The sequence below is a fragment of the Abrus precatorius genome, unplaced genomic scaffold, assembly GCF_003935025.1.
Source record: "Abrus precatorius isolate BTA unplaced genomic scaffold, Abrus_2018 Scaffold2, whole genome shotgun sequence".
NCBI classification, from domain to species: Eukaryota; Viridiplantae; Streptophyta; class Magnoliopsida; order Fabales; family Fabaceae; genus Abrus; species Abrus precatorius.
Window position 1 is genome coordinate 30,132,356 of NW_020874362.1, and position 69,094 is coordinate 30,201,449.

At 31.7% G+C, this 69,094-nt stretch overlaps 7 protein-coding genes across 16 annotated transcripts in view; 2 read left to right on the plus strand and 5 right to left on the minus strand.

Annotated features, from left to right (window-relative positions):
• Window positions 1–10,728: 10,728 nt before the first annotated feature.
• On the minus strand, window positions 10,729–17,922 carry LOC113857821 (transcription factor Pur-alpha 1). 2 transcript variants are annotated; one of them, XM_027490043.1, is made up of 6 exons: window positions 17,372–17,922; window positions 17,248–17,295; window positions 14,951–15,091; window positions 14,603–14,845; window positions 14,311–14,511; window positions 13,595–14,014 (listed from the first exon to the last, which is right to left on the minus strand). In XM_027490043.1, the coding sequence occupies exons 1-5, from the start codon at window positions 17,654–17,656 to the stop codon at window positions 14,359–14,361; spliced, it is 870 nt and encodes a 289-aa protein (XP_027345844.1). In that variant the 5' UTR covers window positions 17,657–17,922; the 3' UTR covers window positions 13,595–14,014; window positions 14,311–14,358. The 2 variants fall into 2 exon arrangements, with proteins under 2 accessions (XP_027345843.1, XP_027345844.1); XM_027490042.1 differs by having other exon boundaries at window positions 10,729–14,511.
• Window positions 17,923–19,366: 1,444 nt separating this feature from the next.
• LOC113859799 lies at window positions 19,367–20,323 on the minus strand. Its single transcript, XM_027492484.1, has 2 exons — window positions 20,224–20,323; window positions 19,367–19,896 (listed from the first exon to the last, which is right to left on the minus strand). The coding sequence occupies exons 1-2, from the start codon at window positions 20,321–20,323 to the stop codon at window positions 19,367–19,369; spliced, it is 630 nt and encodes a 209-aa protein (XP_027348285.1).
• Window positions 20,324–25,804: 5,481 nt separating this feature from the next.
• On the plus strand, window positions 25,805–26,641 carry LOC113859800 (serine/threonine-protein phosphatase 7 long form homolog). Its single transcript, XM_027492485.1, has one exon. The coding sequence runs from the start codon at window positions 25,805–25,807 to the stop codon at window positions 26,639–26,641; it is 837 nt and encodes a 278-aa protein (XP_027348286.1).
• A 10,093-nt stretch (window positions 26,642–36,734) lies between these two features.
• On the minus strand, window positions 36,735–45,501 carry LOC113858583 (RGS1-HXK1-interacting protein 1). 3 transcript variants are annotated; one of them, XM_027491283.1, is made up of 8 exons: window positions 45,258–45,501; window positions 39,612–39,678; window positions 38,952–39,029; window positions 38,055–38,107; window positions 37,712–37,848; window positions 37,557–37,621; window positions 37,268–37,326; window positions 36,735–37,174 (listed from the first exon to the last, which is right to left on the minus strand). In XM_027491283.1, exons 1-8 carry the CDS (start codon window positions 45,417–45,419, stop codon window positions 37,085–37,087), a joined length of 711 nt encoding a protein of 236 aa, XP_027347084.1. In that variant the 5' UTR covers window positions 45,420–45,501; the 3' UTR covers window positions 36,735–37,084. The 3 variants fall into 3 exon arrangements, with proteins under 3 accessions (XP_027347084.1, XP_027347083.1, XP_027347085.1); XM_027491282.1 differs by having other exon boundaries at window positions 36,803–37,326; XM_027491284.1 differs by lacking the exon at window positions 37,268–37,326 and having other exon boundaries at window positions 36,842–37,174.
• A 7,313-nt stretch (window positions 45,502–52,814) lies between these two features.
• Window positions 52,815–61,374, plus strand: LOC113858354. 6 transcript variants are annotated; one of them, XM_027490966.1, is made up of 6 exons: window positions 52,815–53,261; window positions 53,345–53,538; window positions 55,862–56,180; window positions 57,694–57,786; window positions 60,775–60,848; window positions 60,949–61,374. In XM_027490966.1, the coding sequence occupies exons 1-5, from the start codon at window positions 53,154–53,156 to the stop codon at window positions 60,808–60,810; spliced, it is 750 nt and encodes a 249-aa protein (XP_027346767.1). In that variant the 5' UTR covers window positions 52,815–53,153; the 3' UTR covers window positions 60,811–60,848; window positions 60,949–61,374. The 6 variants fall into 6 exon arrangements, with proteins under 6 accessions (XP_027346767.1, XP_027346766.1, XP_027346768.1 ...); XM_027490965.1 differs by having other exon boundaries at window positions 52,848–53,261; window positions 60,775–61,374; XM_027490967.1 differs by having other exon boundaries at window positions 52,848–53,261; window positions 57,694–57,777; window positions 60,775–61,374.
• Window positions 61,375–63,825: 2,451 nt separating this feature from the next.
• Window positions 63,826–66,807, minus strand: LOC113858201 (pyruvate kinase, cytosolic isozyme). Of its 2 annotated transcripts, XM_027490719.1 has the most exons (4): window positions 66,586–66,807; window positions 66,461–66,531; window positions 65,319–65,780; window positions 63,826–64,887 (listed from the first exon to the last, which is right to left on the minus strand). In XM_027490719.1, the coding sequence occupies exons 1-4, from the start codon at window positions 66,689–66,691 to the stop codon at window positions 64,075–64,077; spliced, it is 1,452 nt and encodes a 483-aa protein (XP_027346520.1). In that variant the 5' UTR covers window positions 66,692–66,807; the 3' UTR covers window positions 63,826–64,074. The 2 variants fall into 2 exon arrangements, with proteins under 2 accessions (XP_027346520.1, XP_027346519.1); XM_027490718.1 differs by having other exon boundaries at window positions 66,461–66,803.
• Window positions 66,808–67,711: 904 nt separating this feature from the next.
• Window positions 67,712–69,094, minus strand: part of LOC113859801 (protein FAR1-RELATED SEQUENCE 6-like) — a 2,013-nt gene continuing 630 nt past the window's right edge. The window contains exon 1 of the mRNA XM_027492486.1: window positions 67,712–69,094. This exon is cut by the window's right edge and continues 630 nt beyond it. Coding sequence (XP_027348287.1) covers window positions 67,712–69,094 — 1,383 coding nt within the window.

The window sequence follows — 69,094 nt, forward strand, 5'->3', positions numbered from 1 at the left end:
TATAATTTAGTTCATAACTTAGGAATAAATCGTAAGTCCATAACATAACTTGATTAAATATTTTAAAATTTTTTAAAAAGTGTTCAAAATTTAATTTTATTATGAAAACTTTCAATAATCATATATTTAAAATATAAAATATTAATAAATAAATAAATATGGTTTAAAATATTATTATTGAAAGTATTAAAAAAATATGTTTATAATATTTTAAAAATTAATTCGTGTCTTTATTTAATTATAAATTTTTCTATTATTATAAAAAAATGTTTAAAACGTCAAAAAAAAAATTGAAAAGTTGAATAGCTTTGATTCACTTTTGAAACAAATTATATATATATATATAAAACGTTCAAAACTTAATTTAGATTTAAAATTATAATTTATTTATTTATTATAATATAAAAAATTAAATATGCAAATTCAAAAATTATTATAAAATTGTAATAACAAATTTATGTATTAAATTTTTATTATTATGATATTTAATACTATTTAATTTATTTTAATTATTATAAGTAATTATTTTTAATTTGAAAATTTAAATTTATAAACTTTAATGTATCATTTAAAAACAAACAACATCACTCCTAAAATTTAATTAAAAAATGATTTTAGTTAAAGAATGAACAAAAATAAAATAAAAAATAAAAATAAATTACCATATTACTATTTGATTTTATTATAATCAAAATTTTATATAGATTTTTTGAATTATCATTCTTAGAAATAACTGTAGATGTTATAATATCAATACTTTCAATAATATGTATATAATTTAAATCTCAATATTAAAATGATAACGAACAATTAAAAATTTAGTTTAAAAAGAAAATTAAAAGTATTATTAAGAAAAATTAATATAATTTGTATACTTAAATGAATCTATAAAATGAATAATATTTGGTATGTCAATATTAACGATTCTTTGTTGATTTTGATGTAAAAATAAAAACATTATCTATAATACATAGACATAAATTTAATTAGATAAAAATAAAATATAATACATGATATAGCTTAAAAATTATATAGTTTTATGTTTACTTAGTAAATAAAATATACTTTTATATATGAAGAATGATCTTCTTACATCAGTGTAAGTTTAAGAACTTAAACCTTATCTGAGCCTTTCATTTAATTTAAATCTAACATCCAGTAAAACAATAAATTATAACCTGTTAGATTTAAGTTAAATGAAAGATTCAAATTGGATATAAGAGTTTTTAGACTTACACCGGTATAAGAAAATCTCGCCTATATATATATATATATATATATATATATATATTCTTGCTTGGATAGAGTGAGTGTCTTTTTGTTTTGATTTGAGGTGACAAATTAGATTTATGTTCCTTTAATGACTCTCAAAATTTTAGTTGAGATGCGTTTTTGCCTCTTTAATGTTTAGGCATTGTTTCATCATTATTTATTTTTCACGTTACATTATTGGTACTGAAAAGTGAAAGTAAAGATACTTGCAAATCTTGACTAGTTAATAAATTTGATTTTTGTCATTTGTAACTGGAGTAGAGGTGATTTTGTTGTGGAAAGCCATTTGTGTCCTTCTCGTTTTCCTCTTTTAAAAATGGGCATGCTTGTTAGTTTCTATTATGTATAGAGAAGTTGAGGTGTTTCCTTAGCTTTCTAAATTTTTAAATAGCCTTATGGTTGGTCATGAAATGTAGTCGCGTAATTAAAAAGGAAGAAGATTATTCAGCAGGATCAACTTAGGTATCTCATTGGTCAAATAAGTTATTTTATAGGTTAAAATATGTATATGTTTCTTACGTGTGAGACAAATGTTGAAATAGTTTTGACATTTAATTTTGTCATAATACCCTCATAATTCATAACATTGTTCACATAATAGTTACATAGTTTCTATTTAGTATTAAAATTTGTATTGATCCCTATTACCATCTAGGGTTGGGCAACGGGCGATTTTGAGTTCTAAAATCCAAAATTGAGGCAATTTGATTGATAAGAATTTAACTTCCATTCAAATTTTCTCTTCAGTTTGGTAGGTAATACGTTGGACGGGTTGCAAATTTAGTAAGTGTTTACAGTGAAAAATGACAGTTTGTAAACAAATAATCTAAGAGTAATCTGGGGAGTGGATTTAAGTCCTCTTGAGTTCTTTTAAGTGTGTTGTGATTAAATTGGATGTCGTGAAATAAATTTTTAAACAGGAATAGTGAACAATGATAATGTAGAACTAAATTACAGCGTAAAGGTTTTCACAAAAACGTGCTTAAACAAGAACTGAAATTATAGGAACGAAAAGAAAAGTAAAGCAAATTAAAAGTAAATGCAGGAATGTAAATAATGCAAGAAAATAAATGTACGACTCTTAGCAATGACAAGCAACAATCGTATATCTCCTTGTAGCTGATGTCTGGCATGGTGCAGGATTTTCAGTGTTTAGAAAATTTTACATGCGATATCTTGGTGCAAAAAGTCGTCCCCTGAAAAATGAAGCTTTAGAGTATTTATAGGCATGCGGATCACCACCGTCCACCTTCTTTTGCGGGCACTTTCTTAGTAATTGTCTTCTGTGCGTGCTTACTTCCAACTGCTGCTGCCCATTATCCATATTTGCTTGTGATCGTGCTGGCAGTTAAGGCTCTTTCTGTAATTACTATTGCCCATGATCTTTTTTCATGTTGTTGGATCTTCATCTGATAGTAACTGCTGGTAACCAATTTTGACCTTTACGTTAACCTTTCAAGTCCTATCATGACTCTTCCGGACTTTTCTGTTTTTTGAGCAGTTCTGGGAGAAATCAAATAAACTCATTTGGCTTTGTGGACTTGGAGTAATTTCTCTTTTGGTTTCTATTTTTTGACTAAGTCTGAGGGGACTAAGAGCTCTTTCTTGGTTTCATAGACTTGAAATATTTTCTCTACTCATTCCTGTTTTTCAAGCAAATGTGGAGGGAATTTAGAGCTCAATCAAATTTGTGGACTTAGAATATTTTCTAGCCACTTCTTGTTTTTCGAGCAATTTTATGTGTCAGGGACTAAAAATTCTCAAAAACTCCTCGAAAGACTTTCAGTCTTGTGTACTTAGAATATTTTCCTGTTATTCCTATTTTTCGAGCAGTTTTAGGTGTAAGAGACTTGAAAACTCCTCAAAACACCTCAAAAAAGCCTCAAGCTTTGTGGACTTGGAGTAATTTCTTATCAGTTCTATTTTTGGAGCAATTTTGGATGTCAAGAGCTTGAAAAATCCCTTTAAAAAATTCCTCGAAAACCCTCCTATCTTGAGGACTTAGAATATTGGGACTCTCTTCATGATTTCTCATAAATCGCCGTTTCAAGCATGCAAAGGCGCTTCTTTAGACCCTCAACTCCTTGAAGAGTAGATCCTTCAATATGATTTTATCACTTAGAAAATTTTCCTTACTCCAAACAATAGGTAAATTCAATTGGGCCTAGATCAAATCTTAGTTCTATTTATTTTTGGATCATGCGTTTAAAATATATTTTGTCATTGATGAAGTAAAAACTAGAGCATAAACATAGAAATAGAGACTATATGTAACACCTTATGTTTAATTTCAATAAATCATAATTTTAAAAATTTAGAATAAAATAAATTTCATTTCAAATAAGGTTCTCAATCCTTGGTTTCATCAAATATTTTAAAATAAGAAAAGGCATTACAATTTCTATCAAGTCACTACTACAGGACCCATTCAAATACATTAGTTTTAAATTAAAATCCTAGTCCTATAGCAGTTTCATCTGCCCCTTTCACTGAGTCTAGTGCTGATCGTCTTGATTACCTGAAAAATGAATATAAGGGTGAGTACTCTACACTACCAAAACATACAATTAAGCATAGAGTCTCACCTCCAGCACATTTCCAATACATTAAACAAATACAAGCACAGGCAGCATTATCATATCCATAATCATAATTCATGAACCCATGCATACTCACGCCAGCCATACTCACATTGACACTGTAATCACATATTTACACCATGAATGGTCGCCGGTTACCCCCGTTTCACAGAAACCACGTGGGCAGTCACGGGTCGCTCAGCAAAGGTAATGGTCAGAGGTCTAGTCAGGAAGAGAAAGTGTGGCCCATGGTGCACCCGTTCCACAGTCGGTGTCATCACCACTCCCTCTTTCCCAAGGTATTTTTACCGTCCTCATCTTCCACACCCCCCAATATATCGCTGAACCATTCACAACACATTACAACGGTGTTACACGCCCTAATCACACACATTTCAGTATACTGCACGTAGCCCACATTTAACAATACACGGCACTAGGCTCATATTTGTTCAACTTTACGGTACTAGGCTCACATTTCATTTTCACAGCACATAGCCCACAATTCATTCAAGACACATGGCCCCTAGCTCATTTTCATTCATATTACACAGTCCTCGGGCCCATATTTTCACAATTTTCATTCCGATATACACATATGTATAAACGGCACAGTGCCCACATCACATATCTCAGCAATTTCCTACTCTCTACTCAGCCACATCATAATATCACACAAAATATCAGCAAATTACACATAAAGGAGTAGGGTAGAGTCTCCCTTACCTTAGATTGAAGACCCACGCCCGAACTCAACCACGAAAATGCTCCCCACACAGCTTTCGGCTTAAACATATGGAAGAATTCCATGAGAACCCTGAAAATTACCAAGAACTCCAATATCGCTCCCGAACGGCTTTGGAGGCAATTTATCGGTGGAATAGGGTTTAGGAGTAGGAGAATCGAAGAGATTTCGAAGGGATAGGGAGAAATTACTCTCCCCGAACCCTAGCCCCCTTTAAAACTAGAGAAAATTATACTTTGTTTTCTGCAGAATCTCGCTACAGTGAGACCCTCTCGCTACAGCAAGACTGCACCCCAAACTGTCGCTTTGTCGTTACAGCGAGACGTCTCTTGCTACAGCGAGAAGGCGACAGTTCTGGTCCTTCCTCACAGGGCCTTCTCACTACAGCGAGAATCCTCTCACTACAGCGAGAATCCTCTCCCTGCAGCGAGAACAGCCCATATCTCGCCCTGTACCTAGGCACTTAGCCCATTTCAGCCCAACCAGTCACACATACACATATCCATGTAATTAATACACATAAAATATTATTTTCAAATAAATCAACACACATATGAATATATATATATATATATATATATATAAGAATAATAATAATAATTAATATTACCAAAATTCGGGGCGTTATACTATACAAAAAGAGAACTAAGAAATAGATAACTACTATTAAAGATGAAGAACCATTGGTATACCATCGTTGATGTCGAAGATGAAGAACCATTAAAGACAAAACAATGTCAATGTTGGAAATCAAGCACTATTGAAATTAGAGATAGAATGTTGTCGAAAATAGAGGGTGAGGCATGGGGAGAGAAGTGGTGAAGGAAAAAAAATATGTTGAAAAAAGTGTAATGGTAGGCACCAAGAATGTGAAGATGAAGATTACATGTTTTGCGGTACAGATTGATTTCATTCTCAAATTAGATTCTCATAACAAAATACAAATGATAAAGACATGTAAATATTTTGGGAAAACTAAATTAAAATAAATTGATTTTAAATATCTCATGAAGAGACTATTCAGATGTGATAAAATGTACAAGTGTTTACGGTGAAAAATGACAGTTTTGTAAACAAATAATTAAAGAGCAATCTGGGGACTAGATTATGTCCTCTTTGGGTTCTTTTAAGTGCGTTGTTAACGTAACAGTACAATGGACGTTTCAGAATAAATAGTTTAGCAAGAATAGTGAATATGAAACGCGTAAAATTGGATCACAACGTAGAGGTTTTTTTTGCAGAAAGTGCTAAATAGGAAACAAATTGCAGAGACAGGAACTAAATTGCGTATAAGGAAATAAGCAAAAGGAACATAAATTAAAATGTGGAAAGATAAATGTGCAGAAATGTAAATGTACGACTCCTCACAATAGCGAATAACGGCCACCGTGAGTCTCCTTGTAGTTGGTGTTTAGCACGGTGCAGGGTTTCAGCGTGCAGAGGTTTTATGTGCAATGTCAGGGTGCAAAAAGTCGTCCCTTGTAAAATGCTACTTTAGAGTATTTATAGGCAGGAGGACCACCACCGTTCTCCTCCTTTTGCGGGCACTACTTAATAACTACCTTCAACTATTGATGCTCATTATTCACGATTACTTGTGATCGTGCTGTTAGTTGGGGCTTTTTTCGTAACCGCTATCGCCCACGATCTCCTTTGCCTAATGGTAAATGTTGATGACTGTTGGTAACCACTTTTGAATTTTGCAATGACTTGACCTATCAAGACTTTTGTTTTTCTATCTTTCGAGTGTTTCTGGGAGAAATCTAATAGACTCATTTAGTGTTATGGCCTTAGAATAATTTTTTTTTGACTTCTCTTTTCGACTAACTCTGGAGTTTTGAGAGCTTGTCTTAGTCTTATGGACTTAGAATATTTTCTTTACTCATTTCTATTTTTTGAGCAATTCTGGAGTTTTGAAAGCTTGTCTTGGTCTTGTGGACTTAGAATATTTTCTTTGCTCATTTCTATTTTTCGAACAATTATGGAAGGACTCTGGAGCTCAATTAGGCTGGCAAACTTAGAATATTTTTTTACCACTTCCTGTTTTCCGAGCAGTTTTGGGTGTCAAGGACTTGGAAGCTCCTCAAAACTCTTCGAAAAGGTCATCAGTTTTGTAGACTTCGAATATTTTCTTATTAGTCCTGTTTTTTGAACAGTTTTTGGTGTCATGGACTTGAAAACTCCTTAAAACTTCTCGAAAAAACCTTCAATTTTTTGGACTTGGAATATTTTCTTATCTTTCAAGCAGTTTAGCTATGTGACAAAAACCTCTAAACTAGCTCGAAATGTGTCCCTTTGATAAAAGGTCTTGGGCAATCTTCCAATACTCTTTAGGTTCAGGCCTATTTTTTGGCTCCTTCCTGACCTTCTAAAACTTATCGAAATGTAGCTTCCTTCAAGATGATTTTTAACTTAGAAAATTTTCCTTATCCCAAACAACAAAGCAACAAGATTATAATTTTGACATGTTAAATATGTTTTTTTATTTATTATTTTCTCTCATTATTTATCATTTCATGTTAAATTAATTAAGCGCAAATGTGCAATGTTGCAATTCTTTTTAGGCTTAAGAAGACTTCAATCGAGTTTAGATTTCAAAAGATTTAAAAGTATAAATTAGTAGTCGACCGAATAAATGTTTTTAACTCTCGTTTTTTCATTTGATTGACTTAATGTTGATTCGACAAATTCTATACTTATTTTTATTTGTGGGATTCATCAGTTTCTAATGATTAGTTTTTATTTGCTCACCTTATTACTATCACATGCTTTTGATTTGTTTGTCATACATTAGAAAAAAAAATCTTATCTCTAATTGTGAAAACACATGCTTTTGATTTGGTTGTCAAACATTAGAAAAAAATAATAATCTTATCTCTAATTGTGAAATTGTATTTTAGAACAATCCCAAATGTTTTGAAAGGGTTTGTTGTTAATGATAGGTTAAAATATAAAATTTTACTGTAATTTTCTTTATAGGTTAAAATATAAAATTTAACTATAATTTTCTTTTGAAATAGAAATTTGAATTATATAAGTTAGATTGAGAAGAGGAAATTAGTCAAGATTTAAGAGTTTTTATGTGCCATAAAGGTTTAAATGATTTTTTAAAGTGATGATGTAACAATTTTAGCCTTACAATATAAAAGAAATGAGAAATCCAAACATTTTAAGGAGAAAAGTACTTAAGAAAACAAATCCAACTAAGTTTGGGAAGCTAGATATTTCTATGTGATTTGAAAGATATCATGAATTTAGGTGCAACATCAAAAGTTGTAAGAATCAACTTATTTTTTCTTCTATTTGCTGGAAAAAAATACACCACAAAATAAGCATTTTACGATCATAGTATACTAGTGGAAAAAACATAAAGGTATAATCATAGAGCAATTGTTTTTAATAATTATTTAGATTTTTCACTTACAATTTTTATTTTTGGTGTATATGAATTAGCTTGTTTTTGGTGGACCTATAACTTTTTTTTGTTGCATGTGTCCTTTTATGTTTAGGAAAATGTTAATCTCAATTTTAAAGTTAGATTTAAGAAACTAATAATAATAAAACTTTATTCAAATATTTATTATATTTTTATAATTTTAATATGATAATGTATTTTTTAATAAAAATTATTAGGTTTAAATAGTATTATAGTCCCTATACTATACTCCATTTTGTAAGTTAGTCACTATATGTAAAAAATTTATATATTAATTCTTAAATGTACATTTATTCTTTATTTTGTCGTTACGTTATTTAAAATCACGTTCACTTTCTTTTTACGTGGCTAATGGTGATATGAAGTGGGTCTTTAACTATAACTTTTCGAAGGACCATTTATCTCCCTCATCTATTCCTAATCTTTCTCTCGCAAGAAACAAACCATGCTTATAAGTAATCCTCCTTGAAAGCATCATCAATCATGTCAAAATCGAGAACAAAAACAATATTGGTGAACGACTGTGGCAATTTCAACATCTTCCTCCAATGCATGTAAGAAACCTAAACATCCAAAACTATATTAACAATATGTGGTGCTTTGTTTTATACTTTAAAATATAATAACATACACATTCAACTATTTTAGTATTATTTTTTGTGTTAACTTTAGCTATCATGATGTTTTCAATAACATGGCCATTGCCTTCAATGTTTACTATCTACTTGTATTATGGGGTTCACATTTTGAAAGCGCTAACAAAGAGGGAAAAGTATTGCCTAACTTATGTTGTAGGGTTAACATACACAATGTCTAATTGTGATCCTAATAAATGGTACGTGTAAGAAATTACTAGAGTTTTAAGTGGTTAGGGTACAAAGGCAATGTGTAGATCTTTTATCACAAGCCTAGAATCCGTCTTGTTGAAAGTTTGGTAAAGGTGTATAATGATAAAGAAGCAATGAAAGTAGCTGACCTGCTATAATATTATCGCTCAAGAGTGAAAGTTTATATTGCGCATTTAGGGGTTCATGGTGATTATAACACCCTCTTTTTTTTATTAATCGTCTATTTGTCATTATTTATTGCTAGTTTTTCTTTTGAATTAAACTTATTGAGTAATGAAATTCTTATGAAAAGAGCATATGATGAGTACAAAATAATGAAAGAAGTTAGTGTGAATAGAATATAAAGTTTGGAGATGATATTGGAAATCTGGGAGAAATGTAGGGTGGTGAACGACATTCATATATATGTATATACTCATTTCTTGACTAGACTCCTGATTATACCTTTGTTAAAGAGTTCGTTATTGTATAAGTTAAATTCGTGTGCATAGGCTAACCAATGCCTATTTACCTATCTATGTAAGACCTTAAGAAGTGCTGAAAACATCAAATATTTGTGATCACAGTGCACAAAAAAGTGCATATTGCAGAGAGAAAAGTGTAGTGATTTGTGATTGAGTGTGTATGATTTTGTGAAAATTGCTGAAGAATTTGTTTGTGTGTTTGAGATGGCAATATTTCCTTTTAATTCATGAGTAAAGTTATGTTATGGTCTTTATTAATGAAATTGTGTTATGTTTAATGATGAGAAAGATGTTTATCCTTACTAAATATTTCAGGAAACAATGATGACTAAATCTCGAGGAGTAATTAGACTAGTAGACTATCTTATAAACTGTAGGTTAAACTATGTATTTAGGAAGTATTAACGCATATGTTATTTTAAATTTATTGTAGAATATAATAATGAAGTAAGGGATATTTCTACCTTGAAAATGACATTAGATTATAGTGTTCATTTCGACTATCCTGTAAATAATAGGATTCGCCACACTATTAGTATATTTATTTATAGAGGGACAGTCAAAACTCTAGCAACTGCAAATTATGTTTATACTTTCCTTTGTTGCAAAAATATATTTTACCTCAACTTATATTTTCATAACTGACTAGAGCTGAGGGACAATTACTTTAGGGTCAAACCCTCCAAATCGCTCCCACAGATAAAATATCTCTCTCTATTATCACTAATATCATCTCATACTAGTAGCAAGCATGTCAAAATTATGATGATCTAACCGTTGTCTAATACAATCATATAACCATGTCCTAACACATGACAACTTTATTTTAAATTGTCGTCCACTACTATACAACAATCAAAACGCGTACACACATTTAACGGGCTATAACATTTATACTAGACGACAAAACCTAGAACACCTATATATAAAAGAAGAATCCTCTTAATACAAGTATATTTTTTACTCTAATTGAATCCTATAACTAAAACAAATTTCTTTAACTTGAATGTTGAAGTGTTTTTTTACACGAACATCTTTTATTAAATTTGATAAAAAGTTTTAATCAATGATCAACTACCAAAGGAAATCGTCTATCCTGGAAGTTTTACCTACCCTGGTCAATCAAAACTTACCAAAAGGCATAAACTAAAGCTTTATACATGTACATAAATGAAATTTCAAACAAAGAAATTAACACAGAAGACGTTTTCTATTTCCAACATTGGGCTTTGTTAGTTCCCTATATTTTGGGTTGGGTCTATGACGGGCAAGCAAAAGCCAAACATTGTTTTCACACCTTCCATTTTTTCTATGGATAAGGATTCAGTGCAGTGCAGTTAATGCGGGAACAAAACTGTCCTCTTTTTTTTTTTTTTGCCTAAGTGGTGACTATTTGCTTAAGTGTGAAGCTTCAGCCCCTTTCACGTTCCCTCAGATCTCTTTTCCTTCACTCCTTCTCAATCCCCTCCATCACTACTCAGCCTCCTCCCTCTCAGCTCCTCACCTCCGTCCACCCTCATCCCCACCTTCACTCTCCCTTTGAAATTTTCCTTCTGATACGATAATTCAAGGAATTCTATTATTCAGAACACAAAAAATTGTGAATTGTTATGTAAGTCTCTCCTAAAAAACCTATTATTCTCCCTATATATAGCTACAGAGTAACTAATAGAAATCACTCCCTGCTAATCTCTCCTATTTATTCTTCAATCCAATCCCTATTTATTTTCTCACGATCGCTATTTATTCTCTCCTATCATTACCCACCGTTGAAGAACATCATTGTCCTCAAGGATAAAAGGAAGGAAATCGCTACAAAAGATTGTAGTAAAACTCTCATGTGGCATCCTCCGGAAGTTGATGTTTCCATTTTAACAGAACTTTAGTAACAACCTAGTTGCCTCGCTTGACAGTCATTCTATCCAAGATAGATTCTGGTTCACGGGAAGCAAGGCTTGCATTAGTACTGGCAGGAAGAACTGTAGTAATAACCACAGTGTCGATATGTTTGCGTAATTGAGAAACATGAAAAACATTATGAATGCAAGACTCAGCAGGAAGTTGAAGTCTGTAAGCCACAACACCTATGCGATCCAGCACCTTGAAGGGGCCATAAAACTTAGGTGCCAATTTAGCATTAACCCAATGAGAAACAGAAACTTGACGACAGGGATGAAGCTTAACGTAAACAAAATCTCCTAACTGAAACTGTCGATCACTGCGATGTTTATCGGCCAACTGCTTCATTCGATCTTGAGCTCTTCGGAGGTGAAATTTCAGCAGCTTTAACATCTCCTCGCGCTTGGTTAAACTTCTGTCAACTAGCTCAATCTTCAAATCACCAAGATAAGGTAAGTAGGCTGGTGGTGGCTACCCGTAGACTATTTCATAAGGGGTGGCGTGGATAGAAGTATGGTAGGTTTCGCATTGATAGATCCATTGATTGACGTTCTCACCGTTGAATCTTGGAAAGTCGATCCTTGCCAAGTAGGTGCCACACGAGTAGATTGGTTGATTCCCTTTCGCTTGTTTGTCTTAGGTACTATTGTTATGCGAAGTGCATTTGGTCTCAGGTAGTTTCTTTAAAGAGTCGTTGATGTTCTGTCATAACAAATCTTCCAAGGTCTTTTGCATGGATCCTGCGATTTCCATCAACTTTGCTTCCATGCGTGCGATGATTTTGTTCTCCAAGCGCTCCTCCATCTCCGTGTGACTCCATGTCCCTGCTGCCATGGATGTTGAGTGCTAGGAAGGTCAAAGCTGATACCAATTAATATGATAATTCAAGGAATTACAAGAACTCGATGAACTATAGAGAAATAGGGAATCCTGAGACGAAAAAAGGATTCCAAAATTCTATTATTCAGAATGGAAGTATAAAAAATTGTGAATTGTTATCTAAGTCTCTCCTAAAGAAACCTATTATTCTCCTTATATATAACTGTAGAGTAACTAACACAAAATCACTCTGCGCTAATCTCTCCTATTTATTCTCTCACAATTGCTATTTATTCTCTCCTATCACCCTCAGTCCCTCCCTTTCCTTCCCACCTTCACCCTCACATTTCTCCTTCCCCTTTCTCTCTAAGATCTCAGCTCTCCTCCTCTTTTCCACTCCTGTTCCCTCTCACTTTCAAATCACAGTCTCCCCTCCCTCTTAGATTTTAGTGAGGCTCTTCTACATCTCAACTTCGCCTCCATCCTTCTCAAATCTCAACTCCATTTCTTGTTTTTCCCCAACCCCACCTCCACTAATCTCAACCATCTCTTCCATTTGCAAAACCCAGTCCAGACCCTCCTGCATTTGTAGAAAATTTTAGATACCGCTTAAGCTGGTCAGAATCGCTTAAGCAAATGTTAAACTGGACCGTCCTGTTCGTGCGTGAATAGGAGCAGATTCGGATCCAAATTCTTTTTTCTATTTGTACTCTCGCCATTATTTAATTTTTTTTATTACGAAAATTAAATTTTAAAAGTGATTTATAAATTATTTCTTGGAATTTAATTTTTAAAAAGTATTTGAACACATTCCAATAATCTAATTCTTAAAAGGAAAATTATAAATGACTTCTGAAATTAACTTTTTGAAATATATTTTTTTGTCAAGATTTTTAAACGAATTTCTGAAATTAAATTTTTTTTGGTCGATGAAATTAAAATTCTGTAAAAAGAAATCCCCGCAAAAGCCGTGTTAATCCTAACAGTGGCCCATTGAAAAGCTGGCCCAATTCCATTAGTTGCATTTGTTGGAAACGAGCTTGGATGTTGAGGCTGCTTCGACGTAGGATGGGATATCCAGATGAGTTAATTTAAAATAAATAATATTTTTTTGTTATATTAAAAAACATTACAGCTCTTTGACAAAATTTAAAATTTATTTACTCAATTAAAGTCTAACTAGAGGGCACAAATCATCTATGTTTCTGATTAAGTTCACTTGAACCAGAGAGTATCCCAGGACTATTGGATGATATTAAAATCTCCTGCAGACTAATGGGAAGTGAATCATATTTATCAGGAACCAACTAATTTTGACAATTAATTTTAAGATTTTTTACTCAAAGAAAATGCAATAATGTTCGGCCTGGCATGATTAAATGTTTTGCAACAAATATTAGGTTTAGCCAATTCATGCTTTTAATGAAAAAAAGTTCTATTTTTGGTACAGATTATTCAACCGTATGACATGCAAATGGATAATTTTTCATCAAATAAAGCTTTTGAAGGAAAAAAATAAGAATGACAAAATAAAATCTAAAATCTTTCTTTTTCTCTTTAGATGTCGTTAAACGAACGAAATAAAAATTGTAAATTACATGACGCAAAGGCCAAAATTAGCTTTTGCTGGGTACAAATTCGAAGACAATTCTAGAATTTCTAGTACAATCAGATTTTCCAATGTTCTTTATTTTCAAGAACTAGATCATTCATGCAACTACACCTAATTTCACTCCCAGAGGCATTCCCTTCATTTTACTCCTTCCGAGGTGCGTGTTTAATAAACACGAAAAGGATACAATGACGATAAAACAAAGATCATTACGAAAGCTAAGTTCATGCAAGATGAAAACTATACTAAGAAAATAACTAAATCACCAAACCTAAAATATGGTAACGCATGCGTCGTTGAGAGCTCAGCATGTATGAGAGAACTTGAATCCATGTGAAATCTGTGCAGGAAAGCAAAATAAACAATCAAACAAGCATTATTACAAAATGTAGCTTGGGTGCCAAACTATCCAAACAAGTACAGGACTCCGATCCTTTTTTCTTCCATTATTTCCTATTCATATTAACCTTGCCAAGCAATTCCAATTATTCTGCTGATCAACCATAGTTTGCATTATTTCAAAAGCATTAATGGAAGAACAATATGAGAAGGAGGAGAAGGCTGAGGAAAAATAAAATAAAATAAAATAGCACAAATCAGACCAAAGACAACACCCATTCATATCCCTATGGAAACCTTGGCAGAGAGGGGCTACTTATTGTCCAGAATACCACAAGTTAGCATTCATCTTTGAGGGGGATCAACTGTGCGGACATTTGCAACGGTCATTCCCTCAATTCGGTCCTTGGTGATTTCCACAAAGTGACCAACAATTTCATGAAACTGCTTGAGCCCTGACAGGGGAAGAATGATGGAGGATCGATCAGAACCTGCAACCTGCAATGAAGTAACAAGAATTTACAGTAGAAAATTCTCTTCCCACATTATAACTAAAATCAAGGAAAAGGACAAAGAAATGACAGCACACCTCAGATATTCTTAAGAAATGACCCCTATTATTGCTCCCGAGATCAAAGAAGAATCTTTTCTGATCAGCCCTAATCACTTTAGAGACCCCCAAGTTCCCAATTTCATCCTGAGCAGGCAAATCAACAGATCTGTCCACATTCAACTCAGAAGAGGTGGCAGGTTGACTACTATGACCAGATATGAAGCCAGCACCAACATCATCCGAGAGTCCAACAATTCGCTCTGAGGATTCAGAATTTTGCTGTTGCAAAATGCAAACAAGCAAATAAGAAACAGATCAAATAAACCAACTTAAATTATCGTGTCAAAGCACGAGAAAAAATGATCAATTGCAAAAGAAGGAAACCTGATTGGGTAGAATGAAAAGCCTTGAGGCTTCGTTGATCTCTGCCAAAATGTTCCTGAATGCTGCCCACCCTTCATCCCTGGAGCTTCCAGCAGGAACAATTATAGTGCTACGATTTCTGCTGACAGAAGCTTCAGACACCTTCAAAAAATAAATAAAAATCATAATCTTGAGAGCAAATAACATACAGGCAGATATTCTTCATGAGATAGAAATTACACAATAAAAGTAAATATATAAGCCCAAAATCATGAAAAACATAACAGCTTTTTATGAGGGACTTCATATAGCTTCATTTGAACATTCTTGGCTGATAGGAAGCATCAATTACAAGAAGTTTTTGCAAAAGATTGTACAGGTGTTACTTAAGGATCAAGTTTGGCCAAATTCAAATGCAAATATGGACCTAAATAAAAGATAGAGGAATTACAGAATATTGTACTTGAAAGCATAGCATTGTCTACTTGTGCAGATTGGTTTTTTACTATTTACTGTTCTTTCTATGTTCCACTGAAATGCATAGTTGCATCCTTTAAAGTTTGCATTTGTTTAATTGTTTGGGGAGAATAATAAATGCTTTTACACTAAAATTACAAACAATTTTTCACTGTGTAACAACTAACAACATATGTAAAAACAGACAGCACCCAACAATGCTAACATGGAAAAACTTCAATACAAAATGATCCGCTCTTCAATGCTTTTTTCACCTTTCCTACCCTCACACTGACATTGTAAGCACTTCAGTTACACAAGGGCAGGCATTAGATATGAACAATAATTTGGCAATAAGAATAAAAAGGGACATAGAAGATACCCCCTAAATACTGAATTTAGAAGATTTTATACAGACAAGATAATATGTCAATGTCTAAACACCGTGTAGAAAATAAACAAGTGCATGTTTGGTTTAATTTATTTTGAAGAAATCATTGTTTTTCTTTTTTAAGTTTCTAAGAGAGCTTTTGAAGCAAAAAATATCATTTCCCCATAAATAATATTTCCAAAACAAACACAGAATTCCTTTTGATTAGTTCAGAATACTATTTGGAGGAGAAAGAGGGCAATAAAAGGTTGATGTATCATTGTATTGAACATAGAAATTGCAGAGTAAACAATTCTCTGTGCATAAAATAAGGACTTTGATTTGATTTGTACAAGTTGGAGGATAAGAGAGTATCTGTAGAAAGCCAAAGTTGATGACAATTTTTGGAATTACAACCAAAACAAAACAATCGAACATCTAAACTAAGTTTCAGAAGTCAATCCTAAGATAAATCAGAAATTCTGCTACAGTATGACTTCTGCACGAACTTACTTGTGTTAAATTCTCTATTTCTCATTGTACACAGGGCTTGACCCGCACAGCCTAAGCGATACAAATCCAACTTTATAGGAAAGCTCTTTGTTTACAATACTATCAAAACAATTCTACTCAAAATCTGCAAAGAACAATTTATTCTCTCTATCCACCACTATGACAAGGAAGGCTGTCCATTCCAAGAGCTTACAGGAGTTTTATTCATTTCAAGCAACTAAGTTAGGATCGTCTAAAAGATCCCCAGCATTAACCACACAAACCAAATTAACATTTATGTTTCCCTTTTCTAATCTTGACAACAAATCCTCACTCAAAACCCTAACGTTATTAACACCCCAACTTGTTATGCATTAGGCTCTTCCTCATGAATAAACAAGTTGTAAATGGTAAGTACTTCAAATTTCTCCTCATGTGGTATCATCATTTTCTACCTCTTTTACACATGCATTGGGTTAACCAACACCCTAACTGTCGCAATTAAATTTCCTTACCACTCACAAGAAAACATATATGCTTAAAAGGCCGACATAAGACTCTTCAAAGCCTAGATATTTCGATCTTCATTCAATGACAATATAGAAAGGCTTTTCTACAAATGCAGTCAGAGTCTGAGTGTGTATAAACCATATTTAAGCTTAAATTCAGACATAGATACAGACACACCCCTATTCTAATTCATTTAAAAGATAAGTAAAGAATTCCTAGAAGGAACCATTATTTTGATAAAGCCAACACAATCCTATTAACCATTTCCCACCAAAAATATCAAAACAACATAGAAAATGCAATGACAGAACACTAAACAAACACAACGTTGAAAACCAGTGCCAACATACCCAATAAGGTGAGAGAAGTTATCTAATGAAGTTAAAAGCTTCCGACGCACTGATGACATAAAACCTATAGCTATTGAAGCCAACGAAGATATTAAAAATTCAAGCATCAGAGAAGGAGAAAGAGAGTTAAGCTTAAGAACCTTTAAGAAACGCCCCCTCCGATTCTCCCCAATGTCGAAATAGAAAACCTGGAGGAAGAAAAACGAAGAAATTAGAAACGAAAAACGCTACGGAGCGAGAAAGAGGAAGAATTAACAGTGTTACCTTAGTGTCGAGTTGCAATTCCTTGCTGAAGAGGTCTTGATCGTCGGAATTAACGTAGTAATTGAAGAGATCGAGGAACCAGGAAATGCCAGAGAAGGGAACGATGATGGTGGACCTCGTAGCAGAAGTCTTCTCAGAAATCTTAAGGTAACGACCGCGAGGGTTCTCCTTCAGATCGAAGTAAAACAGCTTGTGCTCCACCTGCAGCGTTTTGCAGAGCAACTCCACGTCGTTCCCGCCACCGCCACCACCACCACCACCGCCACCGCCGGAGTTCCCCTCCATCTCCGCCGTTAACCGATTTCGACGCCGAAACAGATCTGACTAACAATCGCTTCGGAATCGCATGAGCCTCTCTGCAACGCAAATCCTCTTAGGGTTTGCGAGTTTTCACGGCGTGAAGAAGAGCAACGATTGTAACGGCTTCGTTGACGGTTAGAGAAGAAACGGAGTCATGTTAATCGCGCGGTGTGAGATTGAGACTGCACTGAAGTGAGTGGTGTTAGTTCGGGTTACAAAGACGTTTTCTTCTATGTGTAAACGTTAAACAAAGCCTCTCATCCCTTCGCAGACCCATTTGATGTGATCTTTTCACCCCACAAGTCAATTAGTAGCCATTGGTAATTACTGGATTTGCAAGTTTCTCATAATAATTTCTTTCAATTTTGTCAAAAAGTGGGCGAAACGATGGCCATTTTTTAAATCAAACAATTGCATGTTTAAGATATTGTTTAATTAAAATGCTTAATTATATCTCTGCGAAGAATCACGGTTACATTACATGTTTGACTGGATTTATAGAAGAATTTGCTCTTATGGAAATTGCATGTCAGAGTCAGACACGCACACACAAAATAAGTTTAATTGTAATTTTAGATTTTAAACTTTATAGCTTAATTTGGGTGTAATTTTTGTATCGTATTTTAGTTGTATAAGTTTAATATTTTAAATTTTCAATTGATAAAGTTGGATCCCTTATCCCAAATTTTGTCTAACCATTAATGGAAATGTGATATAGACATGCAATGTAGTATTTTTCCTTTTTGATTCGGCAAAAAAATATATATTTCATTGACTATTTAGTAAGTAGTATCTAAACGTTAATTTATTTATAATTTTTATTTTTAATTATAACTCTTTATATTTAATTTTAATTTTAAGCCAATATATTAAAAATGTCCTCATTTAAAAATGTTGACTCACATTTTATACATATAAAAAAAATTTAAATATTTTATTCTTAAATTTCCTTCTTTTTTTTTCCAGTTATACGTTATCAATTTCACTTAGCATGACAAAATCATTTATAACTGTGGATGAAAATCAAAATAAGAAAAATTTGGAAATGGATTTGTTTTACTTTTTTTATATTTATTTATTAAACGGATTAGGAATGGATTTCACATTAAATTATTAATAAGTATTTGATACACTAAATGACTCAAAATCTATCTAACCTTTTTATCAATAAAATTTTATTTTATTAATCCTGTCATTTATTATTTTTAATATTTTAATAGATATCTATAAATATTCATAGATATCTATGGTATTCATTAAATTTGAAGTAACATAGAATGCAAGAGAATGAGAACTACCTAATTTAATTTTTATATGCTAAAAAAATTAAATTAATAGTACCAAAATTATACTTGAATTAAAATATGGATTAGTAAGAGTAATTTACCTAGTTAAAAAAAAATTGCTACATCACCCGTCTCCGTCACTCTTTTATGAAATAATTAAATTAGATCTAGGTCATTCAGAAAAAAAGAAAATCTTTTTAGTGTTAAATTAGGTGAATGTGTATATATTTTTTTTAGTACATGGATGGGGATAAAAGTCCAAACTAAAAACCTCTAAAAAAAATAAAACAGCTAACAAATCAACAAGTAAAGCAAAACAGATCCAAGATAGAGAAACCGAAAAAATAGCAATTCTATCCTGCAAACTACGGCCATGCTTGACTAGAAGATCCGTGACTTGAATTGCCTCTCAAAAGATATGAGAGCAAGATACCTCATGGTTATCACCAACAATGTGAACTATCTTGTTCACCAAAGAATAGCTAGCATGAGTACGATTACATCCTTCATTTAAAAACTTTACTGCCAAAGCAGAATTAGTCTTCACCCAAATGGTTCCATTCCAACTCATTTCCCGTAGCAGTTTAATCCCATAATAGATAGTCCAAAGCTCTGCTTGAACCACTGAGCAGCTACCCAAATCACCCGAAAAAGCCATGATAAATTGTCCATTATGGTCCCGTGCAACACCACCACACGAAGCAATCCCGTTACTAACAGCTCCATCACAGTTAAGCTTGCATGAGTCCTTTAGTGGAGGAGACCAACGAATTACACATTGTTGCATTGATGCGTCAAACATGTCACGTGAATAGCCACTAAACCCCACGTGGCAAATTTCATTAGTTTTCCCTTTAATCTGAAAGATCAACTGAGATATATCTCCCTCCTCATTACAAAACACTACTCTATTCCTCCAACACCAAAATGCATCCACGGCTACAGCAAATAAAACCCCCCGACTCGATTATATTTGATAGCTATAAGATAAATTTGCTAAAACTCAATCACACACGTAATGATAACAAAAAAATTCAGGCATCATGTGGCCCTGTAACAGCACATTCCATAATCTGATCACCATAGGATAATCACGTAAAATGTGCATGATTGTTTCTATATGTGCATGACATAACCGGCACATCGCACATTCTGTTAAACCTCTATGTAACTAAAAACAATTTGTGACTAAGCTAGCCTGGGCAGCACGTCAAAGGAAAAGCAGAACCTCTCTGGAGCGTGCTAGCGAGTTATATCACGAAAAACCTGTGAGCATGTGTACTCCCATGACCTCGAACCACACTGTAAGCACTTCACATAGTGAATTCCCCATTTGAAGAACCAAGCCATGCAACCTCATCACCATCCTCACCCAAAGATGGAGACACTAATTCTTCAATAACAAGCACACCTCTGTCGGTAGAAAAGCTTCAATATCTTGCAGCTTCCAATCACCCTGATCATTAATATCGTCAGCCACAGGTTTATATTTTTTTCACTAACGGAACAGACCCTATTGTAACATCAGCTAAACATGATATACTTGAAATCTAATGATCCAGCCAAAACTTCACATGAGTACCATCTCCAAGTCGCCGTATTAAATTTTGAAGCACCAATGGCCATACTGAACACATTTCTCTCCACACATTGGACGCACTCTTCGGGGCATTCAACCTCGGGATCCTCTCCGTTCCACACTTATATTTTGCACTCAAAATCTTGACCCACAACTTGTTTGAGCAAGTGATAAACTCCCAACAATTCTTCATCATAAACAAGGAATTCATATTCTGCCTACTCCTTATATTTAACCCTCCTTTCAACCTAGGTTTGCAAATAGCCTGCCAAGCTATTGCATACATGCGGTGCTTGTTCTCCTAGTCGTCCCATAGAAACCTTCTGTAATGTTTATCCAACTCATCACACAATTGTCGAGGCAAGAAGGCAAATTGCATGAGGTATGAAGGAAGAGCTAAAAGAACTGACTGAATTAAGGTAACTCTCCCCGCAAAGGATAAAGTCTTGATTTTCCAGCTACTAAGCCATTGTTTGACCTTCTCCACAAAACCCTTGAACAATACACTATTAGCTCTCCTATGATGGATAGGTACACCTAAGTATTCTTCCAAGTTGTCTGTTTGTTGAAATCTAAACATGTTGCTAATTCCTTCACGAAATCTCCATGAAACATTTTTTGAAAAGTGAATTCGTATTTTGTCTTGACTAATCTCCACTTGATCCACATATGCTTCAGCAAACAATAACAAGTGATGATCGCAAAGATTTGTCGCTAATTCTCATCAAAATTTACACAGAAATTAATGTAATATTAGGGTGTTAACCTAGATCGTCCTCTTGTGACTTAGTAGATGAGTGATCAAATATCAAACATGTAGTATGCAATATATTCAGTAAACAAGTGAAAAGGGAGGTTTGTGGTTTCAAGTCTAAATTACTCAATCAGAAAATTAAATTACAAAGTTTAATCAATAGAATATAATAACCCCTAGTTTGTGCATATAGACTCTTTCCCAATTCCTCTTAAGATTTAATGCTCTATCATTTTTCCTAAATTAGGTCAATTCAACAAGTGAAAATTAACCTTAAATTTTCATACAAAATTAAGCAAATCAGTGGGTTCTAATCTCTAATCCTTAGAATTAAACCCAGAATAAAAAAAAATCAAGTTCAAAACCTCCATTAAAAATGAATTAAAAGTTGATTAAGCAACACCCTCTCATTCAATTCTTAACTTAGTTCAAGAGATTGAGGAAAAAAAAATTCATGAAAAAAGGTTTATATTATCATTAAAAGCCCAGAAATTCAAGAATTCATAAAAATTCATTAGGGATTACAAGAAAATTAGTCCTCCATGAGGATGAGTTTTACCATTACAAGATGAGAATAAAAAAAAATTAATGACATCAAGATAAAAATCAAAGAAAAGCAAGAAGAAATGGAAATTAAACTCTAAGTTAAACCCTTGGCTGTCACCCAAGGTTGACCTAGGCTCTGCAAAAGTATCCTAAAACCCTAAAATATCTCAAAGTAAAAGATTTTGCAAAAGTCTCTAACCCTCAATGGTAAAAATCTATTTATAGTAAACTTGACACCCTTCATAGTAATTACTATTGTTCATGATAGTAGACACGTGCAGCTCCAAGGATTTTCCTTCCTCTCTGTAGTAACTACTATTGCATATGAAAGTAACTACTATCGTTCATAGTAATCATGCACAACCTGCATCATTTGGAGCTTTTTGTAGTGATCACTATTACTTCTGAAAGTAGTTACTTTGACTTGTTCTTTGGAGTTGGCTTGCTGTAGTGGTTACTATGGTATTTGAAAGTAACTACTTTCACCTCATATTTTTCAAATAGCCAAAAATCTAAGGGAATTGCTTGAAAATTCCTGCACAATTATTTAAATGATCAAAATTGTAAAATATATTTTACAAAAATTAGTATAAATTAGATAAAAATTACGAAAGATATGATATTTAATCTAAATGGGATTTTTATGTATTTATCATTTCTAAGTCCATTTTTTCTATTAAAAATATATAAATAAATAAACAAAATATCTATAAATTGTGTATTCATCAACAAGTCATCAGCAAAAGCCAAGTGAGTAAACTCAGGTCTACCCCTAGAAACACGAATGGCCTTCCAAAGCTTAAGATTCATTGCTATCTCAATTTAATGGAACAATCTTTCCATATAGAGAACAAACAGATAAGGTGAGATTGAATCACCTTGTCTCACTCCTTGCAAGGGAGAAAATTCATCCAAAGCTTCCCCGTTCCACAACACATACATCTTAGAGGACGAAATATATGACCATATAAAAGACAAAAAGTTTTCTGGAAAATTGATATCCTGAAGAATATCCTTAACAAATTTCCAATTTAAGCAATCATAAGCCTTCTCGAGATCAATTTTAATAATCACCCACTCTTTGCTTCCAGACTTCTTCCGCATAAAGTGAATTACCTCCTGAAGTACAATAATATTATCCTTACTCTATTGATTTGGAACAAAACTGCATTGATTAGGTTTTACCACCTTTTCCATCACAGTGTGTAATCTTGTGGTTAGAATCTTAGTAAATATCTTATATGAAACATTACATAGACTTATTGGACGCATGTGCTTTAGCATAACAACATTCTCCACCTTAGAAATCAAGGTAATAAGCGTATTATTGACAGAGGCAATAGAGGCATGGTTTAACTCAAAACCATGAATTAGATTACATATCGATGCTCCCACAACATCCCATTGTGTCTGATAAAATACAACTTGCAACTCATCATTCCATAGAGCTTTGAAACCCACCATTCTACGCACAGCTTGTACAATCTTAATATCTTCAATTGGATCACCCAAGCTTTAACAAGATTGCTCATCCACCCAAGGAAAACTATCAAATAAACAGAATGAAGCACAAGATCTAAATTCGATAAAGAGCTTTTTATAATACCCTGTAACCATCTGTTCCAACTCGCCTTTATCAGTCACCCACACTTTATCCTTATTTTGCAACATAGTCAGTATTTCTTCTATGACGAGCTATAGTCGTACCTGAAATAATTTAGTATTTTTATCACCATGCTTAATCCATTTGCACCGCGATTTTTGAAACCATAACAATTCCTTGCACATCAAGATGGTCTCATAATCCTTCCATAGTTGACATTGTAGATCTTCTAAAAATGGATTCGCTTCAAGTGTTAACTTACAAGCAATACCGTTTAATCCTCATATCAACCATCGCTTCTCTAAAAAAATATTTTCAAACACAGTACGATTCCAATCTTAGAGGGTTTGAGTAAAGTGCACAATTCTGGAATTCCAAGCTATACCTTGCTTTCACTTTGACTTCACAACATCCTTAAAGTCATCATGTGTAAGCCACGCTGCCTGAAACCAGAAGGGACGTCTCTCTCTCCTAACTAGGCCACTATAATTAAGGTTCAACAGAATCGAATAATGATCTAATTTGAGCAGGTTAAGGTGAATGAGGTTAGCTTTTGGGAATGCTTGTCGCCAATCACAAGACTCCAAACATCTATCTTCAACTTGATTTGATCAACTTGAGGTTAATATTCTTGACTTGATCAACTTGATTCTAAGGGTTTTTTGCCTGTATAGGGTTAAATCAAAAACATTTTATCCGTATGGGGTTCTTTGAAAAAAAATTCCCTGTCTAGGGTGATTTTGTGAGTGTCGTAAAAAATGTTGGCGACACATGATCAAGTATCGGCTGAAAGAATGCCGACACAGGTGTCAGACCCGACTACTGAGAGCGGTTCAAAAGGAACCGCTCTCTAATATAGACATCTTAGAGCAGTTACTTTCAAACCGCTCTCATAAATCAGTTTTAGAGAGCGGTTAGAAAGTAACCGCTCTAAGAAGTGCATTTTAGAGAGCGGTTGTTATGGAACTGCTCTCTAAAATGGACTTTTGAGAGCGGTTCGAATTGAACCGCTCTCTAAAATGGACTTTTCAGAGCGGTTTAATTCGAACCGCTCTCAAAAGTCATGTTAGAGAGCGGTTCACACCAGTGTCGGGTTGTTCAGGACCGACACACACTGATTGGTTCAGGCCCTCCATCTTCTTCTCCTTTGTGCTTCTGGTTCTGTTATTCATCTTTTTCTGTGAAAAATTTTTGCAAATTGAAAACGCAGAGGTGGAGGTGGAGTGGAGAAGCAGGGCAGATAGATTGCATATTTTTAAAGCTTTGAAAGGTAAGAAAAAATATTATAGTGTATATTAGATATAAATATAAAATATTTATTCTTGCTTCCGTTTTTGGTCCCAGGAATATTGCAATCGGTGGTGGTCCAGGCTATTGTGAGAGGGACTTTCGGTGGTCCAGATTCTTAGCAAAAGGAGGTTAGTAAAAATTTATATTTATAGTGATTTTGTTATGCATGTAAAAAATAGGAAAATATGAATATAGAAAAATAGAAAAATAGGAATATAGAAAAATAAAAAAATAGTTAAATTAAAATATATAATTTTCTTGTTACTTATGTAAAATATAATTAAATAAGAAATATAAAAGAATTAAATTGAATAAATATATGAGGAAAAATTATGTGTGATTATTATTATAAGGTTAATAAAATATAAAATTATGAATAACAAAATCAAATTGAAATAATAAGAATGAAAAATATTAATTAATAAATTTATATTATAAGAATCTGCAGTTGTTAAATTTGTAATAATATTTCAACAAATATTATGTCACATAAATAAGAAATAGTAAGTAAATTAAAATTGTGAAAGATTAAAATATAGTTATGCATCAAATAATTATAAATTAGATTAATTTAAAAAAATTAGAGTAAAATATAAGGAATTAAGTGAAATAAAGATGAATATATAAGCAATGTAAGTTAAATAAAATTGAAAATATTATTTTAAAATATAAATGACTGAAAATAAAAATATTAGATCAATATTAATTTAGACATTTGAATATTTTAAAAAGTTTGTAGTTATTTAAATGATTTTAATCAATAATAATAAATTACAATTTTATGCATGTAAAAAAACAAAAAAAGGGAAAGAGAAAAATATGAAAATAATTAAATTAAAATTGATTTTTTGTTTTATTTATGTAGAAAACTGTATTTAAAAGTAAAAATGATGATGATATTATTATTGTTATACAAATATTATTATCTTAAAATAACAAAAAAATATAATTAGAAAAATATTATTTGAAGGTACAAATTGTTTAATACTAAAATGATATTGTTTTTATTAAATTTGGTTGCTTATATTATAAATTTGAAGTTAATAGTTTACTTGTTTATATATATAGATTTTAGATGGCATCATCTTCGTCTCTTAGTAGGGTGTTAAATCTCAGCCCCGAGGATGGTTCATTACTGTGGTATCAGTCTATTCATGTTTTAGAGCATATTTGGGATGGTCGTGAACACCCAATATTGAGAGTGAGAAGAGGTCATTTCATACATGCTGGCATGGAGGGAGTACCAGTAGAGATTATTCCTCATTTGACAGTAGCAGGATTTGCTGGAGTAGCACAGTTGGCTAGTATTCCTATTGACCGCCAATTGATTACAGCGTTGGTAGAAAGATGGAGGCCAGAGACCCACACATTTCACATGCCCCCTGGAGAGTGTGCTATTACTCTTCAAGACATTGCTATTCAGATGGGTCTTCGTATTGATGGAAGACCAGTTATTGCCCCTACAGGAGGTGACAGGGCACAAATTGTTGAAGATTTATTGGGAATTAGACCACCTAATTCTGCATTTATGGGAAGCAGCTTGAAACTTACTTGGTTGGATGAGCATTTTTCTCATGTTGGGTTGCACAACCAAAATCCCATTCAGCTAACTCGCTTTGCAAGAGCATATATTTTGAGACTTATTGGTGGGTTTATGTTAGCTGATCATTCTAGTAGCAGGGTCCCAGTTAGGTACCTTCCTTTACTTGAGGATTTAGAGATAACTGGACAATATAGTTGGGGAAGTGCAGCGTTAGCCTTCCTATACAGAGAGTTATGCATGTCCACGAATATTGATCGGTCTGGTATTGGAGGATTGACTCCACTTGTGATGCTGTGGGCGTGGGATAGGTTCCCATTTCTATCTCCGGGTGATCCCCCTTACACACAGAATGATCTACCTGTATTATAGGCTTGCAAAACTTGAAGGCTTCACGACATTGCCTAAACGACCAAAATACTCGATGAAAAACTCTGAATCTATTATCCATTACATTACCTCTCACATAATCATTGGTCTCAATTTTGTAAACTGACCCTGGAGCATGTAATTGCATGTATTCTAACCATCTTGGTAATGTTGCATAAGATTCATCCCAATCACCAAATATTGTCACAATTGCTTTTTGCTTTGCTTTCCATGCTTTTTTGTATGAAACTGAATACATAAATTGGCCACTTATTCTCTCTTGGATTAATGAAACGGGAACAGAAGGTTCTTCTTTGACCATACTTGTCAATAAAATTAAACAATACATCTCAGCTAATGATCATATCCAAATCATTTTAAATAGACAAATAAATATAATCTCAATTGAGTTTCACGTACCAATAATGCATGAACAAATAAAATTTGAATCTAACTTTTTGTGGTCTTGAGAAATCATAGTATTAACGCAGGTATGCATACCACCCCATCTCGTAATTTTCCACTTATTTGAATTTTTGGGTAGCAATGCTCTTACTTTCCAAGGACACCCAGAAATATGATTCACACACTTGACAAAATGAGTTGATGCTTTTGATTCAACCACAAAAAAAGTTTGATGTTTCTTCATTGTATAATGTTTTATCGCCATCTTTACCTCCTCTTTAGAGTCAAATAGTTGTCCAACATATAATGCATCTCCTTGTACCCATGATTGTGACGAATGCAACTCCGAAAAATCCAATTCTTGATCAGGATGTTCCCAATTAATAGCAGTGTAGTGTGAACTTATGTTCCAAAAAGGTGTTATAGAATATGTATTAAACTCAAGAAATGTTAGTAAAAAATATTTAACAATTATTGTATTATATAAAATTGTACCTGCAGATTGTCCTTACATAATGTTATTTTTTCAGTGTTTGGAACTGTCATCATTGAATCGAAGCCATCTTCCAAATCAGTATCAGAAGAACTATCTAAAGGAATTTCTCCTTCATCTTCATAGTCATCATCGTACTCATCTTCGTCATCTGTAGATGCAGCAGCAAATATTTATTAATAAATTATAAAATTTTAAACATCATATAATTTAAATAAATATTATACATTACCTCCTCCAATTGCATACTCTTCTTCATTGTCACTAACAGACACAGTTGGGAGTGATACATTTAAACATAACAAACTTTCACCTACATGAGAAGTTTCACCAACCGCAATATCCACATATAACTCAACTACTCTTTCATGCCGTTCTTGACAAGCACTTATCATACAGTCAATGTCTTCATCATCACATACATCTAAAATTGTGTAATTTCCACTCCTTGAATCAACTAAAATTCGTGAAATTAGTCTAGAAATTACATTACTATTGCACAATCTCAATTTTGTATGTATTTTTTTTTCAACATCTCAAAAGTAATTCCACGTTCTATTTTAATCATTTTCTTATTTCCTTCAAATATGATACCCTCATTTCCTTCATACACTCTTCCATTCCAGTATAAAATAACCACAATTTCAGTCATCCTGTGTATCAAATTAAAAAATACAACCAAAATTATTGCAAAAGTTTACCTAAACAAATAGTAACAAAAATAATTACCACAACATTAAAATAATATATTTTTACATTTATATTTTCAATAATATTATATTAACATTAAATAAATTAAATTTATTACTACAAATATTTTTATTTTTATTTATTTATAATAATATTAAAATTATTAATTCAAATTTATTTACAATAATAAAAAAATTTAAAACAATAAATTAATAACATTCTAACCTTTTTCTTCTAGCAGAACAGCTCACAATTGCGGAACTCCTCTCCTCACAATTGCGGAACCCCTCTCCTCACAATTGCGGAATGCAGCAGCAGAATACACCTCGGCGTCTGCCTATATATTGCGTTTGATGAGAGGAGACAGAGATAGTGTCGGCATTCTTTCAGCCGATACACAAGTGTCGCATAAATTTAACCGACACACATGACTTTTGAGAGCGGTTCGAATTGAACCGCTCTCAAAAGTCCATTTTAGAGAGCAGTTCCATAACAACTGCTCTCTAAAATGCACTTCTTAGAGCGGTTTGAAAGTAACCGCTCTAAGATGTCTATATTAGAGAGCGGTTCCTTTTGAACCGCTCTCAGTAGTCAGGTCCGACACCTGTGTCTGCATTCTTTCAGCCGATACTTGATCATGTGTCGTCAATATTTTTTACGACACTCACAAAATCACCCTAGACAGGCAATTTTTTGTCAAAGAACCCCATACGGATAAAATGTTTTTGATTTAACCCTATATAGGCATACCAACATTAAGACCAATCACCGTACGAGGGTTGACAGGAGTCGCCACTTTTTCTTTTGAATTAGCTCCATGTTCAATCCCATGTTGCATGACTTTCTTCAAATTCTTTGGACTTGCCACCTCACCCTTGTGTGGATTACTTTAGATGTTACATCCTCCTTCCACGATACGAATCCTAGAAGTAACTACCTCCTTCTGTTTGGGCAACCGATTGGAGATTGGCACTATCTATTAAGTTTGAATTCAAATCCTTCTCGGGATTTAATTGAGAAAATCGCGACCCATCTGCATCATCTCATATTTTCAATGTAACTTTCTTCTTCTCTCGATTAGCCACATTATGGTTATTAACTACCATATGGCTCTTTTTCTGGCCCTTCTTAACAATCATCCAGGAGCCATATGGTCCATCTGACTCACATCATTCGCATTATTCGCACCCATATTCGGACCAGGGTTGACGTCAACATTATGGTTGGGCTTATCACCATCCATCTCCATTGATGTTTCAACATGCATCGTGTCTGCTGTACCCTCTAACTCTTGATACATGTTACACTGAGTATGCTTGTGACCATACTTCTCTCAAATAAAACATTTCGAGTGCAAACCTTTATATTCCAGCTTGAGAATATGTCTAAGAACGTTGATTTGTGTCACTAATGTTTTTGTAATGTCAACCTCCACACAAATTGTAGCAAAACGTCCCCTGGATTGAATCGAAGTAAGCTTATCAATTTTAAACTTATCATTGAACAGCTCAATTGGCAACCCTAAAATCCTTATCCAAACAACAATTTTGCACACTTTCTTCTCTTTAAGAGTGAAAAATAGCCTCCATCTTTGGACCACAATATAGTGGTCTGCTATCATACAAGGCCCTTCAAACAAGGCATGTTTATAATCTTCTTCAGTAATGAATTGGACTAGATAGAAATCCTGCGACATATCAACAATGCGTACTGCCCCCGCCTTAGCCCATTCCTGTTGAATTTTATTCTCAAGCATCTGAAAGGCAACCTATTTACCCAGTACATGGACCACCAATGAATTCTTCCATGGCTTGCACCATTCCTCAAATTCCTCCTACGCAATCGAAATGGTAAGACATGAGTCCAACTCCAGTGAATCATCTTCAGACACCTTAGCATTCTTATAGCATTCTTCTTCTGATGCCTCGATCTCTTTCATAAGGCTATGAAGGTCAGTAAAGGTCTCGACTCCATCAAAGAAAAGACTATCCAAATATGACTTGGACTTTTTTTTCCCATTCCCCTGTTACTCACCGTCAGCCCCGGCCTCATCATGAATGTCATCATCATCACAGGAACACTTCTCTCCAAAACCTTAACACTCATCATGAAATATTTTTAATATTATTTGTACACGTAGAAGATAAACCTTTTAATAATTTTATATACGGGTGTTTCTATCAATTTATAATCATCAAACTTCAAATATGACGTAACCTATATCAAGTATTTTAAACCAAATAATGACACACATAAATTATATTTGTAACATTATATAGTTTTTATTAACATATCTTACATTTATTTATCTACATGTCATTATTTAATTTGAAAAGTTGATTATAAATATATAATGCGCTTATCTAAATTTTGTCATGTTAATAATGAAATTATATATATGTATATACTAAGATGAAAAATGTATAATAAAATATTATTTTGCACTTAAACAGATGTACTCTTATTTATTATACAAGGAGTGGATGAATATATAGTTAATATTTAGTTTTATTTTTTATTTTTTTTAAAATTATCTGTATTTTTTATGAGAGATGATTTTATTTGAACCGAAAATATTTTTGACATAAAAAATTATTTTCTCTAATAAAATTTTTCATTAAATATATTATTTAAATTTAAAATCTTAATTACTTTATGAATCATAGGCATGAAGTGTCTAAACTAACCACCCATTGATATTTTATCTCTTTATAGAAAAAAGTGTATTGAAATCAAACTTTTCCATTTTCATTTTTCATTGAATAAAAAAATTATGAATAATTAAAATGTTAATAACTTTATTTTTTTTAAAAAAAATCTTATAACTATTTTGGTGCAAAAAAGAAAATGAGAAATTGCTAACCTTAAGCTGTAGAGAACTAACAATTTCCTATGCTTATATAGAGAAAAAAAAATGTCAATTTCAGATTTAAATAATGGTTTTCTACGAAAAAAAATAAATTCCAGCACTATATAAACTGTAACTCTATCTTTAGAATTATAATCGCCTAATCTCCATCTTCAAAGAGTACTCTCGTTCTTTCCTTATATTTTATTTTTCTAGCATGAAAATCTTTAAAATATTGAATAATAAATATATAAATATTTCAAAAAGGGATTTGATAAAAGAAGAAAAAAATAATTAAACTATATATTAGCTAAATAAGCAAAGATCAAATTTCCTTTTTTAAAATAAATTAAGTTTAAGAATTAAATTTATCCTGTTTGAATAAACGAGTCACTAGCTCTTAACCATTTAAAAATAAATAAAACTGTACCCTAGACATGTGCTTTATATGCTTCTTAATTTTTGTATTATGAATTATAATGAGGTGGAGTCTAGCCAATTTGGGTGCACCTCTAACATGATTGACCGTGTGATTAAGACAATCAGAATCCAAATACATAAAATTATTCACACATCACATCTTCATCCACTGCTAACAGTAGTAGTTAGGGATGGAAACAGGTCAGGCCGCCTGACAGGAGCCTGTGACCTGGCCTGGTTTAGGCCTGACCTGACTTGGCCTTTTTAATAAACAAACCAGGCTCAGACCTTTTTTAAGGCATGTTTAAGTAAACAAGTCAGACTTAAACTGTTTATAAAGTCTGTTAAGCCTGATAGGCCGGCCTGTATAAATATATATATATATATATATATATATATATATATATATATATATATTATAATTTAAAAATAAAGCTATAAAAATATATTTAAATAATAAAATTATTTAATAATATATTTTTATATTCTTAATTTTGTTGTTATTAAATTAATATATTATGTTATAATTTTATTTATTTATAATTATAATGAACAGAAATTATATTATATTAAAAATTAAAAATATTTATACATGATTACACTTTTTAAATAATAAATTTATTTAATAATAAATTATTATATTTAAACAATTTAAAAAATAGTTAAGTCTTTGAACAGGAATAAGACGTAATCAAAACTAAATGAAATAAAATTTAAAAATAAAATAATAAATTATATTAACATATTTTTTATACTCTTAATTTTATTATTATTAATTTAATTATTTAATTATTATATTAATATATTATGTTATAATTATTTTTATTTATAATAAATAGAGATTGCTTAAATCTGAATTATATTTTATTTGAAAGTAAAAATTTATTAAAAAAATGATAACAAAATAAAATAAAAAATTTATTATAATATATATTAATATATATATATATAATCAGACCATGTAGCAAATAATATAAATAATATAATTATAAATAAATTATATAATAATATATATTTTTATAACTTGCACATGTTTTAATTAAATTATTAGTCAATTTATATGTAATTTACAAGTATGTGTTTTAATTTATTGTATCACTAATATTTTCTATATTACATTAATATTATAGTGTAGTTAATTTTACATTTATTTGTTAATTTAAAATAACAAATTAATGAGACAAATAAAATTAAATATTTTTTAATTATTTTTTAATTTAATAGTTATTATTGTTTTCATTTTATATATATATAGTATATTAAGTTTAAATTTTTATATTAAGTTTTATCACATATTTTTTAATTAAGATAAAAATTTAGAAATATAAGTTATTTTAATTTAAATATAAATTTTAATAATTCTTCCTATGCTCATATGTTATTTTTCTACATCTATGAATTTTATAATATAAGTATTTATCATCTACAATTTTTATAATGACGATATTTATTTACTTTTTAAAATATAATAATTTTTTTTAGCTGATTCAATAAATTTTATATGTGTTATTTTTTGTAATTATTTTGTTAATTTAATAGTTATTATTATTATCTATATATATATATATATATATATATATATATATATATATATTGCAGTAAGTTTAAATTTATTTTTTTTAAAATATATAATTTTCTTTTAATTGATTAAACAAACTGTGTGAATGTTATTTTTTTTTATCAATTTTATGTATTTGCTATAACTTTATTTGTTAAATATAAGATGTCTTTAAATAAACAAAATATGTTTCTAAAATAAAACTAAAATATTTACTATTTATATAATTTTAAAAAATAAATAAAAAAATATAAATATAAATTTTATTAATATAAAATATTTATAATTAATACTTAAATAATATTTTAAAAATTATTTATAAAATTATATAAATATTATTATAATTATTTAATAATTATTAAGAACATAGATAAAAATTATAAAAATGTATAAACTAATTTAATAATAAAATATTTATATTTTTATTAATATTAATTTTTTTTAAGAGGCTTTGTTAACAGGCTTCAGGCCAGGTCAGGCCACTTAAACAGGCCAGTCCAGGCCTAAAATAAAGCCTTTAACAGGTAACAGGTCAGGTTTAGGCCTAATAATTATGTTACAGGTCAGGCTTGTTTAGAGTAAAGTCTGGTCTGACCTGACTTGTTTCCATAGTAGTAACACTAATTTCCTTAGAATGTTGAAACTTCTATTCTCCTAAACTTTCATTAACTTTTAGTCTTTTTAATCTCCTAAATTTTATTCACCACAAAATATAATCAAGATAAGAAAATAAAGATTTACTATTTTTGAAAAAAAAGTTTATTTAATTTATGTTCTTATTATTTGAAATGAGTTTTCTCATGTTAAATTATAACATGTCAGGTCATAATCGAATGCAAAGACATTGAGTTGGATTGAGTTTAAAATTTGTCCTTGATTCCAGTGAAGCAGCAAAGGTTAGAAAGTTCATGTTTTCTCAGCTCATTAACAGCAAGCTAAACAACTTCCAACGAAATGAAGATTTGGTTTTTCGATTAATGTAAAGAGTGCACTTTAAAAAGAAAATTTCAGAGTTATAATCATTGGTGGAAAATATAGTTTAAGATTATAACCAAATACAAAAAACAAAACAATATAATATATAATAAAATACATTTATAACAAATTATACAAATATCAAAATTTCAACAGTTATAAATAAACATTTTATTCTTCAAAATTTATTTTGGCCCATTTGGTAGACATGATAGAATTAGAATGTATAAAATAAAAGAGTAAAATAAAAGTAGTATACGATAAGAACATGATAAACTTTTATTATATCTAATGTTTGATACTGATTTAATAAAAAAAAAATACAACAAATATGTAGAAAATGATAAAATTAATATTTACTAAATTAAATTAAATTTATTTACTTTTTATAAGTTATTTATTTTTAATTTATAAAAAATATATAAATAATCTAACTTTTTTAATTTTAAAAATATATAAAAATAGAGAGAAGAAAGAGGTAATAGAATAAACTAAGAGTATTTTATAAAAGATAATTAATATTTTATCTTCTAAAATAATAATTATACTAATTCAACAAGATAAATTAATTCTAAATTATAGCTTAATAAACATTTAATTAAAGATAAATATAATAATTATCTTTATCTTTGAACCAAACGGACTCTTAATCTTTCAGAAAAGTCAAACCTATTCAAAGAAGATAAATTAAAATAAGTTCAAAGAGATAGACGCATGAAAATCTGTCACTAAACGGGGGAAAACAAATATCTTGCATCGTAGTCATTGGCCCATTTGATTTGCTGCACATCTTTGAATTTTGAATCCACTTTTTCTATCGCCATTAATTCTTTGAATCGTATATGCCTTAGTCCTTGTTTGGTAGAGTTGATTAAGAAGGTAAAGAAGGACTACCGGGTTATGATATGTTGGCAAGGAAAGGAAGTGTGAGCTGACTAAAAATGCACTATTTGCAACCCTTCTCTATTGAATATGACAGAGAAAAAGAAAATGTTTACATGCGCATTCATATTTTAAATTCTTTCTTATAAAATCAATTTATTAAATAAATAACAATTAATTAGTATGATAATTTTTTACCCACTTACACTTTCATTTGTTGAAAATAAACAAACCCCATTTCTTTTTCATTGGATGATACCAAATCAAAAAGTAATTAAGGACTCATTATTATTATACCTTTTTTTTTCCTCCACAATATGGTACCAAGCAATTCCTTAATAATCCAACCATTTCTACCTTCCAAATACTCGTTCCATTTCCATTGCTGCTTCAATGCCACTCATCATTCCCATAACCCTCTGTCCCTCTGCTTTTGTCCTTTTATCAACAACCACCAATTGACAAGTTCTTTTGTTAGCCACCAAGAAATTATGAGGCCTAGCTGTAGACTACGTACGCATGGCTATTTAATATTTATTCACCTTTTAAGTTGGTGGGGTGTTTGTGGATTATATTAGTTCAGTTAAAAGAAAACCATCCGAATCAAACTAATCATTTTTGTATGAACTTAGATAAATGAATCAAACCAAAACCTTCACAAGAAATCGATTTTTAATAAACATTTTTTAAAAATTGTACCATCAATTTTATTTTATTATATGGCTTAATTAATATAATTTAACCAAAAAGAGTTGACGCAAGTAAAATGAAAAATATTATTTTTTAGCGTGGTTAAATTTTGAGATTGGAATAAGAAGCATACTGTCATAACCGAATATCACTAACGATTATGAAACCTCATAGTCATATGTTATACTCCCTCCTTTCTTTTCAAGTTTTAGGGGGGGAAATTATTTAATTGTCAATTTCAACATTCAAGGCAACACTAACTATTTTTTTTATCAATTATACGCATACCTCCACTTTATGTTTAATTATTTTACACGTTTTCATAAAATTGGATGATAAATTATTTAGAAGTTCAAAATATGAGTACAACTATGAGTGATTTAAAAAAAAATTTGTTGAGAAGCTCAAATTTTGGTATAACTTTTCAAATCAAAATTTTAAGATTAAGAATTATAGAGATTTTATTTTTTGTTAAATAGTGCGTCATTTAAGTAAAGAAAGGAAATGCTTGAGAACAAAAATGGAGGAAAATTATAACATTAGCGCGAAGAGTTGAAGACTAGAGAGAAACAGCAACGAGCATGAAGAGAGAATGAACGAGTCACGAAGAAGGATAGAAAGTGAAAATCAGAAGGAGAAGAAAGAACTAATCAAAAGTACGTAAATTCAATCACTAACGGCATGAAGGTATGGAGAGAGAGAGAGAGAGAGCTTTAGGTTTATTTTTGTAAAATGTGTTACACGTGATTATTTTTTGTTGCTAAGGAACACACCTACCCTATGAAGGCCACTTGAACCAGTTGTATAGTCCTTGACCCAAAAAAAAAAACAGAGAACCAGTTGTAAAGTCGTGTACAGTGTTTGTGGGCTAAACAAGCCTTGAAATCCACATTTTTCTCACTCGTAATTTCAACCCAACCCATCTATTTTTAATCATTTTTGCTAACAGTTTCTGGTCAGTGGCGGTTTGTATAACACCCCTAAAGAAAAGCATGAACATTTTGATCAAAATAAACAAAAAAATTATTGCTCTCCTTTTCTGAACTGTATTTGTTAAATTCATGTATAGAAAACTGGTAAAAGATAAAGATAATCGCATACAAAATGGCGCAAAATATTAATTTTCAAATGTTCAAATAATAGAATAGTAGTTAATTGCCACATTCCTGCTACATCAGATGAGTGTTGTTTTTTTTTTTTCATGTAATTTTATGGGGGATTCATTTGCATATCCTTAACAGATGTAAACAATGAGAATAGGACTCTTCCAACTTAAATTGTTACAAAGTTATGGTATTCAAAATCATTTTCCAGTTGCAACTTTATGAAGCCTATCTACCGATTCTCTGAATTGACAAAACAAAAAACAGATGCCCCGGGAAATGGGTCTGCATTATACGTACAGCCATCTACCTCTTCAACAGGAGAATTTATTCAAGAAAATTGGGATGATGGGTGTGCATCAAGAGGAGGTCCATTAATTCGTCACACAGCAACCCCTAACTCGTTGATCTTCATTATCCGTTTGTCCAGCGCAGATCTCTGGCGCTTCAAAATTGAAGCCACAGATGCAACCTGATCACGTGTTTGTGGCAGAGAGAAAATAGTATTAACTAATGTAACATTACTGGACTTTTGCGGAAACGCACAAATACAAAGTTGACTTGCCTCAGCTCGAAGTGTCAGAGCTTCCCGACTAGGTATATACCGCAACTTATCTAGCAAATCTAGGGCATGATAAATGAGGGTAAGTTCCAATGCGGCAATAGATATCACCAAACCCAAAGCAAAAAAGAAAGGGAGAATCACCCAAAGCAAATAAGAGAGAATTACGAAAGAAACTCCTGATTTTTGTTTCTTTTTTAAAAAGTGTTAATAAAAAAAGACATTGAATAAACAAAATATGATTTATTTATTTTTTTAATAAAAATGTGATTAAGAAAGAAAGACAGCATACCAGCAGCTTGGTTTTCAACTTTATATGCTGATTTTGCCAGCTGTTGATATTGGATTCCAGCGCTCCTAAACATTTATGGGAATTAATAAACTTCGGGCATACTTTATCTGAAATCAAATAACTAAGATATCCTTGCTTTAACTGATAATACATACACTAGTTCGGTATGCCCATATTTCATTTCCTTCTCAGCAAGAGCTGTCCTTTGAAGCAATTTTACGCTCTCCTTCTTAAGTATATCTACTGAAAGGTTCAAGTCCTTTACATTCTTCTCAGCACTAGCGTACCGTGCCTTCATAAGCATTCATGAAAAAGGTGAAAGAAATAACAGAATCAGCACTGGAGAAATATTACTATTTTTAATATAGAACTGTACAAGGGTTTAAGAAATCAAGTTACAAAAGAAGGAAAGAGCAGGTTATGCATCACAAATAGAGGAGCATTATGTAAGAATATAGGTTAGGGATGATGTATCTTGATTGTTCAACTGAGTAATACCTCCTCGCTTTGAAATCGACCCAATGTATGACGGAACAGAAACCTTCTTGGAGCTGCAAAAACCAAAAGTAATTAGGTAAAAACAATTTAGAAATCAGTGATATTTGAGACAGAAAACAGCATAAATAAATCTGGCTCTGATCATAAGCAATATACAGCACAGAAGAGCCATAATGTTCATATTTTCCAAGAAAGATATGTAACAAAATACGTTATACATCACCATGTGGGTCAGCTACACAGGTCAATCAATGCCATTGAGCTACATTAAAAACCAATTCGAGCAAGTCATTTCTTAACGGTTTCTAAATAAACTTTTCTAGGGTCTTCCACTACTCATTATAATTGACCCCTATTGTCTTACATCACCTCCCCTTCACTTAAAATTATTTCTTGTATTGGTCTCCAAATCTTAGGTAAATGGGATCCCTTCCACTAGCATCATCAACTAGATTGATATCTTTATTTTTTAATACTGAAATTCGGAAAGCTCATTGGTCTAAAAATTTGTATCTTCCTATTGAAATTTTCAAATTTTCTGGAAAATATAATGACTGATTTTTATCTTTGAATCTATGTTTTGGCATATCATGTTCCACTTGTTGGGTCACTTCTTGATTCTATCAACTAAAAACAGATATTACTGATTTAAGCTTCCATGTGGTAAATCAGGTGTCGTTAAAGGATACATGAAGAAAAGAGAACTAATGCTGCTCTAGTTTCCCAAGTTTGGTCACAATGTAATAACTTGTTTTGTGATAATGTATTTAAAACTTGATAAGAGAATTTGTTTTATGATAAAGAGATATTGTATTGAGCCTTTTTCAAAAAAAAAAGCCCGAGATGCCAAAAGGAAAATTTGTTACTTGTATGTGCAAATGATGTGAAAAAGAATACCACGCATAGCAAGAAGGGCAGCAGAAATAGCCAAACCAACACCTAAAGCTTGATGCTCCCGTGCAATCATCAATCCATCTGCAAAAGGGTAAGATCATACACCAATGCCATATACACAAAAGATTACCACAAAGCATAAACAACTCTGATGTTTCTATGGCCACCAACTTGTTTGAGGACTGATAACATTCAGCATTAATTTATCCAAGAAAAAGAATTTTAAAATAAGATTGATAGTATTCATTTTTAATGGAAAAAATAAAAATTATTAGAGATATCTTATGCTAGGGTCAATCATTACTAGGGTAGGAAAAATATCCTACCAAACAGAAAAAATTAATACAAGAAAATCATGGCTGCCTAAGGCTGATCCTTCTGAGTATTGGTAAGTGAAAACCCTCAAAGAAACAATTATGAATTGAACACCAGAGGCCACAAACATAATGCTATGCCATAACAAGTATAGGGACAAACAAAGAGATATCCTTAGAAATGCAAGCGTTTTGCTACAATCAAATTCAAAAGAATGATTGCAAAATTACATGCTGCCACAAAAGTTTAACCTTACTTTTGCCAAAACCTTTATACTAGACCATCAAAATCTGCATCAAAGTTGAAGGACACAAGCAACACTCACAAGATCAATCCATTTTTAATCACCTTTAACTTTATTGAAGAAAGCATCTTCGTAAGTTCTATACTGTGATACTGCTTCCGGTAAAAAATTCTGCAAAAGAATCATGCATAACCAGATGAGTTTTGGAGCCATTCATAATTTATGAGGGTAAAAGTGGGATGCCACATGATCAGGAAGTTCACAAATTCATACAAGATTTAACACCAAAAAAATGAAAAATCAAACAGTGGAAAAAGAAGCTATGCCATTAGAAGAATGGTTATTTTCTCTATAAACAAAAGCAGGAAAGCAAATACAAGTATCCCACCAAGCTCTTATAAAAGAACAATAAATAGGAAACACAAAATAGAACCTTCTATTTATGAACAATATTTCAAAAATTTAAGTAATCAAGGGATTCATGTAACACATATTCAGGTTACACAAGACATGTATGAGAGGGTAATTGCATGTGTGAGAACTTCTAAAAGCATATCTAAAGACTTCCCTATAAGGGTAGGTTTACATCAAAACTCCATCTTAAGCCCTTACTTATTTAACCTAATCTTAGATGCATTTACAAGTAACATACAAATAATTATCCGTAAATGTGTGTTTTTTAAGAATGACATAGTGCTGGTTCAAGAATAAAAAAAAGGTTAACACCAAACCTGAGTTATGGAAGTGAAGTTTGGAATCCAAGAGTTTTACTAAGCAAAAATAAGACAGAGTATATATTTTGCAATTTTAGCAAAAAACAAAGTGAGAACCATGTGTTAATAAATATTAAACTTTAAAGAAATAATATGAGAAAAAAGTGAGAGTGACAAAAATGAAAATATTAAAATAGATGCATGGTCACACAAAAAAAGGACAAGATTTAGTCACGATTGTATACGTATGAATATTAGAATAGCACCTATAACAGAAAAAATGACAGAAAATTGTCTAAGGTTGGTTTAGTCACGTGCAAAAGTCATTGGAGACACTAGTGAGAAAAGTAAATGATACGACTTTTAGTTCAACAAAAAAGAGTAGACAGAGACCTAGAAAAACTTTAACAAAATCATTAAAAGAGATCTAATAATAGATAATATTTCTCAAGTTTTGGTTTTTGACTAAGCACAATGACGTTATATGATCCATGTAGCTAATCTTACCCAATGGAAAAATAAATGGTTGTTATTGGATTTCAAAAATTTCATAAAAATAACTTAAGATTTGATCTGCAAAATGATATGACTATGTTTACTATTTTCTTACATATTGTTAATTGAGGCTTTGTATGATCTCAAGAAAAATAAAAAACATAACTAATCATGTCCCATAACTTTAAACATGTTTAGCAGCTTAAACCATATGATATAGCATGTTATTAGATGTTTCAGGATTGAATCTAATTAAATATGCCATACGCTTCTGAATTGAATATGATCAAATATGTATTAGGCTCTGTTTGGATAACAAATGTGAAATTCATGACTGAAGTTATAATTTGAATTCTAATTTTTATTACAAAAATCAATTAATTCAGAGCATCAAATTTTAAGTATGAGTATACAAAGAATCAGGAAATAATGTTACTAATTCTAATACTATTATTTGAGTGAATAACTTGGCCTATGGCCCCATAGTTGGTCCTAAGCCCAATGAAGGACAAGGGTTGTGTTAGGCCTTCAGCAACCAATGTAAAACATGTCAAAACCTTTTATATGGATTTCACACGACAATATTGCGCTAAGACTAGGTTGTTACCCGAAAGTAATGCGCTATATGGCTCAAGTATCGGGTCAAATGAGCTAGAGAAGCTACATCGGCGCCCGGATGTAGTGTTAAATAAACATGAGTCCTTACATTTGACTAGATAAATGTGGGTAAAGAAGTTATTCAAGAACACGTGTTTTGGTTTGGTTCATGGAATATTGATACTTTAACAAGAAAATCAATGAAAGTAGTGGACACTATGCTTCATAGAAAGATTAACATCATGTGCTTTCAAGAAACAAAATAGGTTGAAAATAAGGTTAAGGAGTTCAATACTTTAGGATTCAAACTTTGGTACACAGGAAAAGTCAAGTGAAAGAACGGAATAAGCATAATTGCACAAGACACTTTTAATATCATCTTGTAATATCTAAGGGCTTCTCAATAGGAATAGGTTTACATCAAGGCTCCACTTTTAGCCTTTACTTGTTTAATCTAGTCATAGATGTGCTTCCAAGTGACATACATAAGATTATCCCTCAAATGCATGCTCTCTGCAAATCCATATAAAATGATAATATACGAGCGAATATTAGAGTCGCACCTATAGTGATAAATATGACTAAAAATCGTCTATGATGATTTGATCATGGGTAGAAAAGGTCTTTAGAGCTGCCACTAAGAAGAATAGACTACATGATTCTTAGTCCAGTAAAGAGGGGTCGAGAAAGACCCAAAAGAACTTTAAACAAAATTATTAAAAGAGACCTTTTGATTAATCAAATTTCTAAAGATTTAGTTTTTTACCGAGCTCAATGGCATCATGTAATCCATGTAGTCGACTTCAACTAGTGGGATAAGGCTTGGTTGTTATTGTTGCATACTCTTTGCAGATGATTGGTTAAGGATTCGAACGAGAAAGTTAATGCTAAACTTGAGTTATGAAAGGTGGTTTGGTCATATGCAAAGAACGCCTTTAGAGACACTAGTAAGAAGAGTGGACTGCATGACTCTTAATTTAGTAAAGAGAGGTCGAGGGAGACCCAAAAAAACTTTAGACGAAGTTATTAAAAAAGACTTTTTGATTAACCAGATTTCTAAAGATTTGGCTTTTGACCAAGCTCAATGGCATCGTGTGATCCATGTAGCCGACTTCAAGTATTGGGATAAGACTGGGTTGTTGTTGTTGTTGTTGTTGTATGCTCTATGCAGATGATATAGTAAGGATTTCAAAAGGGAAGGTTAATGCTAAACTTAAGTTATGAAAGGAGTGTTTTCGCTTAAGTAAAAGTAATACAGAGTCTATGCATTGTAACTTTAACAAAAAAACAAGATGAAGATCATGCCTTGAAAGTTAATGTTGGAGATGATATTATACCATAATTTTTCAGATTCAAATACTTGCGATCAATTATACAAAAAGATGGAAAATTAATGAAGATATTACTCATAGAATACAAGTTGGATGGTTAAAGTGAAGAAAAACATCAAGAATTATTTGTGACCGTAAAGCACATATCAAGTTAAAGGGAAAGTTTATCATATTGCAATACGAAATCCTATATGGTAATGGATACTAAGCCTTAAAAGAACATGAAAAGAAAGTGAAAGTGACAAAAATGAAAATAATAAGGTGAATAAGCGAATACACGAGAAAGGAAAGAACACGAAATGATAGTATACAAAAAAAATTGAAATAACATCTATAACGGAAAAAATGACTAAAAATCGTTACAAGTAGTTTGGTCATGTACAGAGAAGATCTTTAGAAGCACCAGTAAAGAGAGTGAATTACATGACTTTTAGTCAAATTAAAAGGGATTGAAGGATACCCAAAAGAACTTTAGACAAAGTTATTAAAAGAAACTTTTTGATAAACTGATATTTTCATTGGACAGAAATAAGGTACCATTGGTTGTTAAAAAAATGAAAGTGATGATGGCAAAAATGTTAGTGATAGTTGGGCCAGCATGGGCTGCAGGGTTGATGGTGGCAGTGGCCGAGGTTACAATGATAATAATATTAATAAAAAAAATAGGAGTGGCAATAGCAACAACAATGATAGAAATGGCAGGCATAGTGATGGTGCACAAGTAGAGGTGGAACTACTGAAGTGGATAACAGTGGTGAAGATGGTGGATGAAATGTTGGCAGCTGTGACAGTACTGGTGGTAGTTACAGTGGCAAAGGTGTAGCATGTAGAGCTAGATAAATGAAGTGGCAATACTAGCAGATACTCTTGCATGAGCATTGTGTCTTTCAATATCTGGTGGCTAGCCTGGCCAAACCCATGCCAAGCTGCGCTAGACACTCAAGCCGCCCTATTTTGACTTTAGCAAGAGGATACAATATTATGGTCATCTTAATGGATGTAGCAAGGCACAACCAACAACCAAGCCTGAGATTGATTAAAATTTAAAAAAGACTAAAGTTTGAAACTAGTAAAAAGACTTAGTATACATACACATCAATAGAAAGAAGAATGGTGAGGAACAGAACAGAGTTACAAGGATAGCACAGAACAATGTGAGAACTCAAAGAACTTGTGCGAAAACTGAAAGACGGCATGCATGGTGTGAACAATAAACAGGAGCAATGGCAGGACTTAACCAGAAAAAGAAAACAATAAGCAGTGAGTTGGACATTGGGTTTGCTTGAAACAAAGGAGAAAGCAGTGGACATTTGCATGAATCAACATTTGAACAAGGGTTTTGATCCCTGCACACTATTCTGATGTAAAAAGGGGGAAATTGCAAAAATATACTAAGAAATTGATCAAATAACACAAAAAAGGGGATAGGGCTTATACCACTTTGTTAACAGCCATGACAGCTGCAAATCAGCACAAATATGGGGACAATCACAAGCGTGACAGACATGAAGAATAAATGCTCTGTGCCTGTAGTGGACTCCACTGCAACACAATGCCACAAAACTAGCATTATTGCTTGCTTTTGACAACAAAAGACTTTAAGTGAGGGCAAACAGATATTTCTTTAGATTTAGTGGGGATTAAACATAAATTCATTAGTTTAAGCAAGGGGGAAAACAGAAATTTTATTCAAGAAGAAAGAAAAACAAAGATTTCAAAATGGTGCACTAGCAGCACTGCCTGATTTAACTAGGAAGATTATGAAATCTGAATAACTGTGATGCTATGAATATAACACAATAACTTAATACTCTTCCTTAGTTATCCTGATGTTCTAGGTCCATTATAAGCAGAACACAATAATTTCAAGCCCAGCAAACAAATACTGCCATGGAAGAAGATCCTATCACGGCAGTGGGTGGAAAAGCTATAGGGAATTTACGAGCCACAGAAGCTTGGTTGGTGTCCTACACTATTTTCTCGCTCTTTCCTATAAAGTAATTGAGCACGAGCTTGCAGCATCAGCGGAACAATTTGCATATATTCTCACCAAGGGACTTTCCATCACAAAGTATCATTCAATGACAAACAATCCATCCACATTCATCGTTAGAGAAAGGGTGTAAGGTGTTATATACAGCATTAGTATCACATAATGTGGCAGTGGCGGAACAAATAATTCAAGGGCCATAGCACTCCCCAAACTTCTAAAATTGCTTATGAAAACCCATGAAATCTTCATAGATCTTTTATTTTATTTGAAACACAACTTAATCTCTTTAAAAATCATGACACCCCCCCCCCCTCTCGGGGCCTAAAGGGAGTTAATTATTCTACGTTCCAGGACTCCAGATTAGCCACAGAAATACAGTTAATAAAGAACGGTTCATCGATGACTCTTTGTTGTGTATGTCAGTCCCCTTCTTCCCGTCTAATTTCAGCTAATAAAGAACACAGAAATGGAAACCCTCAATTCAGTATTCACCTTCTAACCAATTAACAAAGAAATAGAGCAAATAGGGAAAACGTAGAGTAGCCATGTTATCTGCATTGCTTATAGCGGTAATAATGTACAGGAAATGCATAGAGAAGGAAAAAGGTGAGATGAGGGAACCTGAAAGGCACGGAAATGAGTGGAAGAGTTATGTTGCACAGCTCGAGCTGATTCAATGGCAGAACGCTGGAGATTCTCTGCAATCGACGCCAGCGATGCTGCGGCCTCCGAGGACGCATCTCCATCTGAAGATTTAGAGGACGACGAATCTCCCTGCGACATTCTCTGATGGGGCGTGGGTTGCACTAAACTTCTCCCCCGGGCTCACACCCCGTTCATATAAATGGGCATGCGAAACGTTCCTAACATTGTTCGTTCTAAAATTTACTGAAAATTATAAAATTTATGTTTTTTATATTTTTTTATTTTTTTAATTAATTTTAATACTAATTAAGAGTGTGTTTAAAAAATTAATCTTAAAATTTACTTATAAAATTTTATTTTTTATTTTAATGACATTTTTATTTGTATATTTTAATTTTTATATAATTTTTACTTTTATTTTTATTATTATATTTAAATTTTTTTAGTTTTTTAAATTAAATTTTTTATTCTAAAATTTATATAACAATTAAAAAAATAATACAAGTATAATATATTATTAATAATAAAAATATAAAATATTTAAATAAAATAATAAATTAAATGTTTAAAATATAATTTTAAAAACTTATTTTTATGGTGTCACAAAGCAAATATTAATAAAAACTTATAGATGTGACCATTGTTGTAGATGGCATTAGGATGTGATTTGGATTTTAAAATATAAAATTGAGATAATTTTATTTTTGTTTATTTTTTTTAAGTTGAGTTTATTACGAATTTAGTAAATAAATTCAACTAAGTTTAATATATGATCATATTTAAAATAAAATTTGTTATTGATAAAGCAAAAATTAAAACACAAACAACCAATAATAAAAGAAATAAAGACAATAAAAAGAGATTAAAAAAATAGAATTTAGAAAGAGATAAATATTATTAAAGATGATTAAAAATATAACACCATTAATGTTGATGACGAAGCATTATCAATATTAAAAGTCAAAGCATGATTAAAGTTAGAGATAAAATACTATAAAAACTGACAAAAGTCATTACTGACATTGTAGGATAGTTGTGGAAGTGAGGATTAATATATGCAATTTGAGAAGATTGAGAAATGAAATCTCTAACTAAATTTTCAAAAATATCAATAATGCAAGAGAAAGAGAGAGTAAACTAACTAAAATAAGTGCAAAAATGGATTTGAAAATTTTAGAGATGGTTAATGGAATGGTTGTTCAGACTTAAGTTTCAATGGATGCAAAATCATAAAATTCCGATCAACTAAATTTGTTTTAAACTTTTTTTTTTATGTTACTTAATTTCAATTTGAACCAATTGTATGTTCATTTTTACTTATCAAATTATTTGATTTTGGTTGGTTATCTCTTTTGCTCACTCTTAATGGCACCTTGGAGGTGATGTCATTGCAATATTTCATAAATTTGCATTCTTCTAGTTTTGATGCAACATGTTAAGGTGAAACAACGTATTAAAGTGTTAAAATGACTTATACATGTGAGTGGATTATAAACAAAAGTTAATAAAATGAGGCAATAAACTAGAATCTAGTTTTTGACTACTAGTAACTTATCCTCTATATTTGAAAAGGTAAGACCAAAGTCATGTTTAAGAATCATGAAACATCAATTAGAATATAGAAACTTAATTAAGACAAGTCACATTTTAGCTTATGAAATAGTAAATCACAAGGCTAATTGCAAGATATAGTCATAAGAAATGGAAGAATATTATATTGCATTGTGCAAAGAAAGTCTAAGAAGGAAGATGAAGATTTAAGAAGAGATGCTCAAAATAATTCTCAAAATGAGAATAAATGTGAAATTAAAAACAAAGCAAAAAAGGTAATAGAGGAGGAAGTTTAAAATAAGGAAAGTAAATCAAAGCTAGCAAATGAAAATTTTCCTTTAAAAATGACCAAGCATCAACTATTGGAAGAAAGAAATCAAGAATTTCCTTTATCATAAAATTTCCATATCCTCAATCACGGGAAAAAGAAAGAAAATGATGAGCAGTAAAGGAAATTCATAAAAAATTTTAAGAAACTATAGATTAACATTTCTTTTGTTAAACCATTAAAGCATATGCCTACATATACTAAATTTATGAAGAAATTTCATACTAAAAAATGAGCTGCAAAATAACGAAACAATCACATTAACAGAATAATACAGTGCTATCTTACAAAGAAAATTACCACTTAAATTCAATAATTGCGAGAGCTTCACAATTTCTTATACCATAGACAATATGATTATTAGTAAAGTTTTTTGTGATTTAGGAGCTAGCTAGTAAAAATCTAATACCTTTATCCATTAAAAAAATAGGTAGTGGAAAAATTAAGTCAATCAAAATTATTCTTCAATTGGTAAATAAATCCATTAAACAACCATATGAAATTATGGAAGATATTCTATTTAAAATGGATAAATTTATCTTTTTTGTAAATTTTGTTGTCATGGACATAGAAAAAGATAAAAAAGTATCTTTTATCCAGGAAAAACCTTTTTTAGACACAAGAAGGGCCCTTATTAATATTCAGTAAGGTAAACTTATGCTAATGGTTCAAGATGAAAAAGGTAAATTCAATATTTTTGAAGCCATGCAACATCTTGGTATTAAATTCAATGGTTCAGTAAGGACTTTTGAAGTGTTTTCTCTCCTCTCAATTTTCCATCACATACACATTGCAAAATTTTGTTATTAATAAGAGATAAAATTTAAAATTTTTTATGTATTAAACTTAAGATTAGATAAAGGTAAGTTAAGTTTCTCTCTCTAAATATTAGACCTCTATCTTTTGAGAAAAAAATTTCTCAATGACTTAAACTTTTACTTATAAAAGCACTCATAAGGCTAAAGTTATATTAATAGTTCACTCTCCATCTTAAACTGTTAGAAACATTGTGTCAAACATCAACTATGGAGTTCACATATTCACTTTATTTGAACTCTTATGATCAATCAACCATATCTATCTCCAAAGAAAGCTCTTTTAGCATTTCTTTCTACATTAATTTTTCTTATACCAACCACGTAACGCACTCCTTAAATTCTACTACAAACTCTACAAACATCAATAGCATATTCTTATTTCTTCCTAAAATCTTATGTGATTGTAACGAAATCACGATCTTAGATAAGCACAACACAATTTTATTGCACGACACATTCTCCTCCGTGCCTATTCCCCCACATTATTGATTGAAATTCTATCCCAACTTGGTGAATATGCTAGAGACATGGTTGCAGTAAACCAAGGATGCAACATGTGGGAGATGGAAGTGAATCTCCTTGTTACAACATGACCTTGCAAAAATGATAATGACATTGATGATGAACAGCATGTATTATTTGTATCCCATAATATTGTAGATTCATTGACGAAAGTTAAAGAAACCAATCTATATGCTTATTCTTCACACATGTGCACAATTTGTTTGGAGGAGTTTCATAATGGATCAAAATTGAAACTTGTTTCCACCAAATGCCTTTATGTTTTCTATAAAAGAGTGTTATGTTTAGTGGCTCCAGAGTTGTATGCGCCACCAATTATCGTAACATTGGTGTTTCTTTTGTTATCTTCAACACAATTAAAGCTTCCATAAATAGAAAATTTGTATAGAAAGCAAATATTTATTATATTAAAGTTATAAAAGTTAATATTTTTTTAAAAATAAATTTTTAGTATTATAATTGCTTATGCTCATACTCAAAGTTGATATTAACATTTTAGGGTGAGAATATTTTTATTTCACCAAAAGATACAACAAAGAGTTGGCTGAGAGCTCAGTCATAATGAAACATTACTACATGGCAAGATTTGGCCATTAAATTCCTAAACAAATACTTTCCTTCTACAAAATTAGTTAAGAAAGAAAATTATATCCTTTGTGCAGTTAGACCATGAATCACTTAATGATAACATAGGAAAGATATAAAGAATTGTTAAGAATATGCTCTTATCATAAGTTAACTAAATGACTTTAATCTCAAATATTCTATAATGAACTTAAAGCTAATGAAAAATTAATGATTGATGCAATTAGTGAAAGATCTTTTGAGCTTAAAACACCTTAAGAATAACTTAAATTCACTCATATTTGCACCTTTTATATTAAAAATTATCTCATCTATTTTATTTTTCATGCAATGAAGGTTAAATTCTCTAAAATTGAATCAACTCCAATTCCTCAAATGAAAATTTTCGATGTAGTTAATCAAAACTCTCTAATTCCTTAATGTAGTATAATTAACACAAGCATTTTTCACCAACACTTACCTTTTTGTTACCTTTGAATTTTTATTTATTAATGCATAACTAAATGAAAAAATTTACGTAGTGAGCACTTGCTATATTGCATAAAATAAATAAAGGAATGTTTACCTTCATCTTACAAAATGTCATTAATTCAAGATTGGTTACTAAAGCTTGTTAGTGTCTATAACAAATTTTTCATATTTTCAATCATTGTTGAAGCCTTGTTAGCATTATTTTTTCATAAAGTACAACATAAACTATATTTTATAGAGAACCACCTGTAAAACATTACTCAAACTACAATAGTAGTGATTGTTAAATATTATACAATTAAAATACATAAAAAAAAAACATTACTAAATGTTTTTAAGGTGAAAAACTATCATTCTCCTAATATGTCATCTATGTAGTCTACTTTCTTGTCTTTTATTTTAATATTGTTTCAATAATGTTACATTCATATATAATATACATAATCTCATCTTTTTAACTCAAACTTGAATTCCTTTACAAATTTTCGTTTAATCGATGTATGAATCTATCCACCATATTTAAATTGATAAGTAAAAATTCAAAGCAATTAGCAAGAATTTGATTCTTAAAATCTATATTATAAAATAATTTTGTACAATATATATATATATATATATATACTCATTTTTGCATTTAATAAAACTAAAATTAATTTTATATTATTCTTATCACTATTATTAAGACTAAATCACGTATGTATTATCCAAGCTCTAATATTTTATCTTTAACCAAGAGCACTAATATCATATATGTCATTCATTCGGGTAGTCATATTTATATGTAACAATTAAGAGAGATATTAGATATTTATTCATTTTTTTTTATTTAATAAAACTAAAACTAACTCTATATTAATATAATTCTTATCACTATTATTAAGACTCAATTGCATGTGTTACTTAAACTCTAATATTTTATCTTAAACTAAGAGTACTAACATCACATGCTACATTTATTCATGTTTATCTATTACAATTAAGAGAGATATATTACATATTAATAAATTATTTTTATATAAAATACTAAAAAAATGTGTAAATGCAACAAAAGTTTTTTCTGAGCAATATATCCAATATATCTTTTCTATTTTTATACTTATTTATTAGTATTATTTTATTGAGTAATTAAAAATACACTTTTCAAAATATAAAAAACTTCTTTGTAAATAAATAAAAGCACTCACATTTTTAGAATCAATATTTAATTAAATAACATAATGTATGATTTTTTAATTATCAACAACAATAATAATGTCATATGAAAGAAGATTTTGAAAATGTAAATCATATAATATGATTTAAAATATGGTATTTTGTGCTAACTTATAAGAAGCAAATGCAAGTTTCACGAATTAAAATTTCTTTTGTTAACACAAGAATTGGATATTTAATATCTTTTTTACTTAAACAAAAATAGAGAAAATAACAAAAAAATTTATATTCTTTCTCCCCCACCTCCCTTCTCTTTCTAACTCTCTTACCCCTACCCCCACCCTTAGAGCCCCCTCCCCTTCCCTTGCTCTACCACTCCTTTTCTTCCCTTCCTCAATTCTCTTATCTAGCCTTCACTTGCATATTGCTTTCCTTTCTAAAATCTCAACAAACTTTAATGACCCTTTTTACTTGCCTTCAAGTATTCCTAGTCTCTATTCTTTATGGAAGACAGTAATTATGCAAAATTTACTTAAGCGAATTTTACTATTTTTCTTTTGTCGTTTTTTTTATTTTTGTTTAAACTAAAATAGAATTAAGCATCTAGTTTATGCATTAACAAGAAACAATCTAGATCTAAATTTCATAGTTGCATCAACTAATATCAAATCCACCACCTCTTCTTATAAAATATATATTTACAAATAGTAAAATGTACACACAATTTTTTACTAATAATTAGCAAAACTTTTTATAAAAGTCAATGAGATTACTTGTACACATGAAGTCTAAATAAGCATATATTATGAATTAGTTTATTTGTATGTATAAGTAAAAATAATTTATTTCATATAATTAGAAATTAACATAAAAAAATTTAGATATGTAAAATAAGTTTATAAGTTAAATTTTGATACTTTAATTTTTTTCAGTTCTTACAAAATTTAAGCTATATACTGGAACTTTTTAACATTTTAAATATCAATTTATTAAAAAATATTTTTATTTTGTAAACTAGATATTTTAATGTCATTTAACAATTTATTTGATATCAAAATTTTATAATACTCAAATTAATATTAAATAATTTTGAAATACTAAATAAAATATCTTAATATTTCTTTTATAAGTAATACTCTTTTCATTTATTATATATATATATATATTCAATTAATCTTAGAAGGAAAAAAATAATAAAAAATAATATTTTATGTCATTTTAATTGTTATTTATTAACATGCGTATATCTTAAGAAAATGATTAATTTTACTATGTATTACGGTAACAAATTAATTATACTAAAATGTTCTTATTACAAATAGCGAAATTATTGCAACAATTAGATGATAACTAATCGTAAATTTATTTTAGTTAAAAGAACTTTCTTAATCAATAAGGATTTTATTAGAAAATATGAACTATTTTCTTAATATTTAAAGCAACAAAAAATGTAAGACAAGTAAAAAACATTTAAATCATGACAAATACAAAACAAAAGAAGTATATAATAATGTATTTATAAAAGTAGTATAGATAAAATTAATTTATTGTTATTTTAAATAATTAATAATATGAAAAATCTTACATATTTTATAAACTTACAGGTTATTCCAAAATGAAATCTTGGTTTCTTAAATGAAGAGCAACGAAGTTACACTTGCCAAGGATCTTAGAACACGTGACATGCTACATCCTCCCGGCACCTACCACGAAGCTCCGTCAAACAACAAAGTGGCTGACAAATGTTTTTATTCTCGCAGCGAGCGAGAATTTCATATTTAATATTATTAAACTGAAGATCTTTTTTATATTTTTTTAAAAAAATCTCTTTAATAATGCTTTTATCATTATATAAAATATATATAATTACGAGAATAATTCGATATTTTTTATTTAGAAATTCAAGAGATATTTATACAGAACGATTAATAAATATTTTAAGACTATTGAGAGGAAGTAAATATTATTGGTTTTTTAATGTATGTTTGTAAATATAAAATTTGTATTAAAAAAAAAGACATTTGTTATTTTATTTTCTTACATTTTCTATTATATATTGATAGACAGATACAGTTTATAACAGAAAGTAATTGAGTTTATATAGATAGAAAAAAGGGAAATAATTGAATTGCTCTGGGAGCGAGAGCAGAGAGAAAAGTTGGTTACAGACTAACAGGTGGAGAGGAAGGGGGGGATATAATATAAGTTGCAATCTCTGAGCCGTACCTCCAACCAAAGTAGTATCGTCGATTTGGCTCCCCAAAATGGGAATTGCTTCCTGTTCGCCAGAAAGGAAATAACAAAGGGAAGAGTGTGAACGACACAACGAAACGACGTAGTTGTTAGAAACAAAACCTCAAACCTCAGGGGATGATGCATTCTCTTCCATCCCATGCCTTTCCTCCGATTGATTTAGATTGAAAGCTAAATCAGTCAAAAAAATTTATGATGCTTTGTGGTTCATTCTGTTTTAATTTGAGAGATCGAATACAGCCATGGTTACGCGACTACGCTAGGCTTCAGTCATTCGCTGTTATCCTCATTTACATTCAGGTACTCAACCTTTTATTTTAGCCTTCAAATATTGTTACTTAATTGTTGTTTGTTAATGCGTGTTTGAAAATCGAAAATGCAAGATTGCGTGCGCGTTAATTGGATCGCTGGGAGCATCGTACAATGGTGTGTCGCTCATAAATCTCGCAATCGCTTTGTTCGCTTTGGTCGCAATTGAGAGTAGCAGTCAGAGCCTTGGTCGTACCTATGCCTTTCTTCTATTCTGTGCTATATTGCTCGATATTTCTTGGTTCGTTCTCTTCAGTAACGAAATTTGGTGCGTTCTGCAATTTCCTCTTTTTTTTTTTTTTATATAATGTAATTTTTTTTTATGTGCCGTTGTAGACTATTCTTGAGTTCAAGTGGTTTTTGCCCTAAAGGAAGGGGAGAAGAGGGACTAGAGAGAAGAAGCGTCGAGAGGAAAGGAGTGAATTATTGGATATTTTTCATTTTATTTGATAGCCTTATAATTAATATGTATCTCAGTGTTACAGTTGTTTAGCAATGAGTGCGACACTGCATTTATTGTGTCATGTGACTTTTGGTTATAAAGAGCAAATAGGGATTATCCATTTGCCGCAGAATGGGTGGGATGGATGTGATTGTGAATTATTGAAACAAGTTTGAGCCGCTGGAAAATGATTTCCTCATGATATGTCTCTTTCGCGATGCTGACCTTGTTACAGCTGAGTTTGGAACCACTTGCATTGTTACTAGAATCATTTTGTTTGTCCATTTTCCAATTCCTAACTAAACAGTTGTAATTTTTCTCCAGAAAAGCTCTCTGGAAAGTCAATGTTCCCTGGTTAAGTCGTTCATCTACATGCAATAGGTTTCATACTATTAATGTTGCAACTGCCCAACCGCATGGGGCGTTATCTTTAGATAGGTTTGTGACATGTCACCTTGGTTCAGAAACTGCAACATAACTATTCGTACATTGTTTAGCTGTCATCTATGTTTGGGCAGGCCATTTGCTCTGTGCTTTTCTCTAAATCTGTCGTTGAACTTCTGTTCTGCTTGTGCCATTACTCAATTTTATTTTATTGTGTTGTTGTATTCTTGTTTTGGACACTGGTTTCATGTCTTTTAACTTGGGTTGTGACCTTTGTTTGTTAGAAGATTGGTCATTGGACCTTCTCTTTGACATTGATGTCTTGTGTTTTATGTGAGAAAGTATTTGAATTTAAGTTTGCTATTTTAGGTGAGATCTCGCAAATCTCAATCCATGTTACTGTTTCTTGTTTTATGTGTCTACATCCCCCTTTGTAATGCTAGGAAGGATCTCTATCATGACAACGTTGAATCTATTAAAATTTCAGAGTATTAAATCTTTATTCTATTATTCTCTCCTTCCTTACCTACACACTGCAGTTTCAACATGTAATTAGAGTGATATCATCCTTCATGACATGGTCCCATCATTTATCCATTGCCAGAATTCCTTAATATCTAGAATTCTGCTACCTATCTATGTTGATGTCTTTATCTCCACGATCCTTTTCTTAAAAATGATTATGCACATGATGGCAATAAAAATTATATTTCATTTTATTTGCTGTTGTTTCATGGTGTTCCTCATCTTGTTCCACCAGGGACTCTTCTATCCACTAATGGTCCAAAGGTGCCTTCTATTCCTTTTGATGTTCATTATGATGGTGACATATGTTGGTCATGATTCACACCGTCCCTAGATTTTATTCTTGAAAGTTTATTGGATTCCTATGTTTTCTTGCTGTTTAAAGCTTTCAGATGCTGTTCTTGAAGTTGGAGAAGTTTTAAGTAAACCTTATGGGGTATAATTGCTTGCAAGGAAATTTTGATTCAGCAACTTTCCAATGAAGTTTCTTATTCATTGGTCATGCAATATTACAACCAACTCTTATGGCTGATGATCATTTTAGCGCAAACTTACTTTTCCTGTTATGCTCAGCTCTCTGTCATCTCTTGCATCCTTGAGTTGTTTTTCCATCCATGTTTTATGGAGCCTACTGTATGTTTTTGTTATTTTCTTTCGTAAATCGTTGAATTCTAACAGGCTTAAAACTTAGTAAACTTTGAAGTGAGGAGAAATGTTAAAATATCTTGACGTTATTTTGGAGTATCTTAACATATCTCCAAAATATATTTGTAACATCTTAGAATATATTGTGAAATCAATTTGTCATCTAATGGAAGAAGCAATCTTCAGAGTTAATTCCCGATTTCATTATATTTCTTGATTTATTTTCTTATATAATTAGTGTTAGTTGTGTTATTGTATTTGTGGGTTTGGGTTTGTGCTAGTAATGCCTTATCATTAGTATAAATAGAACCATTGAATTAATATTTATCATATTGCTACAAAGCATATCAATCTACTATCTAGCAGAATATTATTAGAGTCTTTATTCTCTCCTTTCTTTCCTAGTCTTGATAATTTCAACGGCATGCATCCTAAATTTAGTATTATTTATCAATATGAAGTCACTGCTCTATGTAGTGAAGAGAGTAGAATATACATATTCATACCAACCAATTTTATTTGCTTGTATGAATCAAACGAGTGATCATGACTGTTTTCATTAATATCTGATGAAGAGCATTATGTGTATTTGCAGGAACATTTCTACCAAGGATTATACTACATTTTTCATATTTTCAGTGAAACTTACTCTGGCTATGCAAATTGCTGGTTTTATAGTGAGGCTATCATCCTCGTTATTATGGATTCAAATTTATAGGTTGGGTGCTTCCTATGTGGACACAGCTTCTCGAGCAGCAGATTTTGACTTGAGGAGTAGTTTTTTGAGTCCTGTGACACCTGCAGTGGTTAGGCAATGCTCTGACTCTAATGAGATACTCGGAGGCTCTATCTATGATCCAACATACTACTCATCCCTATTTGAAGATGGTCAAGAAAACAGATATTCACATGGGGTAGGCTAAATTTTGGACAACCATATATCTGTTTATGTTCATTTTGATGATTAATTTTCAATTGGTATCAGTTAGACACCTTGTTGTGAGATTTTATCTATGCCAGTACTTAACCTATTGAGAAACAATTCTATCTACTCTGGTACTTCAAGTCCACCAGTACTCTAACTTTTTAGCAGCTTTATTTACTATTGAATTGAATCTTGGTGTGTATAAAGTATAAACTGCCAACAGGTTGAGAGTGAAATATTTGGTGCTTTAGAATGTGTTTGATTATGGATACTTTTGAGGTTAAAACATAGGATCCGTTAGTTAGACTTTCCGGTTATTTGTTCAGACAAGTCATAAAACCAAAGGAGTAAAAACCAGCAAAGAGTCATTTGCGTCCAAAAGATTAAAACAAACTGGTTTGAACTTTTTTTGTTACTTTTCATTTCTTTTTTTTTTTTATTATTATTCAAAAAGAATTTCGGAACAAATAAAGATCCACATATGACATATGGGTTGCTATTATATAGCCTTTTATTAATTATTAAATTTTTATCTTGCAGGACATATAACATGGTTCTTTTATATTAATTTAAAATTTTAACTAAATTTCTCGTGCTTTATGTAAGCTTACTTAATAAAAAGGGAAACCTAGTGCTACAGAGCTCCCACCATGGCAACATCTAGGGCAGGGTTGGGCCCATTGTAAGCAACCTTAACTTGCATATGCAAGAGGTTGATTTCCACAACTCAACATGTGACCTCCTAATCACATGACAACAACTATAAGTATTGCACCAAGGCTCCTCTTCATGAGTTTTACTAAATAGATTTTATAATATTAAAATATATTTAATTATCACTAGGTTAACCATGGTTCAAATTAGGCTGAATTAGTGTTTTTTAGTAAAACTATGAACTAGTGTGGGTGAGTATTTTGTTTGGGTGTTGCTGAGGTTGGTTGTGGAGTCCTTCATTGTAAGCAATTATCAGTATACATCTTTGGATCCCTAGTAATTAAATATCAATTTTGTGAAATTTTGTAATACATTGATTAGGATACAGGTGAAAAGAAAGATGTTCTATTGAGGACATTATACTTTACTGGTGAACTTCCAAGTTTTCTATTTCTTCACCATTTACCTATGATACGAGATCTGTCTATTTTGTCATACCAATTAATTTTATCTATTCCTCAGCACGGGGTCAAATACTATGCATCCAAGTGATGAAGATTTATACTTCAACTTTATTCTTCTTCCTTCCCTTTTTGATTTGTTGCAAGGGAAGGCTCCATTTGTTGTTACTAGTCTAGTCTCTGTCTCAGATATGCTGTTCTCCCACCAACATTTCTAAGTTTTCAGTCTATGGAAGAGTTTGATATCTCTTGGAGTTTTCATTTTTTCCCCCAAATCATAGGGAAGGCTTTTATTTAATATTTCATCATCGTATTATTTTATCTATTCAATTCTCTATTTGGACAAGTTTTATTAGTATTACCTGACTCATTTCATTTGGCTTGTAGATGCACAATCATGACGTTACCCAGAATGAGTCAGCCTCTCCTGCTGAGGTTTCTCAGAAGTCATCCACAGGCATATCTTTCCAGGTTGTGGATGTAAGTTCTTTATTATATGCTGCCCTTTTGTAGTCTGTTAACCTTTTACAACATCATCAATCTGTATTAGTTTGTCTAGAACCTCTTTTACTCTAATCACATATTTTCAAGGAACTAGATTTACAATTTTCCATGAATTTTGGTCTAGTAAGTGTTATACAGAACGGCGGAAATGTTAGTATATTGTGATGTTTTATTATTTTTATTGGTTTTTATATAACTTTAACAATGATCTTTTAGTGATTTCATTTATTTAGTGCAGATAATTTATGGTAAATATTGCAAGACAAGGATCCTATTAGGATACCTTCAGAGGAACATTTTAGCTCAGTCCAATTTTATTATGCATATAAAAAATCATGTCCTGGTTTATGTTTCAGTTATCATTCTGTCCTGATTTATTCTGGAGTTTCTACCTAAAGGATTTTAGGTTGAATCTTTAAGGAGATTTCTTAGGATCAATGGTTGATTTGGGATAAGATTAGGCAATTGACCTCTACTTGGTGTAAAGAACATGGTCTTTTTAAACGAGTAGTTTTACTTTCATTGATCTTTTCTTTGATTGTAGCTTTTTTAAAGTTAAGGTTCAGTTCTTCTTTGGAATTTTCACAGACCTGAATAACAGGGAGACTTCAAACTTGATATATTGTTTTTCCTGTTTATTTTATTATAATATATTTTTTTTATTGTTCAATACATTTGGATAGGACTATAGGAGAATTTTGAGTCCTGTTGTTTATTTAATGGTAAACTTTCTTTCAGTTATTGGAGCAGTCTTATGCTAATTAAAGTTTGGTTCTGCTAATTCTCTCTGATATGTTAATGCTCTGTCTAAGTTGGAAACTTGTGTTTGGTCTACTGAAATTAATTTGATTATATGAATGATCTGTTATTGGTTGGACGGTATAGCATGTAATGTGTTGTTGAAATACGAAGAGTGAATGCCAACTTTTTTTATCTCTGATACTTTTGGTCAGCAATGGCTTTGTGTAGATAATATGGGTTTTATGTTTTTGTCTATACAATTGATACTTCTATATAAGAAAGGAGCATACAACTCTGCAAAGTGTGTTATATTTGCACAAATTTAGTAAAACAATTACAATTGGCAAATACAAATTGAACAGATTTTGTTTTTGGGTTGATGATTTTAAATCTTATCATTAGCTGCATGCCCTCTTATGTGTTGTAGGATCTCCCCACTCTATTTTGTTTCCAGATTCTAGTGTACATTCTTCATCTCATATTTTTCACAATACTACTTTTATTCTTAATTTTACTCGAAGTAAAGGTAAGTTCACTGCCAAGGCATTTAAATGTCTTTCCTGGAATACTCTTTTCTTCAGAAAAGATATTGTCCTATGGCTAATACTTTTCAATGATTACCATGGCTCCTGATTGGTGGTAGCCTGGTCTCTGAGGATGTTCCAATTTATTACACCTTCACTTGTAGTCTTCTCTAACTTGGCCCTAATATTGCTCTTCAGAAAAGTAAATAGTCTACCCATATATTCATCCTATTTATGTTTTCCTCAGTTATAAACATTTTACTTTGTTTTGTGTCTATCCCATGTTTCCATTTCTAAGACCATAGGCAAAAGACTTTCTTCCTATCTAGGCTGGTGTGGCAGTCAAGCTATGATTGTTTTGATGTTTGTCTTCAGCTTTTGGTAATTCAAGCATGAATGAAGTATCTGGTTGGAGGGATGGCCCTAGTGAAGACCAAAGATCATATAATTGGAATAACTTCAAACTATTAGGTGTCTTATCCTCTTGCTCTATACCATTTACCACCTCAGCTATAGCCCTAAAATGTTGTTAAAAGTGGAAAACTATAATGGTACACTTTGAATATTTACTAGGCAAAAGATTTCTCTTTCTCTAAGAGCTCCTATGAGCCTATAGACCTAAGTCTTCATGGTTTTGGTCAAGATATGATAAATGTAGTTCCTTGCTAAGTTGATGAAGAAAGATCTCCCAGTGTTTTACTGTTTGGGGCTTCCCTATCCTAACAATTCTAATAGTATGTGGGATTTTGTTTCCAGTCTAGCTGGAAAATCTACCGTCGGCTGGTGGTGGGCATTTTTGTGATGCCATTGCTACACATTCATTTCTGGCCTTGACTATAGTGACTCTTATACTGTAGTTGCTAAGATTGTCAAACATTGTCATCAACTTGACATAAAATGTCTTCTTACATGGTGATTTATAGAAGGAACTGAGGAAGTTTACATGGAGAGAATCACATGGTTTGTTATTGAGATTTGTATTGGTGTGCAAACTTTGTATATCTTTGTCTGTCTCACTTAAAACGACTCCCCTGAGTTTGGTTTAGCTGCTTTATAACTATTGTTGACTTTGACATGACTTGTATTGAAGTTGATCATTTGGTCTTTTATTGGTGTGCATCCTCCTATTGTTGCATTTATCTTGCTTGATGTGGATGATATTATCAATACAGGGAATGATTAAGTTGGCATTGAGCAAAATAAAGCAACATTTATCAAATCTCTAGTTTTGTTTTCCAGTATCATTAATTAACCAGATTTCTAAAAATATGGTTTCTGATCGAGCTCAGTCGTGTCGCATGATCTATGTAACTAACTTCACCTAGTGGGATAAGGCCTAATTGTTGTTGTTGTGTTTCTAGTATCACATCTGTTTTTTCTACGTACAAATACATTTTCAGTTGAATTAAGTCTTTGCCCTTAATATTTATCACTTTTGTTTCTTTCTGCAAAGGAAGGAATTGATACTTAAATTTTCTTGTTTGCTCAAGATTTGATATTATGCTTCTCATTTTGATGCCTGCTGGCATCTTGATCCCCCCAAATCCAGCTATCTATTTGATATATAAATTCCTTATTATGTGTATGATCTGGTTATCTTTCAAATCCTAATGATTTTGTATTTATATGTTAGACTTTATGTTGCTTTCCCATTGCATGACAAGTCTTGTTCACTTCTAATATGATTTGGGCCTTGCAGGAAGAGAACGGATCAATCAAGAAGGATCTTGTTTGAGATAGAGCCCGAAAAGCAGTGTTCTCACTCCTATATTGGTATAAGTTTCTATTTCATTATTCGGCAAACTGTATGGGAGTGGGTCTTGAGCCATGTGCCTTTGTTGACAACTTTCTCATTGTAAATTTTGGTTGGAAGGAGAGGCGCATACGGTTACACGTTATGACAAGAATCACCTTGAAGCAGCAGTTGAATGACAAAAATTGAGCTGAGGAAGCCATTCTGGTTGTGTCAAAGATTTGGGTTTCAGGTAATTGACATATCTGCAAATGGGCTAGCAGTTTGGCACACTGCATTCTAGCTTTGCATGCTGCGTATAGGTGGAAAAGATGCCTGGAATGTAATATCTTTTTTTCCGGGGTTCTTTTTTGTTTGTCCTTTTGCAGTGATTGATTAGGCTGCCAGTTAGTGAATATATAGGGAATACAAGCAAAATATATAATTTTTTTTTTCATTTTATTCTTTTTGAAACTAGACCATGAAGATATATACGTTATTAAAGATGCTTTGAAACCACTTAGTGTTCATATTGTAATTGAATTGCACAGCAGGTGAGCGACAGTCGATTCTCCAACACTAACTGGTCATGCCAAACTTATCGATCTAGGGGAAATATAAAGAAATAAAGATATGAAATTTAAATTGTTATCGATCTAGGGGAAATGTGTATATATATATATATATATATATATATATATAAAATTTAAATTGACAAACCCAAAACCTGTAGTTTTAATATTTCATGTTGGATTTCGTTTCCCGGGAAATTTGTTATATGATGGTATTGAATAGTTAAGATTTGAGTCTTTCTTTCATTGATTCAAGACCAAGCTATCACTGTTATTTTATTAATTATAACTTAGGTCACATGATGCCTTGCTTTGAGCTGTTTGTATTGAAGTAACTGGTCATAATCCACTTATTATTATTATTATCATTATTGCCGCATAAAGAGTCCAACATTGAAGATAAAGTCAAGCATTCAAGCAATAAAAACCACTAAGATTAGAATAGTAACGAGGACACAGGTTTGAATAATTTGCATGATATTTCAAGTTTAGATTTCAATGTTATCGTTATACTATTAAACGAACAATTCCAAGCATTAAGCTGCTTTTTTTTTCGTGTCAAATAAGCATTAAGCTACTAAACACGTAGTGACTTGGTACTTTGCAGGGTCTTCCTTTGAGCCTCTCCAATTTGTTGCATAAAGAAGTTCAAAATGATCTTTTTTCTTTTTTTCCATGGCACAGCTTCGAAGTAGAAAAAGAATGTCTGACCTATCTGGTTTAATGCATAAAGTTATTGAACCTAAGTTCAAATGTTAGCTTGGCTTCATATTATCTCGTTATGACATTTGTTACATAAGTTGAAATAAATGGTTCATGAACTTAATTTGGAACTATTAAACTTAATTCATATTAAAACGCTCATTGCTCAAGTTTTGAGCTATATTTTTTCATCAAGTTAAACTAAACTATAACTAATTTTAATAAGGTTTTCTCTTATAATATTTTCTTATCGTAACCTTTGTATAGGAGTGTTCAAAGTATTTTAAATTGTCAAATTAATTTTAAAAAATGATTAAACTAATAAGTCATTTTTACTACAATTTAGTTAACATGTAATTTTTGTTAAATCAAAGTGAATCACTTATAATATTTATATTGTTTTAAGTGTTACAACCTCAAAAATTAATTCTTTCCTTAACCTTATCTTTAACTTCATAAACACATGGTGTGTCACTTATATATCTACTCTCATCTCTCTTATCTCAATCATATAATCCTTTCTTTTTCCTTCTTTGCTAACACTTTTACGCTTCTTTCACATTTTCACTCTCCTATTTAAGATTTTTCCTCTCCGTTCTTTGTCTCCCAATAAAACTATTTTACTTTTTAGCCTTGTTAAGTCACCCGTCTAATTTAAAGCAAAAGTCATAAAAATAAATAAAAAGTAAATTTCATATAAATAAAAAATGAATAATCGATCCAAACCAAAACGTAAAAGGATAATTTGGTTTAGTTCAATTTAGATATTATATTCAAATCAAGCTAAATTTCATCCACATTGTTTTTATATTATGTTTGAATTTTTTTTTTTTGTATAAAAACATAAATATGTCGATTAATAAAGACTCATACTTCATATAATTTTGTGTTATTTGTATCGTTTTTTTTTTTTCATTTTATTTTTTCAAAATTTCAAAATTCAGAAACTTTTAACAAATTATACTTTAAAAACAAGAAAATCAATTAAAGGTGTATATTGTAATAACTTTATGTCTAGCTACTCGTGTGCTTGTATTACTATTTTTAATAAAATTTAAAAATTAAAGTGTCAAATTTTAAATTGATATTAAAAAATGAAAATTAGAAATAAGTCTTATCGTTGAGTTAGCTCCCTTAGCCAATAAAAAATTACAGACAAGGTAAATATTATATTATCCTAACCCATCACTAGTAACAAGTATCTGATTAAGATTGAATTGACACCTATCCATGGCATGTTTGATTTCGCGTCCAACGCTTATTATGAATGAGCATACTATTGAACGTGATTTTAGGTGGTTTCCAAACATGCACTAGAAGTTTACTTTTGTATTTCAAACGCACATATATCCAATTTTAACAAGCAACCAAACATACAGCGAGCTGGTTTTATACATTTCACTTTCATAATTTTTCTTTTCCCAATCACAAATCACCCAAGGCCCAAACACAATTCTCATCATTTCTCGAACTCCATTCCTCTGCATGTCTTCAACTATCAACACCCCCCCCCCCCTTTTTTATTCTCCTTTTCGTCTGTATAATTTCAATTTTTTATTAAATAAATAGGTTTATCTGCCAACCCCACCCGTAATTGCGATGGGTTAGCTTTATAACTCATTATTGAAACCAAAAAAATGGAATAACCAATCCTGCTGCATTTCGCAGAATGGTGGTGGGAAAACCTATTCCTCAATACTTTAAAAACAGAAAAAACAGACACTGCTGTATCAAAGCAACTTTAGATCGTGCAAAATTCAAAATTCATATTTCAGCCAGTCTTTTTGGTTCATCAAAAGCCTTATCAAAATCTTAACAAATGAAAACTGGTGGCCACTCACCACAATAATAAGGCAAATATAACAAAGAAACAGTGATGTGTGATAATTGGAAAACAGGAGAATCACCCTAATAAATGCTTTTGATAGAAGTTTGCATCATACCATCTAAATAATTCTCCACAAACAGCTGAAGAACTCCTTTTAAAGTGTGATCATTTCACAGTCAATATTTTGATGACCGACGCCGTGCCCACACGATGCAGGGCCACAATGGAATCGCCAATATTGCAGAGACCCTTTGCCTTGGCATGTTGCATGGCAAATTCAATTGCTTCTTCAGTTGTTTCAGCATGAGAAGCTCTAGCAGAAGCTGCACTTAGTATCGGAACCAACCCACGGAATATGAGGCTATGTCTGGCAGGGGCCTCATCACTGCATGACCAGTCAAAGGTATCAGTCTTAATCTCAGGAACAACTACAGAAAGAATTGGCGTGCCTGGCCTATATTTAGCCACCAATTTTGCAGTGCTCCCTCCTCTGGTTAGAACCAATATAAGGGCAGCCTTAGCTGAGTTGGCTGTTCTAACAGCAGAAGAAGCAAGACTCTCCAATGGGCTCATGGGTACGGGTGAGTGCTCCATCATCCTTTTAAACACGTCTCCATAGTCAAGGGTGCTCTCTGCTTCGATACATATTTTAGCCATCGTTCGCACAGCAAGTTCTGGATAAGCTCCAGCAGCTGTTTCACCACTGAGCATCACACAGTCTGTGCCATCCAGCACTGCATTGGCAACATCGGTTGCTTCAGCTCTGGTTGGCCTGGGAGATTTGATCATTGACTCCAACATCTGGGTTGCAGTCACAACTGGTTTTCCTTGGATATTGCACTTGTAAATCATCACTTTCTGCGCAAGAAATATCTTCTCGATGGGAATTTCCATTCCAAGGTCACCACGTGCCACCATAAATGCATCGGAATTTAAAAGGATATCATCAAAATTTGCAACTCCTTCTTGGTTTTCAACCTGCAACCAAACAGAATTAGTGTTCAGAAACAACTAAATATAGAAAAATCAACACACTCTTTTCCAGAACAACCTTTATTGTTGATGAAATCCATGTGAGACCCACTAAATAAGGAGTGAGGCCCACATCATTGAGTAAGACCCACATGGATTTCACCCAATAATCGTGCGTTGAAAAGAGTGTGTCTCAGAATATGCTGTTAGCATGTCTCTTAAATATAACATTGTATTAGAGACAGGAAATATTAGTAGAAACTCATAAGATAGCTTCTTTAAAGAACACGAATTTGTAAGATGATTTCCTACAACACCCTTTAGCGTGGATGTAATAGGCATCTCAAGGATAACATAATTGATTTAGAAAACTAAAACATGTTTATCCAGCTCCAGAATTACTTCCTTCCCATACAAGAGAACACAACATAACATACCTTTGACATGAGCATAATGCTCTTAGCATGTTTTCCCAGCAGTTTCCGAACTTCAATCAGGTCCGAACCTTTCCGAACAAAGGAAAGAGCAATCATGTCAATCTTATTGGGAACCCCCCAGGCCAAGATATCTTCCTTGTCCTTTTCAGTCAAAGTTGGCAGATCCACTATCACTCCAGGCAGGTTAACATTCTTCCTCTCACCAAGAACAGCAGAGTTCTCACACCGACATCGAACCAGACCCAATTGTTTGTCACATGATAAAACTGTAAATGATATGGTGCCATCTGAGCAGAGTATGACACTCCCAGGCTTCACATCCTCAGCCAACTTTTTGTAGCTCATGCAAATCATATTCACATCACCCTTTATACTGTAGTCAGTTGAAATCATTATTTCCTGACCTTGTTTCAGTTGGATAGGCTTCCCATCCTTGAGAAATCCTGTTCGAATCTCGGGCCCCTACAGCAATGTACATAGTCAGATAAAATCAAAGATGATGAAGGAACTCCAAAATGTTCAACTCAATTTATTAAGATACAGAGTAAATATACAATTTGATCCTTAAAAATGATATTCTGTTTATCTTTGGTCATGAAAGTTCCACTTTGTACAATTTTATCTCCAAATATTTACTTATATTTTGGTCCTTCCTTCACAAAAATGTAAGTAAAATGAGAGTAAATAACATCCGGTTGGGAACCAATTAGTTTCCAAAAGGACCAGAATAGCAAATTTAACACATTCAACGACTAATTTACACAAAGGAAAACTTTCTGGAATCATAGGTATTCAAAGTGCCATTTTCCGGGACCAATTTATTTACTTACTCTTAAGAAAAAGGAAGGAACTCGACACGTTTGATTCAATTTATTAAGTTAACACAAAAATCAATTCCTAGGATTTGCACCGATTCAGCACTGAGTGCAACACAATACGCCCAAACTATCAGGTTTTGAATGCGAAGTGCACTATTCGTCATGATTGTGGATTTATACATAAACCGTGCAATCTTTAATAGATTAGATTAGATTTCATTTATATAAAGTTAAATAGTCAAAATTAGCAATTATCAAAGAAAACATAATATTTATAAAAATGAAAAAGGAATCGGCGATGAGAATATAAAGAAGAAATCGTGCCTTGGTGTCGAGCATAACGGCGCAGAGAATACCAGTGTTTTCCATGGCGGTTCTAAGATTATCGAGGGTTTCTTGATGGTATTCGTGGGAGCCATGAGAGAAGTTGAAGCGAGCGACGTTCATGCCGGCACGTAGAAGTTTCTCGGTCATGGGCACGGACCTCGATGCAGGGCCCAGCGTGCACACGATCTTCGTTTTGGGCTTCTTCTCTGCTACCTTTGATGTCGCCATCTGAGATCAACAACCTCTGCTTCTCAAACGTATTCTAAACCGAACACACAAAAAGACGATGTTCTGTTGTGCTTCCTGAGATTATGTAAAACAAATTATACACTGTCCCTGCCTATTCTCATTTTTTTAATTTTGTTTGACTCATCTGTCGCTTAAAATATTGTTAATAATGCATTTTTTTAGATGTTTTTCTTTTGGTGATTAGGAAGATTAAGTCCTTTATTGTAGATTAAAGTTCAAGTTGTAAAACAGCACCACTGTTTATTTAAGCCACTAATCAACCTATATATATAATTCATGATTTTTAATAATTGGATTTTTAGGATCGAGAGCTTTTTAATAGCATTTTCAGATAGGAGAATAATTTTTTTATCATATTAAGTGAATTTTTTCTTTGTGTTTTTAAGGGATTTGTCTTTATTATATAATATATATATATAATTTCATATTAATTTTAAAATTGTTTAATATAATAAAATATTTATTATTAATAATTCTAATATTTACCTTTCTAAAATTTATTATAACATTTTAATTTAATTGTTACTTCTAATTTAATTTATTAAAAAATTTAATTTAATTTTCTTTCACTAGGATTAATTCGACATTTTTGGTATTATAGAATTTGGAGAGCTCCTTACTTCTCTATTCGATCATAACTCGAATTTTGTGTCGAGAAAATCCTCATAATTGAGGGCAAGAAGTGTACCTCAAACCATAAAAACACCAGTAAAGTTCGCAGGGTATTTTAAGCAGGTTCACATAACCAGAGTGAAAGTTAAAGAGGTCGGTGATTATAATTATGTCTGATACAGGTTAAAGAATGGCGAAATGCTAGAATATTTGGTTCTGTTAGTATCAACACAGTTCAACTTATTTAAAAGAAATATGTCATGTAATTGGCACTGGGCCACTGGCATTTCATTTCATAAAATAACCAGTAGCACAAAAAACTTGAATAAACCAACCACACGAGTGCAAACAGTTAATTAGAAGTAACATCATTATAATGTCAATTGTTTACAAATCCTCAGTATCAAAATGGTCAAACTTGTCTAACACCTCCTCCAGTTCTTTTAAAGCAACCATATAATGCTCCTGTGACTGTGCCCCTACTTCTAACACTGGAAGAGCATTGTTAAACAGATGAGTATGCCAGTACACAGGGTTGTAAGAATCAATATTACCAGAGACATGGAATTGATTAAACCTTTGCTTGAAATCCCTCTTCCAACGATGCAGGATGTACCGAGATGGGATTTCCTCAACACCATTATAATTGAGAACATTCAATGCATGCCTGCATAGATATCCTTTGTAATTGAACAAACTGCAAATGCAACGAATATCCAATCCCGTAGTCTCGTATAAAACTTCAAAACTTTTAACTTCCTTTTCTTTCCCCTCAACTTCAACTCTTTCTTTCACAATGTATGTTATTATAGATCCATTAACATTTACCTGTCTTGTGTTAAAGCAAGAGTACATGCCCTCAACCTCAGATTGAAACATTGTAAAGATTTCTTTTGTATACACCTTTGAAAGCTGGACCTCAAAATTACATCTCGTTTTCAACTCAAAGTTTACTTTTCTAGACTCCAAATCTGCCATGGCTTCTTTCAAGTGCTTCCTGTGCAGAGCTAGATCATACTTGTCAAGAAATTCCTTAAAGGATGTATGCTTATGCACAAATCCATCAAAAAATGCAGTCAGCCCCTCATTTTCTTTAGTTGGGATGAGTCCTATAAAAAAGGTATCTTTTAGGTAAACAGGAACCCACAGATGCCTATCTTCATACAACACCTGAAGCCACTTGTTATCTCCAAGTCCATGACATTTAATCATATCAGCCCAGGAAGTTTCAAACTCAACTATCTTTAACGACTCATAGACAGCATTATACAGCTGCCTTCTGATTGCCTCATATCCTTGCAACCCTCCCAACTTTTCTGGAACTCTTTGCATGATATAATGCAAAGAATAACAATGACGAGCACAAGGGAAAACCTGAGCAACTGCATTTTGCAATGGCTTGCACTGGTCAGTAATAACAACATGTGGAGGACGACCAAGCATACACTTAAGCCATGACTTGAATATCCAGACAAAATAATCGACTGATTCATGTCCAAGGAAGCCACAGCCCAATAGTACAGAATGTCCATGATGGTTTATGCCAATAAATGATACCAAAGGGATCTCAAATTTGTTTGCCAAACAAGTTGTGTCTATCGTAACTGTGTCATTAAAGTAATTATAAGCAGCCCTTGACCTGGAATCAGCCCAGAAAACATTTTTTAGGTGCCCATCATCATCAATATCAAACAAGTAAAAGAAATTTGGATTGGTCAACTTAATTCGACAAAAGTAATTATATATAGCGTTGGAATCCCCCTCTCTAAG

Coding starts and splice junctions, on each gene's coding strand:
- LOC113857821 (XM_027490042.1), bottom strand. CDS start 17,656: ATGGAGGGGAACTCCGGCGGTGGCGGTGGTGGTGGTGGTGGCGGTGGC. Junction 14,846..14,950: donor TTTTCATTCTACCCAATCAG/GTTTCCTTCTTT, acceptor ATTTTGCAACAG/CAAAATTCTGAATCCTCAGA. Junction 14,512..14,602: donor ATTTCTTAAGAATATCTGAG/GTGTGCTGTCAT, acceptor ACTTCATTGCAG/GTTGCAGGTTCTGATCGATC.
- LOC113859799 (XM_027492484.1), bottom strand. CDS start 20,323: ATGGTGATGAGGTTGCATGGCTTGGTTCTTCAAATGGGGAATTCACTA. Junction 19,897..20,223: donor GGGAGTACACATGCTCACAG/GTTTTTCGTGAT, acceptor TATTTGCTGTAG/CCGTGGATGCATTTTGGTGT.
- LOC113859800 (XM_027492485.1), top strand. CDS start 25,805: ATGGCATCATCTTCGTCTCTTAGTAGGGTGTTAAATCTCAGCCCCGAG.
- LOC113858583 (XM_027491282.1), bottom strand. CDS start 45,419: ATGTCGCAGGGAGATTCGTCGTCCTCTAAATCTTCAGATGGAGATGCG. Junction 37,622..37,711: donor TATGGGCATACCGAACTAGT/GTATGTATTATC, acceptor ATAAATGTTTAG/GAGCGCTGGAATCCAATATC. Junction 37,327..37,556: donor AGTTGAAAACCAAGCTGCTG/GTATGCTGTCTT, acceptor ATCATGCCCTAG/ATTTGCTAGATAAGTTGCGG.
- LOC113858354 (XM_027490966.1), top strand. CDS start 53,154: ATGATGCTTTGTGGTTCATTCTGTTTTAATTTGAGAGATCGAATACAG. Junction 53,262..53,344: donor TTATCCTCATTTACATTCAG/GTACTCAACCTT, acceptor CGAAAATGCAAG/ATTGCGTGCGCGTTAATTGG. Junction 57,787..60,774: donor TATCTTTCCAGGTTGTGGAT/GTAAGTTCTTTA, acceptor TGGGCCTTGCAG/GAAGAGAACGGATCAATCAA.
- LOC113858201 (XM_027490718.1), bottom strand. CDS start 66,691: ATGGCGACATCAAAGGTAGCAGAGAAGAAGCCCAAAACGAAGATCGTG. Junction 65,781..66,460: donor CCGTTATGCTCGACACCAAG/GCACGATTTCTT, acceptor ACATTGCTGTAG/GGGCCCGAGATTCGAACAGG. Junction 64,888..65,318: donor GCATTATGCTCATGTCAAAG/GTATGTTATGTT, acceptor GTTTGGTTGCAG/GTTGAAAACCAAGAAGGAGT.